The following is a 72,089-nucleotide window of genomic DNA, read 5'->3' on the forward strand; positions in this document are numbered from 1 at the left end:
AAGCTTGTACACTGCACACTTGGCAGAATGCAAGGAGGTGTGTGTCTATTGTATCCTATTTTGGACGGACTTCAAATAAAAAAAAAAATTGTGACAAGATAATATTTTCATTCTTTTACATATGTTTCATTAAGGGCTGTTCCAGAAAATACTATGTCACCCCCCAGGGAAGGCATTTTTTTTTATATTATGTGGTTGGTTGTATTTGAAAAACCAAAAATGCAAAGGAAGTGTTGTTCTAATTTATCATTATTTCTGTGGGTGGCGGGGTTTAAAAAAGTGCTGTTCCTGGTGGGGACATAGTATTTTCTGGAACAGCCCTAATAGGAATTTTAAACCATTGCAGTCTAATGCAGATAAATCTTTTAGTCTCCAAACATCAATTTGATTGTAGCTTCCTAATTTTGAATAGGAATCAACAATTGTGTACCTCAAAGATTTTTCTATAAAGTGTGAAGTGGTTTTCTGTTTTTTTACACCTGAAAACTTTATAATTGCATTTCTTATTGTTGTAATAATTACTCAATCTACAAATTGGAATTAGTTATTGGAAAAGAAAGCAGGCAATCTTGTAATAACTCTGTATTTCTTCAACCACAGAAGTGAATTCATGATTTGAGTTTTGCTGGATCAGCAGACTTCTCAACAAATGTTTCCAAAAAATCATAAATCATGTTTGGATTCTAGGATTCTGGAACACACACACTCCCCCTTTTTTCCCAACAACATTTCCCCTGTTTTAATTCCTCGACTTTTTATGAAGCATTCCACACTTACTTAATAGTGGATTGTTTGCTGAAAATTTTTTTACATTTGAAATATGCAGAACGTATATTACCTTTATGCTGGTGATGCTAGTAAACTTGATGTTCAGGAAAATATGAAGGCATGACTGGAATAAGGTAGGTGTTTCTCAACAAATGATGGAAAACTAAGCCAAATATAAATATTTTTGTGGTATTAAGTCGATCAATACAATTTTAAAGACTGAAATTTAAACAAAATATGCTGGTGGAAAATTTCAAGGTGTCCTCCTCAAAATAAATCGATGGAAATGATATTCAACTCTACAAGGTGGGGCAGAAGGTAGCAAGGGCCACATGTAGGAAAGTTTGAAAGTAGGTGATGAAGAATGATGGTCAACAAATTTTGTACATCTGCATTTTTATTCTCAAATTTATCAACTGGATACCTTTTATAAAACATGATCTAGTAAATTTCACAAAGCATTGAAAGATTGCACCCCTAAAAGCGTACTTGGACTTGACTGAAAAAAAAAATCTGATCAGTAAAATATTTTTTTTTTCAATTCTGGCAGTAGCAAAAGTTGCATACATCAATTAAATAAATAAAAAAAAATATATAAAAGATATTAATAAATACAAATAACACATTGCAATAAAGGCGCAAAACAGTCCATCGATTCAAGTTTTCGCGGCATTTACACTTCTCTGGTCTCCGGAAAATTGAATTTGTCCGCATATGTTCAAAGTGTTCTCAATCAACGTCTTCAAAGCGTTTGATAATGGACCTGCAACGATACAAAATAAAACTCGATTAAGAATATTAAAAAGTCCAGTGTGTTCCTGAAGACAGATTTACTTGATTTTAACCAATTTCAAATAAGAAATGTCCCTTTTAAGAGAATATTGCTATCCAAACACAGATACATCTTGATTTCAATACAAATAATCGGTGTCCACGGGGTAATTCGTAAAAACGTCACTATTTCTATCAGATTTACATCAGTTTGTACCTTTTATCAGTATAGTGTCATCTTTGGATAGCAATTTTAAGAAAATATACATTCAGACGAATTCATTGATACTTTAATTTTTGTTGAAAGATTCCAGCAACACGCTGGACTTCTGAGTTGAAATTGAAATGAACGACCTTTAGTCGCTGCTCGGGTCACGTGACTACTTTCACTTTCGATATAAATAAACACTGAAAAATTAAATTTAGATTTTAATGATTCACACTACTACCGCTGCTTTGAAGATTTTTTTGGCAGTCTTAATTTAAAGTTGATTAAAAAGAATATGCTTTTTAACGTATTTTTCTCGGTAAAGTGCCTTAATATCACTGCGTATCGTGTGTATGAATACTTATCACGGCAAATACATGTATCTTTAACAAAATGACTTAGTCATTTTCAAGATAAAACACAAATGTGTCTTCTTATCTCAAGAATGATAGAGTACATGTATATCGTTTTGGGATGTATTAGATTTCGGAAATTAAGCAGTGTTGTGCATATACATATTTCAGTTTGAACATGACCAAAATTACGTATATGAAACCGTGATATTCTAATTTCTGTACTTGCGTTCCAATGTGCCCGAATCAGAGTGAACATTTTTTTTTCGAAAAGACTACCTTTATCTCATTTCATTGTATTTCATAGAATTAAAAACAATATGCCAAATTCAGTTTATTGTGAAATATCAAAATATTCAATTAACACGCAGTGTGATTATTAGCTGTTTATTTATTGTGGAAAATATAGAAAGGACATTTGTGTACATGGTACGTTGTAAGAATTTTATAATAACTAAATTATTGTGACAAGATAAGTATGATGACCGGTTTACAGACACTAATAACTAATGCATATATATTGACCATTAATTAACTGCTTAGGTTGTTTGTGTTGCTCATACTGTAGGTTTCTATATGATATTTTTTTTCAGATCATTGCAAATAAATAAATTAACAACAATACAGCAAGGAACATTTCAAGACCTACCGTCGCTTGAATATCTGTATGTATATATTATTAAAGCTTTTAATCAGACGCAAATGAAAACAAAATTTAAATGTCAATCAGTTGCAGAATATGTTTACTGTAATAAAAAATAACGACTTTCTGGAGTTCCAACGTCAAATAGTATAACTATTGGTGACCCTGTTCGTTTGACAGAGTTTAATAATAGTTTTATTGAATTATTATAAGAAAAGACTAGATAGGCCCATACTCGCAAACGTAATCATCATCGCCCTTTGCACAATCAAAGCGTTCGGCAATTTGACGACCCATGTGTATACACTGCAGATTGTATTATGAAAACAAACATGTGTTAGAAGTACAAAAACGTTTTAAGGATATTTCTAGAATATATTGTGAAAAATATAATTGTGTTTGACAAAAGGTACAATCAATCCAGTAAAATACGATACATTTGACTTATTTCAATATCTACTAAAAAAAAGGCGGTAGATACAAATCCATTTGCAATCCACTATGTTTTAATAAGTAGACGAGTGTTTTATGTTTTTTTTTACATTTAAATCGATTTTTTTAAAATCTGCTGTAGAGTCAAATTCTGTTTTCAGATGATAACAAAATTAACCGATCAACATTAAACAAGTTGCAAGCGTTTATTCAATTGCATTAGAAAGATAATAAGTTATATAATTATATATAAAGAATAATAATTTTATTGAAAATAATTATTATAAGAAAAGACTAGATAGGCTCATAATCGCGAACGTAATCAAAGCGTTCGGTAAATTGACGACCCAAGTTGTGTACAAGTTATCATGTTGTACAAATTATAATTTGTATATTGACTTTGTACAAATTATAGTTTGTGTATTTTGACTTTGTACAAATTATAATTTGTACAAAACGTGCCTGTACACATTATAATTTGTACATAATAAGGCTTAATTTCACTTATAACTTGTACAATATTTTACATAGAATAAGTTTCAGATCAAATGATAAAAATAGTTTCAATTTTAATTATGAATCAATATGAAACACACGGATTACTCTATTTTCAATACTATACAATAATATACAATGCTCTTCACTTCAAAAGTTGTACTAGTTGACCCAGTTTCACTATCAGTCACAGAATCGTTAGGTTCTCTTTCTGATTTTACCGATTCAGCATCTGTGATTTCATCCGTACCATCAATCTCAATTTCACTGTTCTCCTCTAAAACCTCTTTGAACACTTTTTCCAAATTTTCCTCGGATTTAAGATTTGGCAAAAGTTCCTTGGGCAAAGAAGATGAAGATAAACCTATCTTTGGTCGAAACCAAACAGAGTATGATAAGGCGATTGATCAATTACTCTGTTATATGATCTATTTTTCTGAAATTGCACGAAGTGCAAACGTTCAGACCACTGTTGTGTGTCATTTTCATTCATCCATGCTATGAAAGACGCCTCCGGGTGCGGGAGTTTCTCGCTGCATTGAAGACCCATTGGTGGCCTTCGGCTGTTGTCTGCTCTTTGGTCGGGTTGTTGTCTCTTTGACACATTCCCCATTTCCATTCTCAATTTTTTATGAGCATTTCTTTAATGTCTGCATTTGCTCTTTCTATAGACCCTTGACGTTGGGGATGTCTTGGTCGCCAATGAACTATTACTAATTCTGACCATAACGATTTCAGTTCAGTGATTATATGTGCAGTGAACTCCGTCCAATTATCGCTTTTGAGGATATGGGGTGCACCAAAGAGAAGAAAAATATCAAGTAATTCACAAGCAACTTCAGCAGCTCTCTTAGATTTCAGATCTCTAAGCACGCTAAATTTGGTAAGATGATCTTGATAGTGCATTATCCATTTAAATTCATGGTCGGGGACAGATTGATGGTCTACAAGGTCAACCTGCCCTCTACAGTTGAAGTCAGCAGAAATTATAGGTTTAATAACAAGTTTTGATATGTCAGTACGTTTTCGTTTCAAGATACATTGTTCACAGTTGGTTGTAAATACATGAAATATGCGTATTGCTTCCCGGCTAATGTTAGCAAAATGTTTTTTTGAGTTCTTTGTTAGTTTTATGGAGACATCCATGACCGACCCCAACGTGTGCTGTTTTTATAATATCATACATATCCTCAATGGATAAGTAGTAAAGTATGGTGTCATCTGAAAGTAAGAATTAAACCATTTTGAGTATGGCACAAATCTAAACTGGTATTTTGTTATAAAAATAATTATGTTAAGAGCCCTAACAGCGATATGCTTGTTCAAATATTATAAATATAAGAAAATCTGTGAAATAGTTAAGCTCATATGGTCGTCTGTTTTGTGACCTAAAGTTCTTTAAATAATACTTGTACACCCTTATTTACTGTGATCATATAGAGTTACGATTTTAGGTTGATGTGCCATAGTGACTGCAATCTTCTGTATGCAATAATGCATAGTATGATCAATTTGATACATCGTCATGAACATGCACGAAATATTTTCCACTAGACGTTAAGCAACCAACAATCAATTAATCAATCAAAATTCCAGGATTTGGGATAGGTTTTTGTTAACATTCGATTTCAGACTCTCTTCTATATTTGTCATATAAAACAATACAATGATGAGCTTTTCAACATCATATTTCTCTAGCAAATGTCTGTCTTGGTCACTTTTCTTCAATGCCTCTTTTGCATTTTTAACTTCAGAAATTAACTCATTCAATTTGTCCCTAGTATATAGATGGTTGTGCTTACATGTGTTATTCTCAGTAAATTGCTGAACTTCTTGATAGAATTTATCCTGATGATAAAAAATACTAGCCATTTTTTTTAACACCTTAACTTTTACTTTTGTAAATGACCATGTGAAAGACCAGTGAACAGGAGTTCAATTTATAACCTCAAGGCAATATAAATGAATCAGTATGACTTTAAAAATAGCATTGAAAAGTTTTTATAGTGGGTATCAACACTTTTTTACCACAATATCCATATTATAAATTATTCTACGAGTTATAACTGAAATTAAGCCTTATTATGTACAAATTATAATTTGTACAATTTTTTTTTGCAAATTATAACTTGTACACAACATATATATATAGATCCATTTTGTTACATCAGGTGATCCGTTTATTTGGCAATCGCCAATGGCAGTCAGCAGTGTTTAAGACCATCCGTTGTTCGACCTGCTAGTCAAATGCGTTTTGTTAAAATATACTTTTTCACGTTTTTGGTCTTTTGGAAAATGTTGTTTGTGTTGTATTTAAACCCCTCTACCAAGAAATTTGTTTTGCATGCACACGTATAAAAATTGCGGTTTTATCCAACGCAATCATAGGTTTGAACGTTGTTTTCAATTTAGACTTGTGTATAAATACATGTATATAATAAGTACGTCTGAACCAGTGCCAACTCTACGACAGATTGTATCCATCGGATAACCAGTGATGGTGATACCAGGCTGAAAACACATTCTGTATATATAATTCGTCTAAATAACAGCCCAACAATGCTAGATTTGTATTCCGCAAATTTTTGTTCTTCCCTGGCCGGGATTCGAACTCATGCTACTGAGATATCGTGGCACCAAATCGCCTTGCACTATGCCCGGTGCGCTAAACCACTCGACCACCTAGGCTCGTCAAAAATCAAGCTTTCGGTGGCCGGGTGTTACCTTTTCTCGTCAGTTTTTATCTAGCATCGTAACACAGTACATGGTATAAAAGACATGGAGATGGAATATTACAGGTAAGTTGAATTATCTATCGTAGAGGATCTTACAAATTAATGTAAGATGCAGTCACATAAATAATTATATTACAAGTATGTCTGAACTAGTGACGACTCTACAACAGATTTTATCCATCGGATCACCAGCAGTGATGGTGATACAAGGCTGAAAATACATTCTGTATATATAATTCGTCTAAACAACAGCCCAATAATGTTAGATCTGTAAATTTGCGGAAGCAAATTTTTTGTTCTTCCCTCGCCGGGATTCGAACTCATACTACTGAGATATCGTGGCACCAAATCGCCTCGTCAGGTTTTATCTGTTTATCTTCATTCCATCTCCATGCCTTATATTTCATGTACTGTTTCACGACGCTGGATAAGAACTGACGAGGAAAGTTAACACCCGGCCACCGAAAGCTTTATAATTATAGAGCCTAGGTGGTCGCTTGGTCTAGCGCGTCGGGCATAGTGCAAGGCGATTTGGTGCCACGATATCTCAGTAGCTAGAGTTTGAATCTTGGCCAGGGAAGAACAAAAAATTTGCTTCCGCAAATTTACAGATCAAACATAGTTGGGCTGTTGTTTAGACGAATTATATATATATATATATATATATATATATATATATATATATATGTATATAGTGTCTAAAAATAGCAACAATCAACATTCAATCTATCTAGGAGTGGATCAGTTTGTAAATAAACTGATGCAGTTACTAAATTAAATTATATAAATGCCTAAGAATGAAAATTTAACACACTAATGAGTGTTATAAAAATAGTTGTTATATTTTATATATTCACGAAATATTTCGGTAAACAAATTACCTTCATCAGGCGCGTGCAGCCATCCAGGTAAAAAATCAGAGGTTGTAAAGAAATTTTTGCAGCTTTATGTACATTCATTCTTTCACAAGACATACTTTTGAAAATATCACCTTTCAAGTAATAGAGTTAAATTAAAATTGGGACACCCAAAATAGAAAACAGAGAGACATATTCTGGATGCAACAGCTACGTACTTTTGAACCTGATGGACTGAATGAGAGAGATAAAAAACAGTTTTATTCAAAACCAAAGGAATAAATCCTGAACTTCATACTATCTAACTAACTCAATTATTTGTTTTTATTTAAGAATCGCAATGTACAATAAGCTGCAAAAATATATTAAAGACATGTACATTAAGCTGCAAAAATTTCTTTACAGCCTCCGATTTTTTACCTGGATGGCTGCACGCGCCTGATGAACTAATTTGTTTAGCGAAATATAAACAATGTTTTTTACAGTGAACTTTCCTTTTTGCCCATTATACTTAGCATCTGACATTTATTTTGTTAATTGTTATTGTGTATATGTAGTATACTTTCATGTATAAAGATAAGCGTATATAAATACTTCGGTTATGATAACTTAGTGTTGTACACATTTTTCAGAAGTTTGAGATCAAACAATCTGACATTTATCAGGAAAGACACTTTCAAAAATCTTACCAACTTAGAATCTCTGTAAGTACAAATATTCGGAATGATTTCATTATTTAGAGAATTCCTTATACATGATATATTTGAAAAATCTTATTTCAGACTGCATGACCCCATATTTCATCTGGAGAGGGACACCTTGTATCCCCTTACATGTAATGAATATTCTTAATTCCCTTGACGTATAATGTGTGTTTCTCTTTAAAATGAACAATTGCCATCGTTTCTACAAATCACTTTCTGGCGAGATAAAATTTTATGGAATACCACATCTTAACATATTGTACTAACATAATTCTACTTCAATGAAATTCTAATAATCACATAAAGTTTATGTAATGGTTTACATTAATATTGGCTACGATAGTTCTATAAAAAGTTTCATATCAAATTAAAAATATCCTATCTATATCATCACTATTTCTATAAATAAAATATTTACAACCGGAATATAGATATCCTTAGTCGGTATAAGATTTGTAGAAGTATTTTACCAGAAATATATATAGGAGGGAATTATAATAACCCCGAATTTCAAATCGATCTTGTTATGTTATCCATAAGTTATAACACATTGTAACGAAAACCGAGCGGTCGTGCCTTAGTGTAATGCTATAAGAATATGTTTTAGTAATATCAGTCATAAATAGGGAATAAAGTTTACATCCAGTCACTCTTTCCTTGGTGGCATGGTACTCTGGAATTCTGTATACACCCTTGTATGGTAGCTGTAACGAAAACCGAGAGGTTGAGCCTTCGTTTAATGCTATAAGAATATGTTTTTTTTTTGTAATATCAGTCATAAATAGGGAATAAAGTTTACATCCAGTAACTCTTCCTTTGGTTGCGTGGTACTCTGGAATTCCGTATACACCCCGGTGCAGTTGGTTCTTCTGGTAAGGTAATACCTTGAATATAAAGGGTAGATATGGGCATTAGTTTTCGGCCCGTAAAAAAAATATGGTTTTGTATGGTAACTCTCCGTATCGATGTTCGAATGAATAACAGACTCGTTAAATACAATCAACTGATATAACTTTAATATGCATTAAATATCAACAATACATATATAATTCAAATAACTTAAAAGTGTTCAATTTAATAAATAAACATTTCATTAACCTTTTTGTTGCAAATTTAAGAAAATGGATAGCAGGAAAATATACTCAGAAAGTTTACTAATCATAGTTACGAAATCGGCAAATGGTAAAACTCGATACCAAATGATTCGTTATAAAGTTTAACTTACGAAGTTATTTTCTAAGTGTAACCCGTAAAGAAATTAACATTAAACATACGGACCTAGTGTCCGCGGACATTGTATTATATCGTCCCTTGTTACTACTTGGTCTGGTAACTGGTATCTATACTTCTATTACAATCGCTTGAATTAGCGAGATTTACGTGCTGAAAACTTATTTGAATTATCGGCCGTATTTATACTTCAGTAAACCAATTTACTGATTTGGTTTACCATTTAGGAAATACCTAAATTACCGAAACCGGAACTGGTTATTACCAACATTGGTAAAACGTTAAACAGTTAAGATGTGCTCCAATGCAAAAACAAAGGCAAGGATAATAAAAGTTTTAGAGTTAACAATGTTTAAACACACTTATACCAGAAATATATAATAACAAAGGTCATTTATCGGTACGATTGAAACGACGTCATCACACAATTTTAGGGGAAACAAGTTCCATTTCAGGGAACCGACATTTCGTCACAATATTAAAACTTGTCATTCAAAACATTTGTGTGGTTTGAAATGCACGTGATCAAGTAAAATAATACATTACTTTTATTTATTGTTATCATTTACTGTTACATTTGGTTGATAAAAACCACTCAGATTCACAATTACAAATATGATATGAATGGTTTCTTTATACATTTGTGCATTTCAAGATTTATACCATTTTACTGTGTAATGCACTCTGCCATCACTGTTTTGACGTTGGTGTATACATTTCTCCCGAAAATATGACGGCAGATGCAAACGTAAAGGACGGCAAATGTTCTATATTAGTAAATTATTCAATTTAAGATTACTTCAAGTACTTTCGAGAATTCTTTGATTCGCTTTTATAGAGATTACTTAAAGCAAATAATGCAGACTTTTTATGAGTCTGTTTGACTGGTAAAAAACAACCGTATGTGATTATATTTTTTAATTGTTGTCCGTGTGTATTGTAAAGGGTTTGATTATCATAGTTGATGTGGTAAAAAGATTAGGTAATGGACAGGAGTATATAAAAAGCATCATTCAAAATCGAAAAAATACATAAACAGTTAAAAGTTAAATAACAAAAATACCGAACTCCAAGGGAAACTCAAAACGGAAAGTTCATAATGGGAAAATCAAAAGTTCAAACACAACGAAAGGAATACAATTGTTTTATTCTTGACTTCGCATAGGCATTTACTTTATGTAGAAAATGGTACATTAAACCTGGTTTTATAGCTAGCTAAACCTCTCACTTGTATGACAGTATAAAACTCCATTATATTGACAACAATTTGTGAACAAAACAAACAGACACATAGACACAATGTCAAAAATAGTACGGCAGTCAACACAGCGTTATAATCTTAATCCTTATAAACATAAATAAAAATATCCACAAAGAAAAACAAAATGGCAAATAGACAAGGCACATAAAACAAAAATAAAAGACAAGAATACAAAATTAATCATTGTCCAATAACACAATGGCGGGATGTATAAGTACCGAGCCACGTAAAAAGGGTATTACCAAAAATGTACTAAATAGTAAAGGTTAATAATTTAGAAATACAAACAAAAGAACAATTAACGTTTTGATTATTTCGGTTTCAAATTCTGTTTCTAATTGGCGTCGTAAAAGACAACAACATATAACTAAGCTGGGATTTAAATATATGTCAAACCATTTCCTCTAATAACTTTAATGTATTCCAGAAAGAAAAAAATCTGCTCGTATATACAAATAAGATGCAAGTGCTAATGAGACAACTCTCCATCCAAGTCATTATGTGTAAAAAGTAAACAATTGTAGGTCAAAGTACGGCCTTCAACACAGAACCTTGGCTCACACCGAACAGCAAGCTATAAAGGGCCCCTGATTATGAATGATCTGCTGACCCTTCCGGAACACCCGAGACCATTCCCAGTTTTTGGTGGGGTTCGTGTTGCCAAGTCTTTGATTTTCTATGTTGTTTAGTGTACTGTTGTTTGTCTGTTTCTATTTTTCTTTTTTTTTACCATGTCACTTTGGGTTTATTTGCCTCTCTTTAAATAAAAAACATATATCTTTAGTGATCCTATGTGCTTATCATTAATCTTTTTTTCATATTTTGAATCTCAAGTATCACTTTCATTATGATTTGATAACGGCCTTGTTACAGTTGCAACAACCAAAGATCTCTCTCTGTGTTGAGAATATATAGACTCCTAGGGACTTAAAACATGTGTTTGGCAAAGGGTACAACTAAATCAAGTAAAAAACGATACATTTGACTTATTTCAATATCTACTAAAAAAAGGCAGTTGATACAAATCCATGTGCATTATACTATGTTTAAATAAGTAGACGGGTGTTACAATGCAAGATAGACAATGACTGATGAATTCGGACGTAATAATCATTCATTCGTAATGATAAAACAATCATTTGCGAAACATTTTGCTTTCATGAATACTATTAAGTTATCCCATACATTACGATACGAGACAATTAGTCAATGTAGCTTGTTTGAACATCGGTAAACTGCTGTTGTTCATATTTAGCTAGATAATTATTCACATATCAATGATAATAAACAATTTACTTAATGTAAAATATATGTAACATCACCATTATTTTGTTTCAGGTATTTGCAGACCAATCAAATAACTACAATAGAGCCTGGATCATTTCAAGACCTTCCTGCGCTTAACCTTTTGTATGTATACATTTTGACAATATTTCATCAAGAGGAAAATGAAAACTGAATCTAAAAAAAAGTAGTGTCAGACTTGGTTTACTATTTTCAATGATAATGATACATGGAGTTCTGCCGTCCTCAACCGTAACGACTGTTTTCCCAGTTGGTTAAGCTATGTAACATGTATTAATAAGCGAAAATGCCAAACCAAATTTCGAATTTCAAACCGTAGGAACAAAAATAAGACACATGCTACTAAATTTAAGATTTTCCATAGCATGCATAGATCGTCGACAAAACCACAAAACCATACCAAAAACAAAACATGACATGGCATATAAACACATCACAGACACGGGTTTTGTACGCCAGACGCGCGTTTTGTCTAAATAAAACACATTTGACACTCGAATTAAAAATGGTTAAAAGGGCCTAATAATGTACGAAGTTGAAATACACTGACGACAAGATTTTCCGAAAGGGATGCAAATAAAGCTAAGGTAATTTATTACTTATGTAGAAAATCATTTGTTTTTTTAAAAAAAATTAAAGGTTTTGTAAACAGTCAATTTAAAAGTATGACCATATCAACAATAGTGCATGTTAACACAGAATTGCTGAGTACTAAGCTTATGATACAATAGGAGGAAAACCTCCATCATAAGTGTCATCGACCAAGTGGTAGCAAAAAATACTAACAAGTCTAAGATGCATGATTTTTTTATTAGTTGTTATTGGCTTTGCACTAGCTGTCAGTAATTGCGAGTTCTCTCAGATCTGTACTTAGTGTCTTTTTTATGTTGGGATGTACAAGTATCCGGCCACGTCTATTTTGTGTTTCTGTTGGATGTATTTCTATTTGTATCCATCTGATGGGTTAATAGATATAAGAAGATGTGGTATGAGTGCCAATGAGACAACTCTCCATCCAAATCAAAATTTATAAAAGTAAACCATTATAGGTCACAGTACGGTCTTCAACACGGAGCCTTGGCTCACACCGAACAGTAAGCTATAAAGGGCCCCCAAATTACTAGTGTAAAACCAATCAAACGGGAAAACCAACGGTCTAATCTATATACAAAACGAGAAAACGAGAAACACTTATGAACCACATCAACAAACGACAACTACTGAACATCAGATTCCTGACTTAGGACAGGTGCAAACAAATGCAGCGGGGTTAAACGTTTTAATGGTACCAAACCTTCACCCTTTTTCTGAAACAATAGTGTAACATCACAACATAGAAAGACACACTATAAAATATCAACTGAAATAGCTTAACTCAATCAAAGGACATATTGACACCATTGAACATACACTGAACAAATAAATTTGACCTATGATACAATGTAAATACAAAATTATAAATAAACCAAGGGAAGAATAATAAAAGTAACATGTTATATCGGTATGAAATGTTAAACAATTAAAGAAAAACAATATGCTCGAACACAAATATCAGCCATTTGCAATTACTTTAAACACAGGTAAATGAAAATAGTTTTGTTGTTAGGTATACGTGTACAGTTCCAATAGAGAAAGGAAATATTTTTACAAAATTAATAATTTTGATGTTCATTGTACGAAGTGAAAATTTATAGTAATACCAAACACTTATCAAAGCTGGTATATAGACCAAATATAACCCTGAATGACATTAAATAACAAAAAAGCAATACAATTAGTATCAACAGGTCAAATAAACAAGAAAGTACGATTTGAGAGTACTCGCAGTTACTGACAGCTAGTTAAAAGCCAAAACAATTAATAATAAAAAATCATGAATCAGAGACTAAAATCAACTAAAACACATCCCAGGGATTTAGTATTTTAACGTCATGGACAGTCAAAGAAGACATGACTAGTGCAATGCCAAAAATAAATGTATTGACAGACAGTAGGATAGTTAGGAGTTTAACCCCTTTATAGATCAAAACGATCGTGGGTGTGTCTTTATACATCCCGTTTGAAAAGAATACAAATTTAGTTATGTTTTAATTTGCTGATGACAAAATCGATATTAGTGCCAATGTAAACTATATTCAAAGATCTAATTACAACATTGGTAAGATAACCTTTACTAATAAGTTTGTTTAAAGGTTCGATGAGTTTACACAGATCACATAGTGATTTCCGCGTTTTAAGTACAATATTACCGTAAAATTTAGGATGTGAAATACCGTTTTTAATCAATTTTCTACAAGTACAGCCAAATTTACTAATCAAATCTTTGTATCTATGAAAGAACTTAGCAAAAGTTTTCCGTAATTTATGGTAACGAAATCCCTGACTTAATAATTTACCAGTGATGCATTGATTACGTTCGTTAAAATCTATGACATCACTACACACACGGGCATAACGAACGAGTTGGGATATATAAACACCGTATGATGGAGCCAAAAGGAACATCGCCATCTAAAAAAGGAAAATTAACAATAGGGAATGAAAATTCGTCTCTTGTGTCGTAAATTTTCGTATGGAGTTTTCCTTTAGAGATTGAAATGTCCAAATCCAGAAAAGGACAACTACTGCTGTTTATGTTTTTAAGCCTTTTTCAACTGATTTTTATGGTTTATACTTATGTTGTACTGTTACACCACTGTCCCAGGTTAGAAGGAGGGTTAGGCGCCCGCTAACATGTTTAACCCCGCCACATTCTGTATGTGCTGTCCCAAGTCAGGAACCTGTAATTCAGTGGTTGTCGTTTGTTGCTGTGTAACATATTTGTTTTTTCGTTCATTATTTTGTACATGAATTAGGCCGTTAGTTTTTTCGTTTGAATTGTTTTACATTTGTCAATCCGAGGCCTTTTATAGCTGACTATGCGGTATGGGCTTTGCTCATTGTTGAATGCCTTACGATGACCTATAGTTATTAATATCTGTGTCATTTGGTCTCTTGTGAAGAGTTGTCTCATTGGCAAACATACTACTTCTCCTTTTTATATATTAAGTCTGAGCAAAATGAACCATACAAAAATATTTTGATTATCTACCTCATGCAGAGCTCTTAATCATTGTCCGGTTTTGGAATATACTTTTGGTTATATCATCTTGGCAACATTTAAATTGGGTGTTAATTATTTTCACATATTTTGTTCTGGAAAATGAATGTAAATAAATTAATTGCAATAAGGCTTATCTGGCGAAGTCAAATCATTATTTAATGCTATTGCTCTGTTAATTGTTTATTACGAGTTTTGGTATTAATAGCGATAATTTGATTGCATTCTATTAGTTTTAAATAAGTAAAAGAGTGTTATAACACTAGTTAGACACATCATAGGGAATTCCGGAGTAATAATTATTTATTGATAAGGAAAAAAAAGCATTTGCAATGTATTACCAAATTATGTGTTGTCGTAGCCAATTTTACGTTTGTTGCTTTTCAACATCTGTTTAAACATCTGTAAACTGTTGTTGCCTATATTACAAATTGTAAACTGACTGGCGTTATTGTCATATCAATATCAATAAACTATATAAATTTTATCAAAATCTTCATCTATCAAAAACAAATGAATAATTATGTTAGAGTTAATTATGAATGCATTGGATAGAAATCGACATTGTGCAATTGAATATAAATACCTTTGTGAACTAATTTCGGGTTGAAAAAATATCTATGCATAGTCTGTAACTGTTTTGTATTGATGTAATATAAGAAACAAAACATATCACAATTCATCTTGTATTTCATATTTGGATGTTCCAAAAACGATCAAAGTTATACATGAACATTTATACGTGCACTTGCTTAATGTCAATTTCTATCCGACACCGCTCATGTATGAAAGAATACCGTTATTTTTTCCAGATTATTGTACAATAATCAAATAACTATAATACAACAAGGAATGTTTCAAGACCTACCAGCGCTTTACCGTCTGTATGTATACATTGTTTTTATATTTTATCATGAAAAAAGTTAAATATATACGTAAACTTAATCATCTGCAGACTAGGTTTACTATCAATGTTGACGTTATATGGAGTTTTTAAGAAGACGAATGTTACAATGATAAAGAATATGGGAAACGAAAGTTATAATCATGCATTGATAGGGATTTGTACACGATTTGTATTCATGACATGGTAAATAATTACATCACATTCACCGGGATTAAAAATGTGTACGCCAGATGCGTGTTCCGTCTAAAAACACATTTGTGATATTCAAAACAAATAAAGGCAACAGTAATATACCGCTGTTCAAAAGTCATAAATGGATTAAGAGAAAACAAATCCGGGTTTCAAACTTAAACCGAGGGAAACACATCAACTATAAGTGGAAAACAGAGGAACAACAGAAACACTGAAGTGCAAAAAAACCAAACGCCAACATACATAGAAACGAAATATTTGATAACAACTGCCATATTCCTGACTTGGTACAGGAAATTTTAAAACAAAAATGGTGGGTATAACCTGGTTTTATGGCTGTTAAAAAGGCCAAAATAAAGAACGAAGTTGAGGAATTATGAAGACCAAAACTTTCGAAAGGGATGCCAGATATAGCATAGGCAATCTATTCCTTTGGTAGAAAATCCGTAGTTTGTCGCAAAACTAACAGTTTTGTAAACAGTTAACTTATAGTTATGACCATAGCAATAATAGTGCATGTCAGCACAGAAGTGCTGACCACTATGCTTAATATACCCCCAAGAAGGAATCCTCCATCAGTAGTGTCATCGACCAAGTGTTAATAAATTAACGCATCATTTATATCAGGTTAAAAAAACTTAAGTCTGAGCAAAGTGAACCTTACAAAAATACATGTCATCTACCTCATGCAGAGCTTCTATTCCATGTCCGGTTTGGGGATATACTTTAGGTTATATAAGCTTGGCAACGTTAAAATTAGGTTTTAATTATTTTTACATATTTTGTTCTAGAAAATGACTGTAAATACATTAATTGTCGTTATGCTTATCTAGCGGAATGAAATCATGGTTAAATGCTATTGCTCTTTTAATTGTTAAATAAGGTTTGGTATTTTGAGCGCTCATTTACCCCTATTTTTGACATTTTTGCCTATTATGTCCGTTTATTAAGTTCATATCTTGTTGTCAATATAATGGAATTTTATGCGACTGTCATACAATTGAGAGATTTAGATAGCTGTAAAACGAGGTTTAATTTACCATTTTCTACATAAGAAAATGCCTGTACCAAGTCAGGTTCATGACAGTTGTTTGATGTGTTTGAGCTTTTGATTTTGCCATTTGATAAGGGAATTTCCGTTTTGAATTTTCTTCAGAGTTCAGTATTTTTGTTATTTTACTTTTTGATTGCATTCCATTAGTTTTTAATAAGTAGACGAGTGTTGAAATGCAAGGTAGACAATGAATAGGAGATACCTAGGTTATAATTATTAATTGAGAAGGATAGAAAATGCATTTGCCATACGATACTAAATACCGTGGTGTCGTTGCAAATTTTACGTTTGTTGCCTTTTCAATAATAATATATTGACCTTTATCACTTTTTTGTATTTTCGAGCTTTACCGATGAGTCTTTTGTTTACAGAAAACGCGTCTAGCACACATAATTGAAATCTATGATGACTTTATAGTAAACAACAAAACGAAAGATGCACGTCAAATTAGAATAGAAAAACAATCTGTCAATGTAGTTTGTTTGATCATCTGTTAACTACTGTTGCTCATATTTAACATGTTTAACTAGATAATTATTCACATTTCCATAGTGTAAAATATATGAAACATCAACATTGATTTGTTTCAGGAATTTATACACCAATCAAATAACTACAATAGAGCTAGGATCATTTCAAGACCTTCCTGTGCTTAACCTTTTGTATGTATACATTTTGACAATATTTCATCAAGAGGAAAATGAAAACTGAATCTAAAAAAAGGTAGTGTCAGACTTGGTTTACTATTTTCAATGATAACGATACATGGAGTTCTGCCGTCCTCAACCGTAACGACTGTTTCCCCAGTTGGTTAAGCTATGTAACATGTATTAAAAAGCGAAAATGCCAAACCAAATTTCCAATTTCAAACCGTAGGAACAAAAATAAGACACATGCTACTAAATTTAAGATTTTCCATAGCATGCATAGATCGTCGACAAAACCACAAAACCATACCAAAAACAAAACATGACATGGCATATAAACACATCACAGACACGGGTTTTGTACGCCAGACGCGCGTTTTGTCTAAATAAAACACATTTGACACTCGAATTAAAAATGTTTAAAAGGGCCTAATAATGTACGAAGTTGAAGTACACTGACGACCAGATTTTCCGAAAGGGATGCAAATAAAGCTAAGGTAATATATTACTTATGTAGAAAATTATTAATTTTTCCAAAAAAATTAAAGGTTTTGTAAACAGTCAATTTATAATTATGACCATATCAACAATAGTGCATGTCAACACAGAATTGCTGGGTACTAAGCTGATGATACAATAGGAGGGAAACCTCCATCATAAGTGTCATCGACCAAGTGGTAGAAAAAAAACTTAACTATTCTTAGATGCATGATTTTTTTTTATTAGTTGCTATTGGCTTTTAACTAGCTGTCAGTAATTGCGAGTACTCTTAGATCTTAAAATGTCCTGTACCAAGTCAGATATATGGCAGTTCTTATCAAAGAGTTTGTTTATATGTTTGTTGGCGTTTGTTTTTGTTGCATTTCGGTGTTCCTGTGGTTCCTTTGTTTTCCTCTTATAATTGACGTGTTTCCCTCGATTTTGGTTTGTAACCCCGATTTGTTTTCTTTAAATTGACTTATGACTTTTGAACACCTGAAAACTACTGTTGCCTTTATTTATGATAACAAGTGCATACCAATCGACTATTATACTTTTTGCCGTTTTTATATGTTATTGAACATATATTTTACAAATAACAATATATCAGTGTGACTTTTTTTAATATTAGTTTCTACTAATGCCTAACAGTAATGCTGTTTATTGACTGGTGTAATGGTCACACCAATATTCTTATATGATCTTTATCAATTTTGACAAATCTTTATCTATCAATAATAATTAAGACAGAACTGCATTCTATTTGAAGCTTGGCCTACGTAAAACGCGGATTTTACTGTCGCAAATGAGTTTATCTAGCGACACGTAGCGGAACTGGTACTAAACATATATTTGCGACAGTAAAACAAAGTTTTATGTAGGCCAAGCTTCAAATATAATACTGTTATTTCCATTATAATGTCATTCCGTTTCAGTCATTAATTCGGTGTATAATTTCATAAAACAAAAATTCCGCAAAATAATGTTATCGTCTTTGGCAACTGAACAAGGTTACGTCACATGTATGCTTCTGGCGTCCAATGTAAATAAAGGCAACAGTAGTATACCGCTGTTGAAAAGGCATAAACTCAGGGCTTCTTGAATGTCTCGAAATGTAATAAAATTAGATCAAAGGATATCTTTTGAAGTAAAATGGTTTTTTTTTCCTAAGGTTAATATTGAAGAAACAACATGTCAATACAGTACAGAAATCAAAATATCATTTTCTCTTACCTACAGACAGGTAGATAAAGAATTATACGCTTGCTGTTATCCAATCAGAACCATTTATACAAAATGATTGCATTAGAATGAACCATTTCTTTGGTGTAGAATACAATTTACATTACCATGTTTTGTTTCAGAGATTTGAGCAGTAATCAAATAATTACAATACAGGAAGGAACATTTCAAAACCTACCAGCTCTAAACACCCTGTATGTATACTAGTTGCAATATTTGATGTAGAAGCAAATTACCACGTCAGATTTTTTTGTGTGTGTTGTGTTGCTGCTGCCATAAACATCACATCTAACATTAATTATATTACCCGAAGGATTATATCTCTTAAGTGATTTTTTAGTCCTTAAGTCCATTCTAGTTCAGATAAATGTTTCACATCACAGAACAAAGACATTTCGATTTTTGTTCATACCATTATGATGAACCAGTTTAACAAAGAAATCATTGGAAATCATTAACAGAGATAAAAGTACATTAAACAATTTAGAATTAATAGTTCAAATTCATAGATGATTAAATCTGAATGATTGCCAGGGTAAAGATAACAAATGCATAGCAATCGACTATTATTGGCGTCAGTATTGCAAACTTTAGATTAAATCATATAGAGTCCGAGTCAGGAAAAAATTGTAAAATTACTTGCTGTAGGTGCGGTGTGAATCAGATGTGGATATTAGAAAATCCAATGATCTGTTACATATACCGTAAACAATAAGAACAACACTTAATAAAATGCATGCGTACGAATCGTTTTTCTGTGTTTACCTTCATCAAAACGCTCAAAACCGAATATTTGAAAGCCAATTATGTATAAGAACCGATATAATCTGAATCTCACTCCCCTTGCAATAATATTTTAATATTTAAATACTCTTCCCATTACAAATATATTCCAGATCCAAAACTAAAAGACAAGTTAAATGAATTGGTCCTGCTTTGTTTCATAAAAAAGAATGGCCGAAGTGAAGATGCTTGGTTACTTGATTGACAACATATCTGTTACGTTCAAAGAAAGTCTTTTTCAACAAAAAGTTTTTGCTATGACATTGTAATTTTGCTTTCGACCTATGAGTTTGCCCATCCCTGTGTTAACGTCTGACTCGCAAAGTCGAAACAACGTCGCACAACTCCATTTATGGAATTAAGTAAATAGAAGTGACGACAGAATCTTATTAAACACTATATAAAAAACTACAGATTGAAGAAAACGAGCACCCAAAAAAACAGGATGATTTTTTTTATCTAAAACATGCTTGGCATTTTCAGCTGCACTAATAACATCCGCGTTGCCTTTATAAAAAAAAAAAAAAAAACGTGTAGTAGGAAAGTTGTACTCAGCAAATTTGTAAGTTCTCAAAAACATTCATACTTTTTTGTGGAAACGATTGTAGATAACTTTTATTTGTTATAAATTAAGAATTTTGTAATAATTGCTTACGGTAAAAAGAAGTAAAAAATTGTTATTCAATTTCACTAACTGAAGAAGATCGAATATATCCACAAGATCTTTCAATTTTTTATCATCGAAATCTGATCAAAAATGCCTCTAAAGAAGAAATATTTACAACTCGCTTTCATCCAGTTTATCAATCTTGACAGATTATTAATGATCAGTAAGTATACTGAAAAATATTCTTTTATATAATTTAAAAAAAGTAGTTTACTTACAATTTGTATCCAAATTGCATGCTCCGACGAATCAAATAAGATTTAATTTCAATGTTTTCCTCAACAGAAGATTAGCCAACAACCCACTGGATTGCTGTGACTGTGATTTGGAGAATCTCAAGCTGTATTTACTCAACAATACACACTTGAGAGCATCTGCGACATGTAATGGCACAGCAACCTTAGTATATGATATTAACTTCACCGACTGTGCAGGTAATATTATCCAATTAAAGATAAACAATGAAGAAGCAATGTAAAATTCATAACAAAATGATTTTATTTTCAATATCTGCACCTTATTGAACATTATTCTATTTTATTAAGAAGGTACAAGACAAATATGCACATGTGTAATCATGAAAATTTATAGACAATTTGGAGTAAGAATTCTAAATCATATCTCGAAAAGGAAATTTGAGAGCATTGAGGTATAGGGCTGTTATTTCTTTATAAATGGTGTTTCAAACGTTTGATTGAGTTTTGGATGAATTTCAACCGTGGATTTATAAAATATATATATAAGCATACAGTAATAATTGTTTATGTAATGGCTAGTAAATACTTTAATTCTAAAGAAACGTAAAAGGTTTTCATCGTTTTAAAAATTGTTTATCGTGTTTTAAATTTAATTTTGGGTTAACAGACATATGGACACTTTCAAAAATTTTCCGATTGATCAATCACATAAACACGAAACAGGTTAGGTTGTTATCGTGAATTGCGTCAATTTAATAAATAACATACTAGTAATTGCAAATGTAATTTATGTATAATTCTTGTAGATTTTGCTATTTTATTTGTCCACTTACTTTACAGAAGTTATTTAAAAATTATTATAGAAAAAAATTATATACTCACCCTTGTTAATCTGCAAAAGTGTATCTATTTAGTATTTTATATTTGTTTTTATCAATAAAAAATCAATGAGATTTGACAGCAATTCAAAGTTTAATTAACAAGGTCTTTGATGAGATGATTGATTGCAATTTCACTGTGATATATAAATATGGTCATCCCTTGACTTCTCCTGTCCTGTATTAAAATTCTAACGTAATTTGGAAATGCATTATTACACAGCCACATCCGATCTGAGTTGGGACATCATATCTGACGGACAATGTAGGGTGATTACCACGCGCTCTGCATGGTAGTGAACCTTGCAGCAACCATATGAGAAGTAAGCCTGTTATATTTTACCCTTTCCTACACACATACATTTTCCAGTTGCAGTTCAAATGTCCCACACTCCATCCCGTTCGACCTTCTTTGCAGAACCATGCCAATCATGTTGATTGCTCATTTGTTCTGTATTATTTGCCACTGAATGGAATCAATCAACAATCTATTAATAGTAGATCGTTTTTGTAACAGTCTGCATTCACTTTAGGGGGACAATAAGCAAGTTTTGTGTAACCATTTCTATGATCTATTGTACGCGTTAACATAATTTTGCGTTTAATTTCATGTTCTTGCCATGCTAAGATATTTTATTGTTGTACTTCACCTAAACTTTCAAGATGGTGCACAAGCTTACATCTCACTTCAAGGGCATTATCATAGGTCTAAGCGGAATTATTTTTGTCAACCTAATAATACTGTGATGAGATAAACCTTTAATGTTGTAACCCAAAAATAAGATAATGTACTAAACTATCTCGTAGGATTACTTTTAATTTGTATTATGAAATTTCTAGACTCAACGGAATCTACAATGCCACAATCCACAAAGATAACAATTGGAGGAGAAACAGAAAGCACAACAGACAAAAAAACAACAGAAATCATAACAAGAGAGTTAACAACAGAAGGTACACCAGCGTTACAAACAGCAGAAAACACCACATATATGTTAACAACTGAAATCATAACAGGAGAGTTAACAACAGAAGGTACAACAGCGGTACAAACAGCAGAAAGCACAACGTTTGTATCGACAAAAGAGATCATGACAGTGGCATCAACAAAAGAGAGCATAACAGACACAAACAAAAAAGAGATCACGACAGTGGTACCAACGAGAGAAAGCACGACAGTCGCATCAACGAAAGAGAGCACAACCGTTGAATCAAAGAAAGAGAGCACAACAGTGGCATCAACGAAAGAGATCAATATAGTGGTATCAACGAAAAAGAGCACACCAGTAGCATCAACAAAAGAGAGCACAACTGACACAATAGCTACTCGTAAGTATATCAATTTTATCTTAACCATATAGAATAGGTTTAGTTGTGGCAACAATTTGCATGAGGAATTATTTTGATGATACCCTCAGGGACTTACAGTTCTCCAGCAGTCGTACGCCCGATATTAGTAAATCTATAGATTCTGTCAGTCCGAAATATGAAAAAAATATAAAATGATAAACATATGATATTTATAAACGGATCACTGAAAACAGGTCTCCCCAAAAAAGTCAAAATCGAGGAATGAATCGCAAATCTGAAAGTTAAAAGCCAAATGATGAAGAAGCAAACCCCCCATCAAACATTGTAATTGTTCAACGTCAGTGCATTGCAACGTAATTAATGAAGAGACGGAGTATACTGAAGGAGATACAACACCCAAAGAGAGCCTGACTAAATCATGGCAAAACGAAAAACGACGAAAATACAAAAAGCATTCTACAAAACACTGCATAAATTACTAAAGACTTACAAACACGAAACCCACGAAAACCAAGAGTGGTCTGTTTTTAAAGGTATTACATTTCATTAACCCGGTATCTTATATAGCTTACTATACGGTATGTTTTTTTTTTTATTTCTTTTTTTAAACACGTGTTTACCTGAAGTTGTTTACACTCTTGTCCTTGTGATGGTATGTGGGTAATTGTCTCTTCCGCATTCATACCACATCTCATTTTGTTCATATTTATGGTATATAATTCTATATTTCTGTCTTTATCGGTTTGTTTGCATTATGCAGACATTGATGAATTGGTAAAATCCTATACAAGATTTTATTACGCTCGCACTAAATAGATGGGTTTTTTTTGGTTTGTTTTTGTTTTTTTTTTATTTTGTTTTTTTTACATAATTAAGTGAAATCCTTCAAATCTATCCCTTCTTCAAAAAAGACTAAGGTTCTTAGTATACTGGCCTTTGCATAGCAGGACATAATTTCTTCCTGTACCACTCTTGATCATTCTGTGTAACATTTCCTTTGAAATACTGCCGTCGATATTAGAGTGTATTGCGGTATGATTTCTTTATTAGAAAGTCAAGTGATTTAAACATGAATACAGCAACTTTGAAAATGCATTTGTACACTGTTATTTAGTTTTGTTTGACGTATGAACTGGTGTGCATTATTCCCAAATAAATTTTTTTAACTGATTTGTAACATTCTATGCATCTTAGGTATTTACCTGATTGAGAATTCATTGGTGCTAAAAATAAGTTTATCTGTTCGAGTGCCTCTACCATTCGGAAACTCCCCAATGGTTGTCTACGTTATATTTATGTTTCCCCCTTTTTTTATTAAAAGGTGTGTTTATCCAAGATCTTTGATAGCCATCTTCAAAATAGTCGCATTTTTTCGTAAGCCTTGGTTGATTTAGAGTTTGATATAATCTACATATTCTAACTTGTCTATTGATATTGACCATATGTTTACCTTTTGATATTTGTTTGGTTTCTGTGGGTCTTTGGGTTTCTGCCTCATTGAACTATATATCGTATCTTTTTAATTCACATTTTTTTATATATTATTATAAGAAAACACGCAACTGTTTAAAATAGTCGAACTGTATTATAAAATAGTATCCCATTTGTCGAGTTATTAATTTATCGCCTTAGTATTTGTATTATCGATGTTTCTAAAAACGATATGACGTTTCTCTTTTCACTATCGCGCGAAAAGAGATTCGCTTACATGTGCAACTTCAATAATTGATGACACCATTGCACCCGCAATCTATTATATGTTAGTTTCGTGTTTTTTAGTTTAGCTTGGCTTTATAACATTTGGTCTTGAGCACATCCATAAGGAAGGTTATGTGTTGTGCCTACTGACAAAAAAAATCATACGGTTATCATGTAGACGAATAAATTTGATTTGTATCCCCCTGACCATTTTGTGAGATTTGACCATCGGTAAGCTAATATTGCCTCTTATCTATAACTTCACGACAACTTAGATATTATAAGCGTTTTAAAAAAGTAAGAAGTGCATTTGATGTATAAGTTTAAGAAATGGTGACTAAAATGAAACACCAAAAGCAGAGTAGCGATCATTCTGAAAACAAAACTTCATAGACAAGGCTAAGAATAAAGTGGTGTGTGAAAACGGTTATGACGAAAAAAAAAAAACAGACGTCAAAACCAGTGATCGTTTACATCTTCATCTGTTCATCGATACTGATACAAATGGACAATTTCAAACTAGAATTTAGGACAAACGTGATTATGTCAACTTTCTAATTGTTAAATTTCCATTTGTCAGCAGTTCCAAACCGTCTGTTCCCTCGTGTGGCGTTGGCATATCTCAACTGATACGCTATGCTCGTGTATGTTCATGCTTTACGGACTTCAATAGCAGGGGTATTCTTCGAACACAAATACTGCTTCAACTGTGTGATGAGGGAGGAAGAATGACCGAAATCGACACTACATCAGTGTTACGGTCATCACACGAAATGATGTCACTTACTTACGACACGATTAATGTTTGTATTAACTCACTAGATACCTATATGTGCAGTCTTAGACATTTTGATACCAATGTCGCAAAAATAAATGACAGACAATTGTCTAATACTATTGGCAAAAGAAGCTTAACACATTCAAATCGTTCTGATTTGCAAGATAAATTCAAATTGAAATAATAAATATAATGCTACCTTTGGAGAGGTGAATACGCAGTTTTTCTTAGTTTGAAAAACTGATATTCATTGACCAGCGGTCGAAGTTGATATTGGGTTATCAAATTTTATTTGAACCACATATTTAATGAAACAAAAGTAATTTATTTGAATCCATATTCCGAGGATAAGATATTAAGTGAAAATCATACACAAACATTATCCTTGAATCACACCATGTACATTATTGATATTTCAAAAGCATTTTTTATTAATGATCATACTCTGTTTTACAGTTTACAATACTAATGATCCAATAATAGTCGGAAGTGTTGGAGCTTTTATTGCAATTATGTCTCTCGTTGGAGCAGTTTTTGCTACCTGTCTGATCTTAAACAGGTACCTATAAACAACTTAATTATCATCAATGAACATAAACTGTTCTATCAAACCAAAATTATTAAATACACACGTGTAAACTGTAAAGATTTACTAAATAGAGGGTAAGTGTTTCTAGTGGTGTTAAAACGGTGAAAGATTTTTTGACGAAATTACAATTTGGTTGACCATTATGGGATACATATTTCACTTGTCGTAACTAGAATCCTGTCCTATTATTCCGCGAGTTCAACATACCGATTGCAAATTATATCACAGTATTTTCACTTACTTACGCAACACGACGTGCGAAACATGTAGAACAAAAACTACATATCCTTCAAGATCATCTGATTTTAATATGGGTTTTTATAAGGTTTGTGTTGTTCAAGCCTTAGTTTTCTGTTCACTTTAATTTTTGTTTGTAATTAAATCGTTTTTAATTTTAACTTTGCTGTTGTCTATTTTAAGGGACTTATAAAAGAGAGGCGAAAGATACTTACGGGACTTTCAAAGTCAGAAGTGAAAAATAAAATGACAACGCCATGGCTAAAAAAGAAAAAAAAAACAACAGGCATTACACAAAGCACAACATAGAACACTAAAGACTGGGCAACACGACCCCCACCAAAAACTTGGGGTGGTCTAAGGTGCTCCGGAAGAAGGATCCTGCTCCACATAAAGAACCTGTCTTGTTGCTCATGTTAGTACGTCAAGTTCAGGAAAAGGGGGGCAGGATTGTAGTTACGACAATTGAAACATATCCACTATCATCTGTGAAACGGATATTCCATAACAGTCAACCAACTCGTGATGGAGTCCGTAAAAGTTACGAAAGGATGACCTTAACTTCACCACTAGAAACTCTTGGTTTAATAGCTTCTGCGTGACAGCAACCTTTATCAAGGAAATCATGATAGGAAATTCAAGCCCTGGAATATCGTATCAATTGGGAGATTTATACTCCGTATGCAGGCGCTGATGGAATGTTGCTACTTAAAAATTTACAGTTCACAAATGGGAAGCTGAAATCATCTCTTTTGTCGTGAAGTTTTGTTTCAACCAGCCCTCATTGTCAATTTTTTTTTATGTTAGTCAAGATATCAAGCAGACATAACTTTATATGTTGTATCCTTTATCTCACGTTCGATGGGAAAGATGCGTTCAACATATTCACCAAATTTTAAGTTATTTAGTGAGAGAACATCATATTTATAGCAGTAGTAAAGTTAAACGATACTGCAAACTTCTTTTCTTTCTTCCTAAGAAGTGCCTATATATAGTCAGCCTCATATGAATAAAGGAACAATTCGGCAAGAAGAAAAGCACAGCTGGTGCCCATGAGAATGCGATTGTTTGTTGAAAAATATGTCCTCTAAACGTAACAAATATGTTGTCATTCAAAAAATCAAGCATCTTGATAATGTTTGTTTCCGAGAATTCTTTCGTTGGGTGAGTTTTTTTACAAAGTACGATTCATCCCTCCCTAAGACAAGAAACTTGTATCTTTTGGTCATTTTTTTATGGAACAAAGCAGGACTAACCCTTCCAATTTGTATTTTAGTGTTGAATGGTGAATACTTGTGTAAAATGTAGAAAAGTCAAATGTTTCAATACATTTGCAAGATGAAAGAGACTAATATTGTATGTACTCTTAAAGAATTTTTTAGTATCCACATCTTATTCACACCACCTCTAGAATAGGTAGTTTCACAATAACTTTGAAACCCGGCTGTAATTGCTGATAAAATTGATGTTAATAATGTAGAAAGAGGTTTCGTTGAGCACTTTGAACACCCAGCAATATAACGTTGTTTGAAAGGACACGTTTTTAGTTTGGGCATCCAATACAGTGATGGAAGATCCAGTTCTTCATCTTTGGTTGAAATTCTGAAGGAACACAGAACAGACCTATAACATTCAGGCTTTCCTCCTTGATAAGTGTCGTGGGGGTATCTGTTGACTTTCCATGTGAATTGTCAAAACCTAATTCATTTATCAAACAGGTTATGTGATTCACACACAAAAACGATGTTGTTTTGGGCTTTATCTGCGGGGACAACAACACATTTATCATGGAGTAAGGACATGTGTTTTGCAACATTGGGATCTTCCAAGACTGATGTAGCATGGGTAGACCCATTCCGTTTTGTTTTAACTCTGATTTGTATCAACGACCTCAGTCTTAATCCATTCGGAAAGAGTATCTACGTCTTCTTTCTTGCGTTTAACCCATTGCCTGGCAATTGAATCTATCCGTATTGTGAAGTTGTGTTTCCAATCGATTGATTTATGCTTACGACATTTCGGGCATTTGGATAACTCATTTCGCAGAGAAGCCTTATTGACAATGTTTACGTCATCAGTAATAACATGGCCGGCTGGATTGTACATGAATGGGGAACTAGCAATCAGGAGGTTTATATTTGAATGAATATGATGAATATATGATGACGAATATTATACTAGAAAAACAAGACTGACGGAGACAGTACTGGTACTGTTGGTTGTTTATATTTTGAATCAACATTGACTTTTTTATTTCAAAGATCATTTACCTGTAAATGCCTTCTTGGTTAATACTTTTCACTATAACAAAATGGATTCTGTGTCAAGTTACTGTGTCATCTGACCATATATATTTCCGTCAATTTGGTTGTTCAGTGAAATAATAGTATCTTAAATGTTGATACATGTAAACACAGTTTATGTGTATCCATAGATTTTTTTGTCACAAGCAAACGTATCCCCTTGTCGATACCAAGGTCTTTTTGATGGAACTTACCTTTATTGATTTTATCAAATACTTGTTTTTGTATCTATAAACAAATTAGAATAGGAACAAAATTGAGAATGGAAACGGGGAATGTGTCAAAGAGACAACAACCCGACTAAAGAGCAGACAATAGACCAAGGCCAGCAATGGGTCTTCAACCCAGCGAGAAAATCCCGCACTCAGAGGCGGGCTTCAGCTAGCCCCTAAACAAAAACGTGTACTAGTTCTGTGAAAATAGACGTCACACTAAATTTCGAAACATATAAATGAACCAAAATATAAAAAACATACAAGACTAACAAAGGCCAGAGGCTCCTGACTTGGGAAAGGTTCAAAATGCAAAAAAACGATAAGGGGGGGGGGGGAGGGGGTGGGGGGGCGGGGGGTATTATTAAATTTTTGTATCAGATGGTGTTTTAATGGGTCTTTACTGATTTTATTTTAAATTTTGTTTCGTTTCAAGTTTTCATAAATCAAATGCCCTTTTCCCTAAGAATTAAACACACTCACACATAACAAAAAAAACAAAAATAAAAGCAAACGCGGGTTCCTTGATGTTCAACCCGTTATACAGTAGTTATTATAGTGTTTGTCTATTCAATTGCAGATTGAATTTAAAGAAAGAAACAAGGAAAGAATTATCTGACAGTTTTGATAGGAGGCGATTTCCAGCTATGCCACTACGACATGGGGGGCATATTAGTTGGTATTAAAATAGCGTCCTTGATTATGCCATACTGACACAGCATCCATGTCTACATGTTACCAACACCTAGTAGATATGTTATGGCATTGGCAAATTGTCTGTATTTTTTTAAGTATTTGCTGATAAACCATGCTAAACGTTGATCACATTGATGGATAATTTATCACTTGTAAATAAGTAAAAAAAAACATATATTACGAGTTTGACATTGACACACTGGTTATGGATATCAGTATTGTGTTATTTTATATCCTTGAATTGTCAATAGCCATTGTTTTCCCTGCATTTAACCGCATTGTGGCACTAATCATGTCATAATTACACAGCTGATATAACAAATTATTTAACATTATCTTAGATTCCTAGATATGTAACTATATTTTAAAATGTAGAATAAATAAGGGCTTGGATGTTATTAATATTAGAAATATTTCCCACCATAAGTCTGTATAGAAAACAATATCTTATTACTTCAAAGGTACAACCTTACCCGCCTTGTCCTAGTCTAACCAATTGCATCCAAGATTTTTAATCAGAACAGGGTGTAAATGATCGTTACCCTGAAGGATAAAAATAAATCCTCCCGATTGATTTTGTTTATTGTCCCTATATAAATATGGTCTTGCTCGCCATAGTACTGGAATGAACCACCAAAAGTGTTGTTAGTTCGTAAAATTATATTCCGCAGTCGAGGTTGCTGGTGGATGCAGATGTCCTTACAAAAGAACCTAGTGTTTAACATATTTAAAGCAATAATTCTTGTACACTTACGTCGTTCAAGAACGAGGAGAATTTAGGAAAACCACAATACTGCCTATTTTTTGCCTTTGGAATTTCTCAACAATATCTAAACTTCGTAATTTTTTTTCTACACTCTACGACGGGTGCCACATGAGGAGCAGGATCTGTTGACTCTGCCGGAGCACCCGAGGTCATCCCAAATAAATACACCGAAGCCGATATAATGAATAGCTGGATTTGTCGTTGGTAGATAATTTTGAACACACATTTGTATTAAATGTGTAATCTTTTTGGTCTAATATTTGAATTTATAAGCAACAGAATAATTCATCTTAAAGCCTTATGAACATACAGGTACTACCCTGTCTAACTTCATGGTCAGATATATGTTTGATGTCCTCTCTACCAAATACACACGTTTTCAGTTATCCCATGGTCGTATGGTGTTTTGTTTTATATTTTTGGTTGACTGAAACGACACATCAGTTTCTCAACTCACGAGCTGTATGTTTCCGTAGTCTTAAATCATATAATAAAAAAAAATCCGCTTTATCTGTAAAGGTACTGGTTGTATATTATAAACTCATTATAGATAACAGGATTGAAGTTTTGTATTTGCGAAGGACGCGCGTTTCGTCTACAAAAGACTCATCAGTGACACTCGAATAAAAAATGTTAAAAAGTATCCCATTCCTTATCGTGTCAATTTCATCGAGTTTGGATTCGCATGACCGATGATTTCATAGTAATTGACGGTTACCCTATCAACTGCTCCATTAAGGGTTCATTTTATTTCCTTAGGTTTTGTTTTGTTTTTTTATCTTAGTTCGTATATTTACTGGAAATGGATTTGTATGATATTGCCGATGTATTCATGCAATAAACTGTTCTTCTAAAAATGAACAGACTCCAAGATTTCATTAGACCAAAAAGGACAGGTTAAAACGTCTTTCTTTTGCTTCCTCTATAACTGTGTTTCGAAGAAGAGAGTGGTAATCTTTATTTACATAATGCACTTTAAATATTAATTTATTCTAAATTTTATTCAGAATTTTTTTTAAATATAATAGTAAGTGAAAAGAACAGAAATCGTATGTAATGCTCAATCGCACATTATATTAAGCCTTCAAACAACTTTATTATGACGAAACCATTAATATTATCAACCACAAGGTAATATCCAGACCAACTGTTTCATTTGGTATATTGCATAATTAAAATATGGAAATATTAAGTCTTTAACAAAACATGCAGTTTTTTTTTATGTTTATCATAAATATGTGAAGTCTTTCCAAGTCAATGATCAACGTCATGTAATCACTTTTTTACTTAGTACAATCTTGCCCTGCAAGTGATCACGTGGACGAATATGATTCGGACTAATGACGAAAGTATTCAAAAATATGAATTAACTTTGACAATTGCAAAGGGTCAAGTTCTCAAAGGCAACTATAATTCCATATGTAAAGCTAATAATAACAGAGAATACATGATTATCAACATTATAATCCGCTATTGTTATACTCTGAATTATTCCGTGTGACATTTTAATTAAAATTGTAAGGGAAATTAAAACATTTATTATTTTTTGTCATACACGTAGAACATATATTTACATCTATCTATCAATGAAAGTTACATAAAATATAATCACAGAAGTTGAAAGAAAGTGTATTTTTAATATCAATTATACGTTTCGTTTTTATACTGTATGTAAACAGTAAAACGTTTGATCTGTATTGTCTTGGTTTAAACATAAACATGATGAAGACATATTTCAAAGTATTTGTTGTATTAAAATAATAGTAATTAAATAAAAACTTAAAATCTGTGACAATTGTGTGTATGCTTTTGCTTAGGCTTTGCTTATGTTTTGTTTTTAGTTAATTTTTTTTATTGTATACAACATTATACAACAATTATATTAGCAAAAATGTTTGTTCTCTATTTAAGTTTGTATGACTATTTCTCTATACATGTATCAATTATTTTCAAATATATCTGACCTTTTGGTCATTTAGCTGCTAATGTATTATGGTTTTAAAAATATCTTCAACAAAGGCAACAGTAGTATAACGCTGTTCAAAAGTCATAAATCGATATAACTTAAACAAATTTGGGTCACAAACTAAAACCGAGGGAAACACATCAACTATAAGAGGAAAACAACAGAACAACAGAAACACTGAACTGCTACAAAAACAAACGCCAACATACATAGAAACAGGCTTTTTGATAACAACTGCCATATTCCTGACTTGGTACAGGACATTTTAAGAAAAAAATGGCGGTTTGAACCTGGTTTTATGGATAGCCAAACCCTCCGCTTATATCGCAATGTTAAAATACCACCAGCCTTTTAATTTTGTCCGCAAGTAGCTCATTATGTCTACAAAAGATTAATCAGTGCCGCTCAAAAAAAATTGGTTAAAGAACAAATCAAGTACGAGGATTAGGGACCAGAAGTTTCGAAAGGTTTTGCCTAATACAGTTTAGGTAATCTATTCCAGGGGTAGAACATCTTTAGTATTTCGAACAAAACAAACATCCTTAACTCTAAAACTTTTGTTTTCAGCGTTTCAGAAAAGAACTTCAAACGCACCAATTCATCAAATCTTTTAAATTGTTTATTATTGGCTCGATACTGCGGCTAGAAGACTGTTAGTCACAGACGGCAATATCAGCTCAGTAGTCAAAACTTTGGTATCAACATGATTTAGGATATACTTTTCCCTAAAGTTTTCGGATATGAATTTAAAAATTATCAAGAAACTTAAGAAACGTCAGGCACAGATGACTGCTTAATTTGGCGATTGCTTTCAAATCTCTTTTTTATTCTTTCTGTTGATTGATAGCGAATGCACCAAATTAATAAACTTTTTTCTTGTAAACAACGTTATACTGTATGTACTGTCTTAAACGCACATTCTCTTCAAATGCTATTTTTCTCATGCCCGTCCCCCCCCCCCCCCCCCCCCCCAAAAAAAAACCCCAACGTATTCATTAAATATATGAAGAGGAAGGCGTTCGGAAAACAGTATAAATAATACACACTCATAATAAAAGTGCAATTAATGCCACAAGATAACGCCGTTGTTTTGTTGAGCCAAAGAGAGGGTAATGTATTTATAAAAAGATAACGATTTATTCAAAAAGGTCTCGAGACCTCAATTAAGTGATACCAACATTCTGTCGGAAAAAAAAGTCTAAAACTAAACCGTCTTTCATAGTCTTGGATTACATCTTTGATGCCTTATCTACAGTTTATCCGAAAAACGAAATTTACAAGCTGCTTCTGCACCAGCGGCCCTAAAACTATGTAGACAAAACGGTTTGAAAGTAAAAGATCCCCGGACTTCGAAGTTAGTACAAATCACAATCTGCTATAAAACCAGGTTGAATCCACCATTTGATACATAAGAACATGCCTGTGCCAAGTCAGGAATATGACAGTTGTTATCCTTTCGTTTGATGTGTTTGATGTGTTTGAGCTTTTTGCCATTTGATTAGGGACTTTCCTTTTTGAATTTTCCTCGGAGTTCAGTATTTTTGTGATTTTACTTTTTGTCATTACTCTGTTTCAAATAACTATTTTTTACAGGATATAATTTATTCCCGGTATTAGAATAAGTTCTCTATCACTATATTTTTATAAATGTTAAATTTACTTTTAGCCTCATTGAATTTTGTATGTGTTGAGATTAATCAATTCGGAAATACGTACAAATCCAGGAAAGCACAAATATTATGCTTGTTAAAATGAGCATCCTCAAAATAAAATGTATCGAACATCTGCGGAATATGAAAATAAGAAGATTTGATATAATTTTCAATGAGACAACCCGCCCTCTAACACCTTCAGACCAAATGACGTAGATATAGAGCAGCTATTTATAGAATATTGACATTTTTGTTTTTAATACTGACTTTATCAGCAGGAATATCAAGCGAGCCCGCTCAAAAAATAAAATGCCATTATTCTTTTTATCGGCAATTTGTTTTCGCAATTTTTTTTGTTTTTTTGTTGAGAATATGAATATAAAACTAATTTTACGCGTTCAATTCATTGATAAATTGTCACGGATGCACATGAACTAGTGAGTGAAGTTACTTCACTGATATGTGACGTCATTGCCTAATACTTTCGAGGATCACTCCAGTTCATAATCTTAACAAACAATAGGCAGTAAGATCAAAGGAAAAATGTAGAAATTGCCGATAAATGGACAATAATATGGACCATAATATAGAGGAGTGCCCGTAGTGAGCCACCGACCTTTGGTAAGAAACTGACAATCCTAGTCAATCAGGATTGGAGTCAAGTGCACCTGCCACGTTCAGTATTCAAACTGACAACTTCAGTGTTGATAGGCTAGTGATACAGTAAATCATCTACTTAGACCACTCGGCCGCCACCTGCATTGGAGAATACATCTCCCAGTTGATACGATATTCCAGACTTCCAGGCGTTTCCTATCATTATTTCATTGATAGAGAATTGATGCTTACAAGACAGCTATTGTACCAAGAGTTCCAAGTAGTGAAGTTGAAATCAAGCCTTTGAAAATTTTACGGACGCCATCACAATTTGGTTAACCGTTAGGAAATATATGTTTCACAGATGACGACTGATGTGTTCCAATTGTTGTAACCACAATCCCGTTCTCTTTTCCTCGTATGTGACCTACCGAATTAGACTTATCACAGGATTTGTACTTACTTGAGCAACATGGCAGGCTCCACATGTTGAACAGAATCTGCTTGCCCTTTCGGGATGCTTGAGATCAATCCCGTTTTTTGTTTTGTCAATCATAATGAAATATTTTAGCCACTTATACCACTAGTAGCATGATTTCAGTCTGAAACGGTCGTTTTGGTCTGATCAAGTCTTACTCGACTGAATTTACCGCTAGTAAAAAAACGTTACGACCTTTTCAAACTTTCAGACGCTGTTCCGATATACCGTGTTCAGTCCGTTTAGTCGGGTCAAGATAAACCAGACAGATTGTTCTATCGATCGATTAAGACTTGATCAGACCACGTTCAGATAAAATCAGACCTAAGGTAAAAATTCTGTTTAGTGTTTTTGAAAGATCGTGTTCAGTCGTGTTAAGATTTTAAATATTTTAGATAAACCGTGCGACACTTTTTCTGTGTTTATCAGGGGTGGCTCCCTCTTTATGAATAAAATTGACAAAGCTTGGAGGATATTAGTATTGGTCTTTTAACGTAATAATGTATATCTATTCTATTAAATAACGTATGCAAACTTATACTTCATTTTTTCCGATAGAATTTTTAACATTCAATTGGTTATATTAGGAAATATTAATTGTTGTAACCGGAAAATTTGTAAGTCATAAAAACTTTGCAGTCGTGCTTTTTGACATAAAGTAGTCCTGTATTTATTCATTCCGCCTGTAAAGATATAATGATAAGTAATATATCTTACAAATGTTCTTAAACAATTTTTTGTCTGTAATGTAAAATAATTGTTCTTATCCATATAGAATTTGTCAAGAAAAATATATTTTAAGTATCTGATTTACTTTATATTTTTAAATTTTAGACAGATGACAGATAGATACTTTGTGAAAGGTATTTACATTTCAATAAACGGATTATCTGAGCAGTCCTCCGAAACGGATTGTCATAAACTATCTAAATAATTACCCATGTAACGCTTCGGATGTTTATCCATGGACGTAAAGTAAATATAGTTCCATGTCTTATCTTATATAAGGATAAACTCTGGATAAACCGGGTAAAATTATTACATTTACAAATAAAAATAAATGCAACAAAAATACAAGCATATTTTAAGAATTGAGTTGACAAATTATATTTACCATTAGGGTACCTATAAAGACCGATTTCGATACTTCTCTGACATGTTTTATCATCAAGTTTTTTTTTAGGAAGAACTAATACAAGAAGAAATCATATTATAGAAAAATTTAAAACAACATAAGTTAAGAAACGATTAATAAAAAGAAAATGTACAAAACTATAAATCTAGTGTATGGTTTATATTTCTGGTTCGTAGCAGATTTGTTTTTATAGCAGCAGTTTTACTTCGCATTTTAAAAACAGTGAAAGGCTTAATTGTTTTTTTTTCGGAATTGACCAAAAAGCTATGAAAGAGCGTAGCGAAATGACTGTACTTATAGATTAGACCTTCGGTTTTCCTGTTTGAATTGTTTTACACTTAGTCTAGTCATTTTGAGGACCTTTATAGCTTGCTGTTCGGTGTGAGCCAAAGCTCCGTGTTGAAGGTCGTACTTTTGACTTATAATTGTTTTATACTTTGTGACTTTGATGGAGAGTTGTCTCATTGGCACTCATGCCACATCTTCTTATTTATATTAACCGATAGCAGTTTATAACATTTCCATTTCGATAGAAACAATATGCAAATTCAGTAAATCAAATGTATTTATACCAAATTGTTACATTCAAAAGTCTTTAACTAAATAAATGAACGATAGAAATGTATTGAATGTATTGCATCGATCGTAAAATTAATATCCAGTGTCAAGTTTTACACAGTGATGACCACTTAAATATTCAACTGATTCAACAGAAAATTATACTTAGAATAGGATCAAATGCAGTCCATTACGTTACAATTGTAACCAATATTTACATTCAGTCGAGGAAAAGACAGGGGACATTGATATGCATTGATACATTTTGTCATAGTCTGATACGGCGAGCGTGTGTCGACAAAAACAGAAGGTCATGTTTACCAGAGGACAATTGTTGTGAATCCGAGCCAAATTGACCTATGTTCCAACTTTACTCATAAATAATGCGTGCTTGTTGTAAATTATTACAAAACAGACTACATTTGTAAAAAAGCGTGTTTAGTAATCCTTAAAGTAGGAATATTTTATGATATTTTGTGAACCATGTAAATCTTAAATTAGTGTTTCAAAGTCATATCAGATAAAAAAAATAATTGTAATTTCTGCAAAAAAAAACGTCGTTTAGAATAACCAAAAAATTGAAATCGGATTTGGATTAGTTTTGTGTTCAATGGAATTTATTAAGACTTTTAAAATATTTATTACTGTATACAGATGGGTGCGGTCCTAACCTGTACAAAAGTTAACTTTGAGCAGACTTGTTGACTGCTTTTCAAGTTAACTTGGGAAATTTTAAGCAGACAAGCAAGTTAACTTTGTCGTTGGTAGACCAGACCTACGGTCTGCTTTTTAGGACTGCTGCAGACCTATTGACAGGTCTGCCCCAGACCAGACCTGTGGACAAGTCTGCTTTTGACCAGTCCTGGGGACAGTTCTGCCCCAGACCAGACCTGTGGACAGGTCTGCTCCTGACCAGACCTGTGGACAAGTCTGCTATTGACCAGACCTGGGAACAGGTCTGCTTATGACAGATTACCGTGTTTATGACTTTTGATATCAGACCTGAGCTTTTAATATGTAAACAATAATCGCATCGTTCTTTTTTCCCTGTATAGCAAATTTCTTTACTCGTTAGACTGTATCGATATTATACCAGAGACATATATACACATATGTGTATATATGTCTCTGATTATACACATTAAAAAAAAATCTTTTTTGCATTTCATGTATTCTTATATACATTAAACAATGGCTATAAAATTACACACTTGTGATCACATACAGCAATCGTCAAAGAAAGGAAAGTTTTTATTTAATCAGAAGGCGGATAGAAAGGTTATCCAACGCATCGGAACAATATTTTATGTCATGGGATATCAACATCATTGTCGATGTTGCTTCGTTCCCCATTTTTTACAGTCTCTTCCTAAATTAAACTTTATGCATTACATGGATATTTCAACGTAATTCACCTTGTTTGCCTTGGATTTACGATTCTGTTTTCGACAAAATATTCAAATGAAAATTGTACAGTGTCCGGATACATAAGGTGTTGAATAATTATGAACAATCTCGTCAATTTCGTCAGATCTGTCTTTACGGATTAAAAATGATGATATGGGACTTCCAAAACAATATACTCGTTGTGCTCATGAATGAAATAGTTGTCACTTGAGGTTTAGCTACAAACAAAATCAATCAACCGACATAATGTACCAACAGTATACTATTCCCAGATGAGAACTTCTTATACTTTTCATTATAAAGTAAAAATGAAATCAGACATGTCAGTGTTGGATGATGCAGTCAAATAGTTTTGTTATACACACCATCCTGAACTACTAACTTTAGTGATGGTCTAATATTATTATTACAGAGATGAAATGCTGACAATCTAAATTGATGCGGAAAAGATATTGCATCCATTGTTTTCCAATATTGCTGTCATTTGTATTATAATACAAAAGTGACATCCTGACATCCTGACATAAAAAAAACTTCTGATTTAATATAATGCATCCATATAGATTTACAAAATAAAGTGCAAATATGGTCAGTTTTGGTTAATGCGGTCAAATAATTTTGCTATATAAGTCAGCCTGAGGTATCAAAACTACTGAAATTTAGTTACGTATCAATATATCATGTATATTGAACAAAAGGAGGACATGCTGGCACTCTAAATTTATGCGGACAAAATTTTGTAGTTGTTGTGTTCCAATATTGCTGTCATTTGTATTATACATTAAATCCTGACATAAGAATAGTTGCTGATTTACTATGCAGCTATAAAGATTCACAAAATAAAGTGCAAATATGGTCAGTTTTGGTTGATACGGTCAAAAATTTTGTTAGAGGAGTCAGCCTGGGGTATCAAAACTACTGAAATTTTGTTACGTATCAATATATTGAACAAAAGGAGGACATGCTGGCACTCTAAATTTATGCGGTCAAAAATTTGTAGTTGTTGTGTTCCAATATTGCTGTCATTTGTATTACACATTAAATCCTGACATAAAAATAGTTGCTGATTTATTATGTGGCTATATAGATTTACAAAATAAAGTGCAAATATGGTCAGTTTTGGTTAATGCGGTCAAATATTTTTGTTATAGGAGTCAGCTTGAGGTATCAAAATACTGAAATTTTGTTGTGAGACAATATTTTGATTAAAAAGAGAACATGCTGGCAATCTAGATTGATACTGACAAAATTTTGTTTTCACATTATATTCCAATATTGCTGTCATTTGTATTATACAATACATCCTGACATAAAATATTACTGAATTATTATGCGGCTATATAGATTTACATGATAAAGTGCAAATTTGGTAAGTTTTGGTTGATACGGTTAAATAATTTTGCTATACGAGTCAGCCTGGGGTATCAAAAATACTGAAATTTTGTTACGTATCAATATATTGAACAAAAGGAGGACATGCTGGTACTCTTAATTTATGCTGGTAAAATTTTGTAGTGATTGTGTTCCAATATTGCTGTCATTTGTATTATATATTCTATCCCGACATAAAAATATTTCTGATTTACTTTACGGCTATATAGATTTACATTATAAAGTGCAAATATGGTTAATACGATTTAAAGAATTTGATATGTATTGGAATATATATTCAGCTCGTTAGCATTGTAACCATTATCGTTTTTTTTAATATATATAGAAAGGCAGATCATGGATAAATTTGTATATAAACAAGCAAAGTTTTATGCGTACTTTATTTACAAATAGATCACTTCAACACGGAGCTACATGTATTTAATCATGTTTATATCACGGAAGTATTAAACTGACTTTATTTTTTTATGTTTATACCAAGAAACAAAGACATTAAAAGATATTTAAAAAAATCGATGTAGAGCGGTCCTGGTTACAAGTTAACTTAGTGTTGAGCAGACCAGGCCAAAAGTTAACTTGAGATCAGGTCTGGTTCGATCGGAGTTGTCAAAATCAAAGTTAACTTGTGTTAACTTATGACAGAACTGGTTTCGAAGTTAACTTATATCAATAGCGGACCTGTTTCCTAGTTAACTTTTTCGGCAGACATAAAAACAGTCCTAGGACCAAGTCCGCTTTTCAAGTTAACTAGATTGTGGTCCTAGGACTGGTAAGAGCAGTCCTAAATCCTGTCACAGGTTAACTTTGACCAGTCAAAATGACTGGTTATCAAGTTAACTTGCTGTACAGGTTAGGACTGCACCCATCTGTAGCCACTATTTTGAGATCGAATTTAATGAGGTTAATATTTAAGTACTGTGTACCAAAACAGGAAAAAAATATAAGTTGCAAAGCAACCAGACTTCGTTTGGATGTGACATGTCTTTAAAATTAATACAGTTGAAATATTGTGGGAGGAGGGATGAAGTTAAAGACTGAAAAGTGAAACTTTTTTCTGTTAACTATGTACCATAAATTTAGGTTCATCTCTCAACGATTAATTTTCCTCTGAGTATATTCATGGCTTAGGGGAAAGAAAATCAATGTATCTATACTCAAATTACCCTTTCAGTTATGAATTCTTATAAACTGATTTAAAAGTAATCAAACGGAACTCAAACTATAGATGTGGGTTAGACTTCAATATGACAGCAACCAAAGGACAAAAACAACATAGGAATATCAAGAGGGCATTTTAGTCTTCATCAATAAACAGGTGTCTACGCGATATGTCTAGTTCTAAATCTTCATGAGTTTATATAAAAATTGTGAATACAATAAACAAAAAAAATTAAGATCTGCCATCAAAACGCAATTCTCTAAATAATGTAACAAAATAGGAAAAAGCCTGAATATAAAAAATACAGTAATAATTCAAAAGGTACCAATATTTTACAACTCAAAGGCATACTTTCCCCTTTCTTTAACATACAGGTCAGGAGCTAACTTAACTAGAAGCCATGGATTGAATATCGTCAGCATATTTCCCAAACGGTCGTGTAAATTGATGGCACCATGCGTCGTTTTATTGATATTTGATTTAACTATACATCTCTCTCTCTCTCTCTCTTTCTCTATCTCTCTCTCTCTCCGTTTAAGCTTGCAATTTCTGCTGTCGGAGTCCATGTATGAGTAAAATACAGAATTAAAAACTAAAATTGCCGCTGGTATTTCTTGATCTTGAGATAAGCTTCTATCCAAGTTTCATAAATTTGCGTACTTCACGCCAATCTCATGGATCGAATCACCTTTTAAAATAACCAATCAGTTGTATTTTAAAACGGTTGATTAGTTCTTGTCATAAATACATGGAATATTTGTCACAGGACAGTATGCAATCAATGATCAAATACAAATCTACAATATTTATAAACCAACTGGAATTTAATATATTTGAAAGAGTCTAAATAATTTAAATATTCATTATTACACATATTCGAAGGATCAAAATAATCAGTTCTACAAATTGCTGTTAAATGAAAGACTTAATGCAATTTTATAAATATTACTTGCCTCTGTAAGATTTCTTATTGACGGACCACACTATTTTTTTTTATCGTAAGAGACACGGCTGCAAAGATCATGTTCCATTCACCTAAGGTTATCGACTATCTTCTTTCCTCATTTATACTTAAAAATTGAAACCTACTAAAAATTGCCCAAACTTTTATTCTCAAATAGACAGCGTGAAAGATCAATACACTTTTGTAAGTGTACAAACGGTGTTTTGACAAACCGGTAATTTCTTCGCCCGGGGATATAAATTTGACATTAAACGTCCTTCGGTAACTTTATAATACACAGCCTTGTCATTGCCGTATATTGTAGATAGAACGTGTGACATATATACTATCATAATACACCCGCAATACCAATACAGGTGAATTTTACCTTTTTGGAGGACTCCAAAGAGGAAAAAATTGAACACAACTTAAAATAAAAGGAAAAAAAAAATTAAATTAAATGATGATAATAAGATAAAACAATTTCTTTGGCAAACTGATATTACATGCATTTCTTTATTTCATATATCTTTTTAGTTTTCATTTTTTGGAGAAATTTCCCTTTCCATTTTTTTTTTCTTTTTGACTTCGTCAATCGAAAAACGCATCAACCCGAATAGAATCACATAGCATTGAATGATTTCTTCAACTCAAAACTAGTTAGACGCCTCTCAAACTTGCGAGTATTTTTTTGTGGTTGGATTATTTTTGTGTGTGAAAAGAGCATTAACGGACACTTCATGAAGGTCTGAATGGGGTTTACAGAATAGAGAATAATGAGCATAACATATGCAGAATAAAAGGCTAGAAATAAAGAATGGAAAAAATAGGGAAAAAATACAGAATAGAGACTAATGAGGTGCACAAATGTAAAGAATAGAGAATGACAGGAACAAATTTATAAAGAATAGAGAAAAATGGCCTAAAAATATTAAATTACAGAAATGAAGGACCCCAAACCACTAAAATTTGGAGACCGAGGCCTGACAGCCATAAACAACAGACGACGAACAGCAAACAGTGGATAAATACAACATTTGATATGTATAAAAGACGACGACGGACACAAAATGATTGAAATGAATAATTTCAACTACCACATGATACCGTATGAATTCATTTACATACTTGAACTCGTCTTAGGAATATATTTCTTGACAAAAACGAATTCAGTATGTTTACTGTACAAACAGACAACAGACACCAAGTGATGGATACAATTGTGGCTTATATTGTTTAATTCATTTTTGAGAGCAAAAGATTGATTGATTGATGGTTGCTTAACGTCCGGTTGCAAACATTGCATGCATATTCAGGACGAGAAGTCGTTTCAGAAATAGATTATGAAGTATTATGTATTACAAATGTTAAAGTTTTCTCATCATTGACCTTTCAAGACAATTTTGTATATAATATGATTTTTTGTTGTATTTCTATGATTATAAAGTCATGTAGTGTGTTAATTCTATACTCTAAGTCAGCATACATGTATATGTACAGTTTGTCTTTTTTTCTTTTTTTTTTGTGTTTGCCTTGGCGTTGTCAGCTTGTCTTTGAATAATAAGATTGCATATCACTTTGGTAATTTAATTCCGCCTTTTTTACTACAATCATGAGATTCAAATTTGATAAGATTAAGATTATATTTTTGAATAATACGTATGCACATCCGTATAATTTTATGAGGGTCTAGATCAGGTTTAGGGAATTCTTCTTTTCTAAACTAAGAAAACCAATATATTTGTTGTATAATTCACCTACTTCTATTATATAAAATTGAAAACGGTTTTTAAAGAACAAGTATCGACTTGCATATCTATTAAATGTCATGTCGTTGGTACACACAGGGTGGAATTGGGGTGGGGGTCGGGTTGTGGGTTGTGGGTCCGGAGTTTGGACCCACTTTTTGTTTTGAACGATCAATGCATTTGAATGGTGACATATGGTTGGACACAACCCCCCCCCCCCCCCTCCCCCCTCTCCCCCTTTTTACCCCTGTACACAGATTTAGTACGCATTGTTTTCCGGGCAGTACAGACCACCACTGTGACCCTTTTTTTTTTTTTGTAAATATTTACGCTATATTTTATTAATAAAGATAGGTACAGATACAATTGTGTGCATGGTTATAGATTTCCGAAATTTGTTTTCTGAATCCATATAGCATGTGTCATGACATAATTATGTTGAATCGGGGAAATTGCAGAAAGCTTATTTTTTGGTAATGATCGATTATTTTTATCGATATATAACAATAGCGCAAAAAGTATCAAATATGTTTTTAATAAAAAAAAATAAATGATTGTAGCTGTAATAATTATATTTTTATTTGTTTTTAATTGTGTCGCTCTTTGATGGCCATTTATGAAACCTGCATTTTCGTCCTTCATTCCCACGTACTTCTAGATTTCTACAGAACTCAAACTATATATATGAATAAAAGGAGTTGTCGGATTCACGTCAATAATATAGCAAACAAACCATAATAAAATAAAACAAAAAGACATCCAGAGGGCAAAGCGGAATTTATCGCCTGGCAGTACAAACTATAATTATAAGTATAAAGTACAGTAACTGTTTTACTATAACTATACCACATCAAAAATTCTCTCGTTCATTTCATGCCATAGTAGAGCGCCAATGGCTTACTTTCATTTGACCGTTAAAGAGGCAGGATAAGTTGATGCAGATTTTGAAACTTATGATAAACCATATAGCAAAATAAAATATTCCTTAACGATGAATTCAAACAGAAATCACAGCTTATTAGTGTAGGTGTACCGGAAACGAAGGGAAACACCTGTCATGGAAGTTATATGAAATACAATATTATGTATTAGATACACCTTGAGAACGTTAGCCCGGATGAATGCATCTAAGTTACACCAAGATAATATTGTCAATGCAGAATTATAGAATTCAATAATTTAGGACAGGGAATTTCTATACAAACGGATTCCCTGTTTAGGAGGAGGTTTTTCAGCAATTTGACCATATGCTAAACGTCGTCATTATAAGGATTTTCGGATAATGTTTTTTGGCAAATATTTTTTTTTAAATCTAAAACTTTTGCATATTGAATACGTTTAAGGTAAACACCTAGAGTTACAAATATACCAGCATACCTTTTTGATAGAAAAAAACATGCTATCAAAGAGACTTCAGAATTGACTAGCTCCATGTCTAAGAAATATACATCCTCTTTGTAGTTCGCATACATTTAACCTCCATTCAACAATGGGAAGGAACATTTGCCTCAACTGTGAAATGAAATGAACGACTGTAAACATATTTATGTCTGTCTTGTCAATTTTATTACATTTTAATCTTAGCATAGAATATGATCAGAATATGGTCTATATACAACAAGTATACTGCTGTCATAAAAGTACTAGACTATGTATGCATGGAAATATATGCTACTTTCTACAGAATTTTGGTTTTTTTTTCAGTTTGTTTTAGGTTTTTTTTTGTCATTATCGTATATTTTTTTTTCAACTACTCAATTTGCAGTTTTGCGATATATTCGTGTAATTTTATCAATATCATCAGTAGTGCTATGAAAGAGGCTATTATGAAATGTGTTAGAACCTTAAACTACACATACATGTATTGAGCTATGATACCATGACAGGTGTATATATGGTGTGATTGTGAAATAGCCATATAATTGCCACGTTTAAAATTTTAAGGATTACTGATTTTATCACCTGTTGATTATTGGCACGTGCCATAGAACTCAATATTTGTAGACAGAAAATATTAAATAACGCATTACTATTAGAGGAAGAAAAAGACGTAGAAGAATTATTTATTATAGTGCAACCTGAATAAAAAAATATTAACATATTTTATATTAAATAAGTTTGTTACTAAAATGAAGGAAAGAATTAACGCATTTACAAACAGATGTTATAAGATATATACTCGATACTGAACTTAAAATTAGGTTATAGCTTTTTAAAGAAAAGTTCTCTGAAGATCTGGAAGGGGGTCCTTCATTTCTGTATATTTTATTTTTTTATTTCATTTTTCTCTATTCTTTATATTTATTGCCCATCATTCTTTATTCTTTATATGTATTGCCCATCATTCTCTATTCTTTATATTTATTGGCCATCATTCTCTATTCTTTATATTTATTGCAAATCATTCTCTATTCTTTATATTTATTGCCCATCATTCTCTATTCTGTAACCCCCCCCCCCCCCCCCGATCAACATCCTCCTCTTTCCGATGTTATTTATAGTTTTAACACTGTCCCGTCACGGTCTAAGTGCAGTTTCAGAAGATTAATGCACTCGTCGACATGGTTCCCTGATGCGGCCTTAGTGTTCAGACGCGCCACTCTATGAAATAAAAGCTAAAAAAAAAGACACTTGTCTCAGTATAAAATTTAAAAAAGACGAATGATTTATTTCCTGAAATAAAACGTTTAAATATATTAATGTTCTAATCTGTTAAAAAGAAGGTCCAACAGAAATAAAAAAAAATCAACCAATGACTTTATGTTTAATTATTCAAAAGATACGATTTTCATTCTAGCATTTTTATTATACATTTTTATGTCATTGAAATGTATCATCCACACGAAGGGGCGTAACTCCTAGTATCATTCTGACACACTGAACGGATCTTAACCCGATCTGAAAATGTTGCACGTTACTTTTGTTTGGTCTGAATTCGTCCAAAACCGTCTTAACAGATCTTAATTAAACGCTAGAGCCTTCCGTCTTTTTTTATCTTGACATGAATGAACGGACTGAACACGACATATCGCATCAGCGTCTGAAAGTCGGAAAAAGTCTTATTGTTTTTCCCTAGCGGTAAATTCAGTCGATTCAGACTTGATCAGACCATAATGACCGTTTCAGACTGAAACCTTGCTACTAGTGTACTGAATTGTCACATGAAAAGTTCAATTTTTTCTACAATTTGTGCCAATTCAGTCGCCTTGGGGATTTGTTTCGTGTGTAGGTAGCACGTTACATCCCTCCAGATACATATATATTTTTGTGCCGTTTGAATTACAGCATCAAAGTGCAGTGTATAACGTTCAACATGTTTAACATCTCCAACTACTACTACTACACGAGATGCGCATGTCTACAATTAATTTCTATTCAGTTATAGTTGAGGACAAAGTCTTTGAAAATAAAGAAAGAAATAATAAAAACTATACAGAGCTGTAAAGTATTTGAAACTGCATCCAAAGATTAAATTTACTTACAAACATATATCACATTCATTGTAGTAAAAAGCAGCAACAACTTACTAGACATTTTAAAATTTATTTTTTCACTACAATTCGTTATAATTTAATATATCATATTTAATATGTAATAGAAATATTCAATGGTAACTTTATGTCGACATTAAGTTGTGGAAGGTGAATTATAGAGTCAGTTGCCATTCCTGTGAATAATTCAAAGACGGCAGAATGTTATCATTCTTTCAAAAAAAGAAATAAAAGAAAAATCGTATTTTTTTTTTAGACCTACAAATCTTTGAAAAATGTCTTATTTTCCACAGAGTTATAGACTTTTCTTCTCATTTTTGGTTGAAGTAATAGTCGTGTTTGTGTCTTTTGCCTATTTATCATATTTTGTTTCTTTTTCTTTATTACATTTACTTATTGTCAACTGGTTAAAACTAACACATGTTTTATTTCCATATTCCTAGGTTGTCTACAAATATATAACGATGCTAAAATAATAGTAAAAGTTACCGATAAAACAAAAACGTTCATTTAAGATCAAAATATGAATAGATCTATATAACTAGATTAAAACATAATGTTGACTGCTGTACCCTAAGTTTTGGCATGTTTACCTATCGTGTCTGTTTGTTTTGCTCACACATTGTTGTCAATATAATAGAATTCTATTCGACTGTTATACAAGTGCGAGGTTGAGCTAAAACCAGGTTTAATCAACCCTTTTATACATAAGGAAATACCTGTACCAAGTTAGGAATATGACAGTTGTTTTCATTCATTAGAGGTGTTTGAGCTTTTGATTTTGCCATTTTATAAAGGACTTTCCTTTTTGAATTTCCCTTGGCGTTCGGTTTTTTTTTTTTGTATTTTACTTTATACTATCCACAATAGGGAGTATATTTGTAGACAAAGAAAATAAATAGACGATAACTGTGTCCTCAGACCAACTGCTCGACGTTAAGACATTAGTAAAACATAACAAACATGTAACACATACAGCATATATAAGAATACATAGTAAAACATAGAAAGAGGTAAATATGATAACTAAATTAAAAGAAATAAAAACAGAAAACATGTAATAGTAAAAACTGTTAGTAGTCAGCTCTCTCACAAGTAAAAAACAAAATAACTGTAAAAATATACAAGGGCATACACCAGTATGATTTCAATTGATTTTGATGGGTATCTCTGAGCTTGGAACGATAAGATATTATCTTTCAGAGATGTCCATGTTGAATTATGTTAAGATCATAAGAGGGGCTGTGAATATAAGGCGAGTGGGAATTATTATAGGTCAGAGGGTGTTTTAGGTATGCTTTTAAATCAAGGCCCTGCTCTGCATGTTCATAATTAATTTTAACTTTGATTGTAATTACATTTAAACCATGTCTTCCCTGATCCTGTAAAATATTGTTAATATACATTGCAACCTCTACATTAACAAATTCAGATGGTCGTTATTAATTTTATCATTTATTGTAATATATTCTAAGCATCTTAATTTTTTTAATTCTTAGTAATGGTATTCCTAACACGTTAGGTGAAATAATATAAAACAGATATATTCATAACTGGAACAATAATAAAAACGTTAATGAAAATGTATAAAATATTATACTAGTATATATACTGGACAGTAATTGAACATCGAAATTGATGATAAAAAAAAGTTGAGACGTATGATGCGACTAGCATACGGTTTGAAACAAGAAATGTTTTTGAAGAAGCTATTTACTAACAAGAGTTTTAGAGCTGTCAAGTCTCCCAATGCAAAAACATTTACCATGGTAATCTGATTGATATACAGAGACCTACAAAAGAGATTTTTTCAGAAGAACTGAAGATGTTATAGAGCTGTTTGAACATGTTGAAGGTGTGTTACTTTATTGTATATGCACTGAGATATGTTAATGAAACATTAAACAATCATTCTTTTATGTCTGAAATGTTAATTTGCATGAAATATAAATCAAAAGAGATGTAGAAGAAAAAGAAGTGGATTCAACGAGCGATGTTCTTTGACCGTATTAACCTGTTTCGTTTGCAATAACTGTCTATTGAAAGTTTTTATAACAATCAAAGAATTTCATCAGGCTTATTTGTTTTCGTTTACTCGAATTATACGATTGAGAATAAAAATTGGGAATGTGTCAAAGAGACAACTACCCCACCAAAGAGCAGAAAACAGCCCAAGGCCACCAATTGGCCTTCAACAGAGCGCGAAAATCCCGCTCCCGGAGGCGGGCTTTAGCTGGGCACTTAACAAAAATATGCAATAAAAAATATGTTGTCTGCTTTATGGTCGGGTTGTTGTCTCTTTGACACATTCCCCATTTCCATTCTCAATTTTACTATTTCAGTGAAAATGGACGTCATTCAACTCCAAAACATATAAATGAACTACAATTTAAAAACAATACAAGACTAACAAAGGTCAAAGCTTACTGACTTGGGACAGGCTCAAAAATGGGGTATACTACTGATTCATTTATTTACTCCACTGTTTGGTTATAATTATTGTCATATTTGATTGTAATTGTGATCCTATGTTATGAATTAGAAAACACGAACGTGAAATGTTACATTCCTATGGTTAACAAATGTCGCGCCAAAGAAAATAAAGAACACAAAAATTTAAATAATGCGATGAAAAATGAGGCATAATAGCTATTGGAAATAATTAACATAGGTTCATGTTCAATGAGACTGAATGATAATGTGTATGGTCCAATTAACGAAGCTCTTTAAGCATACAACTTATCATTAATTGTATGGCTGTATTCGTGGTCGAGTGATATCATGCCCTGACTTTGGTAATTGTTGAAGGACGATTGCAATTTCGAACCATAGATGTGACATTTATTTGTGAGAGGTATACAGTTCGTGAGTTAAAAGTTATAAATACAAACGTCAGTTGAATTTCGTTGACAGTGGATTCTTAAAAAACTGAGTTCAGAAAAATGGTTAATAAACATAAAGGGCGACAAATATTTTATAAGGAATCAATTTACTTACATATTTGTAAGAGTCGTTAAGCCTTTGAAGACATTTGCGTCAAGCATGGCTATCTGTGCATCTACCTAAAAATAATATTTTGAAAATGTATTGCTTACCCACATTCGTTAACTTAATGAACACAACAGATTTGCTTAGAAATTATTCAAACAATAAAAGGTGACAAACAGTTATTATTTATAAAACTAGCTGACCTACTGCATAATATACGGACAGATTTTTATGATGCAATAAGAGTCATTTTTCAAACACTTATGTTCCCAGACAGTTTAACAGTAATCTTATTGATGCGTTGGAACAAAGTATAACCTATTTAAGTGACCTTATGCATAACAACTTGGATAATTTTATCATATGTATTGCCTTGAGAGGAGTTAGCATAGTAGTAGTTGACAAGCATACACAAAGGTTGTTTGCAAACTAATTTAATCAAAACACATTAATTCAGTTATATCAATGATTATCATAAAAACTCATTTAATCTTTATTTCATATGTGAGGTTTGTGGGAAAAGATTTTTGGTCGTCTTTAACAAGCTGATCTCTGGGGAAGTTATATTTGTCTACAAATGTTCTATCTCCCTTATTCAACGGTATCTAAAAACAACTCGGGAACCCTTTATAGAGCTTACAATGATTGTTTTGTATTACATTTTTTTAACTTACCGATTAAATCTCCACAATTTGTTTTTAATAGTACATATTACATAGGTATATGTGGCTTGCAAACAATATCTGTCAAACTTTTCAAATCATTCGCTAAAGTGTTGCCTTTGAAACCCACATTATCATCAATCATCTATATATGTGATAGGTAAACGGTGCATTAGTGTTTTTTTTTTTAAAGAACAACCTTCTGATAGTTCTTCAAATTCTAATTAGTGTATCGCAGATGTATAGTTGTATACCAACTTTGCACCTGAGGAAGGTTTTATCGCAACGGGATAAGAAGTAAAATTACAAAAATACTGGAAAATTAAAAACAGAAAGTCCCTAATCAAATGGCAAAATCAAAACTCAAACACATCAAACGAATGAATAAGAACCATGTCTTCCATGCTTCTGTTAATTATTGTTTCATATAAGGATACACTGAAACCTTCCCACTGTCTACATTTCGACGGAATTTACATGTAGTTTTTTGTTATAAATCAGTTTCAAGAGTCAAGTCACACTTATGTTCTGTTTCTTACAACTAGTACACTAAAAACGAAAGTTAAAAATTACTACAAAATCGAGAAAACTTGTTTTTTTCAAAATCAAAAAGAAATGACTTTTGAATATACCTGCACAAATTGTCATTGCGCATGACATATGACGAACAAAGGATGTGAGATACATGCGACGGAAATCCAGGAACACATTGTTTTGTTTTCAGAATAAATTTACTTATAAAGCTTCAAGTGCCGTCAAGGTTTGGAATGAATTTGTCTCCAAGGTTGTAATTTGATTGCCGTCAAGCCACCTGAAAATAACGTTTTTGATTTCAAATGTTCTGCTTCATCATATTTGCCATCTTCAAAATTTAACTAATGTGTCACTTAGGGATAACGGGAAATGTATCATTGAAAAAATTTCAGTTGTCTTAAGCTTTCTTACGAATATTGATGTCAATACTAGTGTATACAGACTTCAATCGGTTTCTACTGACGTAGAATACTATAACCATCTGTTTATAATGTCCATTATCAGATGTAATGCTGTTTGTGTTGCTAGAAGGTAGGCATTTAGTTACTTAAGCGCGCCTAATCAAGTACATAACATTCTTATTCATACATAATATATTAATGCTATGCCCAATTTCTGGTAATCTTAAGCTTTCTTATCAATTCAGTTAGAAGATTCTTAGCTTTTTAAATACTTGACAAAGGCTATGTATGAAATTAGCATGAGGATATAATTTCTATAATGCGACACAAACCAGTCACAAGAAGTGTTATTTCTATATAATTATAACAAAAGCTTGCTTGCTTCTGTTAACTAATGTGTCACGTACGATTACAGTGAAATGTATCATTAACCAAATTCAGTTGGTTTTAAGCTTTTACTAATCCAGTTACAATATTCTCAACACTATACATAAAGGTAGGTAGCTATCCACCAATGATCAAAGGATGAGAATATTTACAGGACAACAACATCTTCCGATAAGCAAACATCTTATTGTAAGCTAGTATTTGAATATATATGCACACAAAAATGCCTAAAACAAAACCTATGACAGATATGGTATACTTTGAACGCATGACAAAATATGCATAACTATGAAAATTGCAAAAGTACTTTTTCAAAATTAGAATAAAGTAATTTAGAATATACACCTTTCTTAAATGTTATTTAACAGAAAAATAACGGTGATGTGAGAAATAGTGCGACAGCAAACCAGCAATATAGTTCCGCAGAAATATATGTTTATATACGTTTAAACCTGCTGCATTTGTTTGCACCTGTCCTAAGTCAGGAATCTGATGTTCAGTAGTTGTCGTTTGTTGATGTGGTTCATAAGTGGTTCTCGTTTCTCGTTTTTTATATAGATTAGACCGTTGGTTTTCCCGTTTGAATGGTTTTACACTAGTAATTTTTTGGGGCCCTTTATAGCTTACTGTTCGGTGTGAGCCAAGGCTCCGTGTTGAAGACCGTACTGTGACCTATAGTGGTTTACTTTTAAACATTTTGACTTGGATGGAGAGTTGTCCCATTGGCACTCATACCACATCTTCTTATATCTTATAACATTAAATAACTTACAATTGGCGAAGACACGTCAAGCTGTGGAATGTATTCCCATCTATCGTTGTAATGTTGTTGCTTCCAAGATGCTTGAAAATGTCATGTAATGTTATATATTGTATTTCTTAAAATGAAACAAATAAAAGATATATGAGTTGTTTGAAAACTCGTTAACAAATTGCCTAGAACTGATAGTTGTTAATAATGCATAGAAGAGCTGTTTTTCATGTATGCTAAATATGATTGATAGGAAGGTTAATCATTTTAATGTCCATTCTAAAATTTCAAAAAGGTCTGTTCTCGGACAGTTTTGCCGCAATGTTATTGATGTTTTCAAACATAGGAATACCAATAACCTTAATCTTTCTGACAATATTTACAATATCGATGTCAATACTAGTTTATAAGACTTGAATCGATTTCTACTGACGTAGAATAAGATAATTAACTGTTTATTATGTCCATAACCATATGTAATGATGGTAGGCATTTAGTTACTTAAGCGCGTTTACACTCTTAAAAAATCACTTAGTAATTTTTCTTTACTCATTTTGAGTAATTATATTACTTACAGATTTACTTACTGCTACTTATAATTACTTGCTTTTACTTAGTTTTATTAAACATTCTGAAGGAATTACCTGGAATTATTTAATTTATTTTTTCACTTGATTTAAGTTATCCAAATAGTTTTAAGTAAAAACTGATTACTTGAATTTAGTAAAACTATTCCAAAAATTACTTAGTAATTTATTTTTACTTAAATGCAGTAAATGATTTACTAACATTACTTCTGATTACTTGAAAATAATTTCTTCTCATTGCTAGGTAGGGTCTGATAAATTACTTAAAATGATTACTAAACAGTTTCATGGATTAAATTGCACTTCTCGTGAGTGCAAATTGAAACCACACTTTTTTAACGGTAGAATCATCAAATTTGGCAATAATGTACCTCTGGGGATAGGTAAAACAATACAAAAATATTTTTTTTGTAGCTCGCCTGGTTCGGCAATACGAGTGAAAACAGTGACAAAATCCTGTAGGATATAATTTTCTCACATAGGATTTTTTTAAATCCTACATGATTTAAAGAAATTCTATTAGATAAAGTCATAATCCCGTATGACATTTTTAATATTCTATGGGATATTTAAATTCCTTAGGATTTGTTTTATCCTATAGGAGAATTTATCTCCTATGAGATAATTTTAATATTCTACGGGATTTTAAATCTTGTAGGATTTTCAAAAATAATGTTAAACCGGATGGGATTTTTTGTTATTCTAAAGGATTATCATGAAAGACTTTTTCCCAGAATCAATTGTCCCTTAGGATTTTTTTTTTCTCCTATGGGATTTTTTCTCTCCCATAGGATATTTTTTCTCCTACTGGATGTGTTTTCTCTCCCTTAGGATAAACTTTCTCCTGTAGAATTTTTTTGTTCTCTCTTAGGATAAATTTTGTCCTATAGGATTTTATTTTCTTCCTTAGGATAAACTTTGGATAGATTTGTCCTCTAAGACGGTTTTGTCAGTTTTGTTGGTATTTTACAAAATATATGTATGGCTTCGCTTGTCCCAGTGTTTCTATATTTGATTGAAAATAGTATCTTAAAATAATGCATCATGCACTGCAAATGTTTACAATAATGATATGCTTGTCAATGCAAAAAAATTGTGTGGTCCAGAATATGGAGCATCAAACATCAATAGGAAAGATATTAAGACAATAAACACTCATTAGTTTGAATTGTTGGATTGCAGTCTCATATATATCATTACGATTTCGAAATATTTTACTTTTATCAAAACTTTATTTTTTCATTCTAATTGACTATAAACAAAACAAATGACATTTCAATATAATATAAAGTTATCGTTAAAGCAACATATCCAATGGATATTTTCGCTAATTTCCGTTTCATACATGCGGTTCTCACATAAAATAAGCCAAAACTATCATGCTGGAAATATGATTTATTGATAAATGTTCAATTTGGTTTTAATTATATTCTTTGCCTATACTACGTGAAATGCAAATACAAAATAATTAGTGTTGTCTGTCCAGTTCGATTGATTAATAAATATTGTTTTGTTTGTTTGTTTTTAATTCAAAACTATGCCTGTAAACTTCAATGAATAAAATCGTATTGAAAAGTCCTGAATGTAATATATTTAAAATCAAGTAATGTAGGTTTGAGTGGCTTGCTCAAAACTTGTATAGACGAGATATATTGGCAAGATTGACCATCGTTCTTAAATTGAAATACAATGTATTACATGAAAATAAGCACTTTTATTTTAGTCATCCGTCATTTCCTTTACACGTCATAATTAAACAATCACCCCTTAAACATATATTCTTACATTTTTTTGTTCTATAATTGACTGACATAATCACATAGGCGTAAATCTACTCTGAAGCCGGCCATCGATACTTAAGTGAAGTTTTCAATGATATCAATAGGTTAAATTCTTTTTGCTGGCTTGAACAGGGAGAGTTCTATGAAATTAAATTGTTTATTACACTTTAGTTTTTTGGTAAAATATTCTGTTCTTCTGACTGCCTTGGAGATCTCGTTATAGTGTGTTTGCCTCGAGTGCAGGAGGTCGCGGGTTCGAGCCCAGGCCGGGTCAAACCAATGAAGTCAAAATTTGTATTTGCTGTTCCTTCGATAAGCAAGTTGCATTAAGGAGTAAAAACAAACACTGGTACGCCCGGGTGAGTGACACGTCTTACTGCGGACTGTTACCTTGTGAACTAGCACGTTAAAAATCTATCTCAGCGCGTCGATCTAAAACAAAGCAGGGTTAATATTCATGTTATATTTACATGTTCTCGTCCGAAACATGTATGCATTTTATTTGCCGCTGGACGTTAAGCAACCATCCATCATCATCATCTACTCTACCGATAGTATATAGGGAAGTATTTTTCTTGTATTGATTTTTATTACATGTACATGTCCACTGATCGAGATTAAAAATTGGATGGTGAAACCTTTCAACCACACAAAACATTTCTGTGTCTGTTGGGATATCTTCAACGATAGAGATATGAGTATAGAAATATTGTCATCTCTTGACCTCTCCCGCAAGTAAACCTTGCTGAAAAGTGACGTCCGTTCGGCTGTGCAGATGAATAAAACGCAGCCACGTCCGGTCGAAATGGAGATGACATAATCCGATGTATCGTGTACCGGGAGTTGCTACATATTAAAAACCATTGAATAACTCTCTGAGGGGAAAGTCAAATTATTGAAACCTTAAAAATCAACAAAGGTCAGCTAGATCTTCAAATAAATCTTATGGCTGAAATTGTCCGTCGTCTTCAATGACGATGTTTTACACTTTGACATGTTTAGCGCCTTTTGCTAAGACAATTGTAGATGGAAAAAAACTTTAAATAGAATAAACAGTCAGTCAGACAATGTATACACTTAAATAAAACGGCCAAAATGAGTAGTTGTACCTTATAGAAATGTTTGCCCTAAAAACACTTGTAATTCATATTTGTATTTATGAAAACTATACCAGATAGAGAAAAACTTGAAACAGCAAATTTTGTCACCTATACAAGATCTAGAAGGCAAATAAATCAACGCAACTGCCATTGTATAAAAAAAATTAATTAACAGGCTATAACGGCCACTATAAGTAAATGATTTATGTGCTTTGTTGGCAAATATATCCTATAGCAGCCAAAATTTCCCTTTTTGGTTTAATATTTGAATTTATAAGCAACAGAATAATTCATCTTAAAGCCTTATGAACATACAGGTAATACCCTGTCTAACTTCGTGTTCAGATATATGTTTGATGTCCTCTCTACCAAATACACACGTTTTCAGTTATCCCATGGTCGTATGGTGTTTTGTTTTATATTGTTGGTTGACTGAAACAACACATCAGTTTCTCAACTCACGAGCTGTATGTTTCCGTAGTCTTAAATAATATAATAAAAAAAAATCCGCTTTATCTGTAAAGGTACTGGTTGTATATTATAAACTCATTATAGATAACAGGATTGAAATTTTGTATTTGCGACAGACGCGCGTTTCGTCTACAAAAGACTCATCAGTGACACTCGAATAAAAAAAGTTAAAAAGTATCCCATTCCTTATTGTGTCAATTTCATCGAGTTTGGATTTGCATGACCGATGATTTCATAGTAATTGACGGTTCCCTGTCAACTGCTCCATTAAGGGTTCATTTTATTTCCTTAGGTTTTGTTTGTTTTATCTTAGTTCGTATATTTACTGGAAATGGATTTGTATGATATTGCCGATGTATTCATGCAATAAACTGTTCCTCTAAAAATGAACAGACTCCAAGATTTCATTAGACCAAAAAGGACAGGTTAAAACGTCTTTCTTTTGCTTCCTCTATAACTGTGTTTCAAATACGAGAGTGGTAATCTTCATTTACATAATGCACTTTAAATTTTAATTTATTCTAAATTTTATTCAGAATTTTTTTAAATATAATAGTAAGTGAAAAGAACAGAAATCGTATGTTATGCTCAATCGCACATTATATTAAGCCTTCAAACAACTTTATTATGACGAAACCATTAATATTATCAACCACAAGTTAATATCCGGACCAACTGTTTCATTTGGTATATTGCATAACTAAAATATGGAAATATTAAGTCTTTAACAAAACATGCAGTTTTTTTTATGTTTATCATAAATATGTAAAGTCTTTCCAAGTCAATGATCAACGTCACGTAATCATTTTTTTACTTACAATCTTGCCCTGCAAGTGATCACGTGGACGAATATGATTCGGACTAATGACGAAAGTATTTCAAAAATATGAATTAACTTTGACAATTGCAAAGGGTCAAGTTCTCAAAGGCAACTATAATTCCAAATGTAAAGCTAATAATAACAGAGAATACATGATTATCAACATTATAATCCGCTATTGCTATACTCTGAATTATTCCGTGTGACATTTTAATGAAAATTGTAAGGGAAATTTAAACATTTATTATTTTTTGTCATACACGTAGAACATATATTTACATCTATCTATCAATGAAAGTTACATAAAATATAATCACAGAAGTTGAAAGAAAGTGTATTTTTAATATCAATTATACGTTTCGTTTTTATACTGTATGTAAACAGTAAAACGTTTGATCTGTATTGTCTTGGTTTAAAAATAAACATGATAAAGACATATTTCAAAGTATTTGTTGTATCAAAATAATAGTAATTAGATAAAAACTTAAAATCTGTGACAATTGTGTGTATGCTTTTGCTTAGGCTTTGCTTATGTTTTGTTTTTAGTTTTTAATTGTATACAAAATAATACAACAATTATTTTCGTAAAAATGTTTGTTCTCTATTTAAGTTTGTATGACTATTTCTCTATACATGTATCAATTATTTTCAAATATATCTGACCTTTTGGTCATTTAGCTGCTAATGTATTATGGTATTAAAAATATCTTCAACAAAGGCAACAGTAGTATACCGCTGTTCAAAAGTCATAAATCGATATAACTTAAACAAATTCGGGTCACAAACCAAAACCGAGGGAAACACATCAACTATAAGAGGAAAACAACAGAACAACAGAAACACCGAACTGCTACAAAAACAAACGCCAACATACATAGAAACAGACTTTTTGATAACAACTGCCATATTCCTGACTTGGTACAGGACATTTTAAGAAAAAATGGCGGTTTGAACCTGGTTTTATGGCTAGCCAAACCTACCGCTTATATCGCAATGTTAAAATACCACCAGCCTTTTAATTTTGTCCGCAAGTAGCACATTATGTCTACAAAAGGTTAATCAGTGCCGCTCGAAAAAAATTGGTTAAAGATCAAATCAAGTACGAGGATTAGGGACCAGAAGTTTCGAAAGGTTTTGCCAAATACAGTTTAGGTAATCTATTCCAGGGGTTGAACATCTTTAGTATTTCGAACAAAACAAACATCCTTAACTCTAAAACTTTTGTTTTCAGCGTTTCAGAAAAGAACTTCAAACGCATCAATTCATCAAAACTTTTAAATTGTTTATCATTGGCACGATACTGCGGCTAGAAGACTGTTAGTCACAGACGGCAATATCAGCTCAGTAGTCAAAACTTTGGTATCAACATGATTCAGGATATACTTTTCCCTAAAGTTTTCGGTTATGAATTTAAAAATTATCAAGAAACTTAAGAAACGTCAGGCACAGATGACTGCTTAATTTGGCGATTGCTTTCAAGTCTCTTTTTTATTCTTTCTGTTGATTGATAGCGGATGCACCAAATTAATAAAGTGTTTTCTTGTAAACAACGTCATACTGTATGTACTGTCTTAAACGGACATTCTCTTCAAATGCTATTTTTCTCATGTCTCCCCCCCAAAAAAAACCCCCAACGTATTCATTAAATATATGAAGAGGAAAAACAAGTTCCTGACTTAGGACAGATGCAAGTTTGAAAAAAAATGGTAGGTAAAATCTTCTTATCAGCTTATATTAAAAGATCAAAAACTTGATTTGATAGGCTAACCCTGCCGTTTGTTACGAAATTGCGATATTTCCATTTGCTATTTGTACATTTAGAAATAATTGATAATGAGGGTCGGTTGAGAACACAACCTTTTATTTTGAGGATGCTCATTTTAACAAGCATAATATTTGTGCTTTCTTGGATTTGTACGTATTTCCGAATTGATTAATCTCAACACATACAAAATTCAATGAGGCTAAAAGTAAAATTAACATTTATAAAAATATAGTGATAGAGAACTTATTCTAAAACCGGGAATAAATTATGTCCTGTAAAAAATAGTTATTTGAAACAGAGTAATGACAAAAAGAAAAATCACAAAAATACTGAACTCCGAGGAAAATTAAAAAAGGAAAGTCCCTAATCAAATGGCAAAATCAAAAGCTCAAACACATCAAACACATCAAACGAATGGATAACAACTGTCATATTCCTGACTTGGCACAGGCATTTTCTTATGTATCAAATGGTGGATTCAACCTGGTTTTATAGCAGCTTGTGATTTGTACTAACTTCGAAATCCGGGGATCTTTTACTTTCAAACCGTTTTGTCTACATAGTTTTAGGGCCGCTGGTGCAGAAACAGCTTGTAAATTTCGTTTTTCGGATAAACTGTAGATAAGGCATCAAAAGATGTAATCCAAGACTATGAAAGACGGTTTAGTTTTAGACTTTTTTTTCCGACAGAATGTTGGTATCACTTAATTGAGGTCTCGAGACCTTTTTGAATAAATCGTTATCTTTTTACAATAGATTACATAAACTGTATTTGGCAAAACCTTTCGAAACTTCTGGTCCCTAATCCTCGTACTTGATTTGATCTTTAACCAATTTTTTTCGAGCGGCACTGATTAAACTTTTGTAGACATAATGTGCTACTTGCGGACAAAATTAAAAGGCTGGTGGTATTTTAACATTGCGATATAAGCGGTAGGTTTGGCTAGCCATAAAACCAGGTTCAAACCGCCATTTTTTCTTAAAATGTCCTGTACCAAGTCAGGAATATGGCAGTTGTTATCAAAAAGTCTGTTTCTATGTATGTTGGCGTTTGTATTTGTAGCAGTTTGGTATTTCTGTTGTTCTGTTGTTTTCCTCTTATAGTTGATGTGTTTCCCTCGGTTTTGGTTTGTGACCCGAATTTGTTTAAGTTATATCGATTTATGACTTTTGAACAGCGGTATACTACTGTTGCCTTTGTTGAAGATATTTTTAATACCATAATACATTAGCAGCTAAATGACCAAAAGGTCAGATATATTTGAAAATAATTGATACATGTATAGAGAAATAGTCATACAAACTTAAATAGAGAACAAACATTTTTGCGAAAATAATTGTTGTATTATTTTGTATACAATAAAAAACTAAAAACAAAACATAAGCAAAGCCTAAGCAAAAGCATACCCACAATTGTCACAGATTTTAAGTTTTTATCTAATTACTATAATTTTAATACAACAAATACTTTGAAATATGTCTTTATCATGTTTATTTTTAAACCAACACAATACAGATCAAACGTTTTACTGTTTACATACAGTATAAAAACGAAACGTATAATTGATATCAAAAATACACTTTCTTTCAACTTCTGTGATTATATTTTATGTAACTTTCATTGATAGATATATGTAAATATATGTTCTACGTGTATGACAAAAAATAATAAATGTTTTAATTTCCTTTACAATTTTCATTAAAATGTCACACGGAATAATTCAGAGTATAGCAATAGCGGATTATAATGTTGATAATCATGTATTCTCTGTTATTATTAGCTTTACATTTGGAATTATAGTTGCCTTTGAGAACTTGACCCTTTGCAATTGTCAAAGTTAATTCATATTTTTGAAATACTTTCGTCATTAGTCCGAATCATATTTGTCCACGTGATCACTTGCAGGGCAAGATTGTAAGTAAAAAAGTGATTACATGACGTTGATCATTGACTTGGAAAGACTTCACATATTTATGATAAACATAAAAAAAACTGCATGTTTTGTTAAAGACTTTATATTTCCATATTATAGTTATGCAATATACCAAATGAAACAGTTGGTCCGGATATTAACTTGTGGTTGATAATATTAATGGTTTCGTCATAATAAAGTTGTTTGAAGGCTTAATATAATGTGCGATTGAGCATAACATACGATTTCTGTTCTTTTCACTTACTATTATATTTAAAAAAATTCTGAATAAAATTTAGAATAAATTACAATTTAAAGTGCATTATGTAAATAAAGATTACCACTCTCTTATTTGAAACACAGTTATAGAGGAAGCAAAAGAAAGACGTTTTAACCTGTCCTTCTTGGAGTCTGTTCATTTTTAGAGGAACAGTTTATTGCATGAATACATCGGCAATATCATACAAATCCATTTCCAGTAAATATACGAACTAAGATAAAACAAACAAAACCTAAGGAAATAAAATGAACCCTTAATGGAGCAGTTGACAGGGAACCGTCAATTACTATGAAATCATCGGTCATGCGAATCCAAACTCGATGAAATTGACACGATAAGGAATGGGATACTTTTTAACTTTTTTTATTCGAGTGTCACTGATGAGTCTTTTGTAGACGAAACGCGCGTCTGTCGCAAATACAAAATTTCAATCCTGTTATCTTTGAGTTTATAATATACAACCAGTACCTTTACAGATAAAGCGGAATTTTTTTTTATTATATGATTTAAGACTACGGAAACATACAGCTCGTGAGTTGAGAAACTGATGTGTCGTTTCAGTCAACCAACAATATAAAACAAAACACCATACGACCATGGGATAACTGAAAACGTGTGTATTTGGTAGAGAAGACATCAAACATATATCTGAACACGAAGTTCGACAGGGTATTACCTGTAGGTTCATAAGGCTTTAAGATGAATTATTCTGTTGCTTATAAATTAAATTATCAGACCAAAAAAGATTACATATTTGATACAAATGTGTGTTCAAAATTATCTACAAACGACAAATCCAGCTATTCATTATATCGGCTTCGGTGTATTTATTTGGGATCATCTCGGGTGCTCCGGCAGAGTCAACAGATCCTGCTCCTCATGTGGCACCCGTCGTAGAGTGTACAAAAAATTTACGAAGTTTAGATATTGTTGAGCAATTCCAAAGGCAAAAAATAGGCAGTATTGTGGTTTACCTAAATTCTCCTCGTTCTTGAACGACGTAAGTGTACAAGAATTATTGCTTTAAATATGTTAAACACCAGGTTCTTTTGTAAGGACATCTGCATCCACCAGCAACTTCGACTGCGGAATATAATTTTTCGAACTAACAACAGTTTTGGTGGTTCATTCCAGTACTATGGCGAGCAGGACCATATTTATATAGGGACAATAAACAAAATCAATCGGGAGGGTTTATTTTCATCCTTCAGGGTAACGATCATTTACACCCTGTTCTGATTAAAAATCTTGGATTCAATTGGTTAGACTAGGACAAGGCGGGTAAGGTTGTACCTTTGAAGTAATAAGATATTGTTTTCTACACAGACTTATAGTGGGAAATATTTCTAATATCAATAACATCCAAGCCCTTATTTATTCTACATTTTAAAATATAGTTACATATCTAGGAATCTAAGATATTGTTAAATAATTTGTTATATCAGCTGTTTAATTATGACATGATTAGTGCCACAATGCGGTTAAATGCAGGGAAAACAATGGCTATTGACATTTCAAGGATATAAAATAACACAATACTGATATCCATAACCAGTGTGTCAATGTCAAACTCGTAATATATGTTTTTTTTTTACTTATTTACAAGTGATAAATTATCCATCAATGTGATCAACGTTTAGCATGGTTTATCAGCAAATACTTTAAAAAATACAGACAATTTGCCAATGCCATAACATATCTACTAGGTGTTGGTAACATGTAGACATGGATGCTGTGTCAGTATGGCATAATCAAGGACGCTATTTTAATACCAACTGATATGCCCCCATGTCGTAATGGCATAGCTGGAAATCGCCTCCTATCAAAACTGTCAGATAAGTCTTTCCTTGTTTCTTTCTTCAAATTCAATCTGCAATTGAATAGACAAACACTATAAGGTGTAATACCACCAAATCATAGTACGTCACATCCGGTTGCATACGAAAATAGGTCGAAAAAAAATATTCCCTTGAATTTGACAGTTGTAGGTAATTGATCCTACATTTCATTGCAGTAAAACATTTCTGGGTCATAAACATATATCTTGGGTATTTCAAAGCACCATTATTTTTTTATTTGGGGTTTCTATAGAATATTTTGGAAACTTGAGGTTACATGGTTACTAAAGCTTGTATACAGGTTAAAAAAGGGGGAAAATTTGATTGGTTAACTTCCAGTGATGGTTATTTTCTTATATGCAATGAAATGTTATGTGAAATTTTTTCTATAGTACTGGACAGGATCAAACTTTACTCATGCCAAGTATTTCTTTATTTGAAACAAAGATAAATTCTGCACAATTTTTTGAAAAGTGCAAATTTAACAAAGACTAATAGGGGAAAATCAATGGTGGTATTACACCTAATATAGGAAGCTGTACATGCACCTTTGACCTTGTGAGTACTCTCATGTGTTAAAATTTCTTGCTATTTAAGTGAAATATTACTAATAATGAAATATTCTGAGTGGATTGAGTCTCCAAAACACATTTTATGAGAAAATTTCCTTGAAATAGGACTTTACCATGAATATTAGTTGACAGAATAAGCCATACTTAGAGTTTTGGGGAGCTTTTTCTCCTTTTTTCTTATATTCTGCTATACTAGAAAAAATTTTCCTAAGAAATACTTTAATAAATATATAGTTTTAAGTAAATGAAATTATTTTTAAAGCAGTAACAACAAATTATTCACCAAAAGAGAAGCTTTTTATGTCCCTCTCTGGAACGCGGCGTAAATTTAAGTTTTACGTAAGGACTTATTGAAACCTCCTTGGAGACAGTAAACTTTTATACGGATAGTTCATTCAGCTTGAATACTTCAATTAATCATTTATTATAACATTTCTATCATAAATGAGTGAAAGTTACCCCAAAATTTTTATTTATTGGCCTATAAAGTAGAAATTTTGAGGAAATGAGAGGTATAAATGGACCAGAAGAGACCTTATAAGGAAGACAAAGAGGTCCATTGGTAGTATTTATCATCCTAAAGTCATCTTTTGTATCATATTCAACTGTTTGTAGGCAGATGAGATAAATATTTGATCATTTATTGGTCCACACTATATTCTATCATGATGCGGCTTGGTTTGGATTTTTCGAAGAAATTTAGCTCGAATCGCTGCAGATGTCGTCTTACATTATACTAGATTTTTCTCAAACTATTGAACTGATTATGACAAAACTTGACAGGAATGCTTGAAATAACCAGTATAACAAAGGAAAAAAGTCACATTCAGTTTATTTAACAAAAAAGTCTTCTTTAGGTGTAATACCACCAAATCATAGTACGTCACATCCGGTTGCATACGAAAATAGGTCGAAAAAAAATATTCCCTTGAATTTGACAGTTGTAGGTAATTGATCCTACATTTCATTGCAGTAAAACATTTCTGGGTCATAAACATATATCTTGGGTATTTCAAAGCACCATTATTTTTTTATTTGGGGTTTCTATAGAATATTTTGGAAACTTGAGGTTACATGGTTACTAAAGCTTGTATACAGGTTAAAAAAGGGGGAAAATTTGATTGGTTAACTTCCAGTGATGGTTATTTTCTTATATGCAATGAAATGTTATGTGAAATTTTTTCTATAGTACTGGACAGGATCAAACTTTACTCATGCCAAGTATTTCTTTATTTGAAACAAAGATAAATTCTGCACAATTTTTTGAAAAGTGCAAATTTAACAAAGACTAATAGGGGAAAATCAATGGTGGTATTACACCTAATATAGGAAGCTGTACATGCACCTTTGACCTTGTGAGTACTCTCATGTGTTAAAATTTCTTGCTATTTAAGTGAAATATTACTAATAATGAAATATTCTGAGTGGATTGAGTCTCCAAAACACATTTTATGAGAAAATTTCCTTGAAATAGGACTTTACCATGAATATTAGTTGACAGAATAAGCCATACTTAGAGTTTTGGGGAGCTTTTTCTCCTTTTTTCTTATATTCTGCTATACTAGAAAAAATTTTCCTAAGAAATACTTTAATAAATATATAGTTTTAAGTAAATGAAATTATTTTTAAAGCAGTAACAACAAATTATTCACCAAAAGAGAAGCTTTTTATGTCCCTCTCTGGAACGCGGCGTAAATTTAAGTTTTACGTAAGGACTTATTGAAACCTCCTTGGAGACAGTAAACTTTTATACGGATAGTTCATTCAGCTTGAATACTTCAATTAATCATTTATTATAACATTTCTATCATAAATGAGTGAAAGTTACCCCAAAATTTTTATTTATTGGCCTATAAAGTAGAAATTTTGAGGAAATGAGAGGTATAAATGGACCAGAAGAGACCTTATAAGGAAGACAAAGAGGTCCATTGGTAGTATTTATCATCCTAAAGTCATCTTTTGTATCATATTCAACTGTTTGTAGGCAGATGAGATAAATATTTGATCATTTATTGGTCCACACTATATTCTATCATGATGCGGCTTGGTTTGGATTTTTCGAAGAAATTTAGCTCGAATCGCTGCAGATGTCGTCTTACATTATACTAGATTTTTCTCAAACTATTGAACTGATTATGACAAAACTTGACAGGAATGCTTGAAATAACCAGTATAACAAAGGAAAAAAGTCACATTCAGTTTATTTAACAAAAAAGTCTTCTTTAGGTGTAATACCACCAAATCATAGTACGTCACATCCGGTTGCATACGAAAATAGGTCGAAAAAAAATATTCCCTTGAATTTGACAGTTGTAGGTAATTGATCCTACATTTCATTGCAGTAAAACATTTCTGGGTCATAAACATATATCTTGGGTATTTCAAAGCACCATTATTTTTTTATTTGGGGTTTCTATAGAATATTTTGGAAACTTGAGGTTACATGGTTACTAAAGCTTGTATACAGGTTAAAAAAGGGGGAAAATTTGATTGGTTAACTTCCAGTGATGGTTATTTTCTTATATGCAATGAAATGTTATGTGAAATTTTTTCTATAGTACTGGACAGGATCAAACTTTACTCATGCCAAGTATTTCTTTATTTGAAACAAAGATAAATTCTGCACAATTTTTTGAAAAGTGCAAATTTAACAAAGACTAATAGGGGAAAATCAATGGTGGTATTACACCTATAATAACTACTGTATAACTGGTTGAACATCAAGGAACCCGCGTTTGCTTTTATTTTTTTTTGTTATGTGTGAGTGTGTTTAATTCTTAGGGAAAAGGGCATTTGATTTATGAAAACTTGAAACGAAACAAAATTTAAAATAAAATCAGTAAAGACCCATCAAAACACCATCTGATACAAAAATTTAATAATACCCCCCCCCCCCCCTTTTTTTTTGCATTTTGAACCTGTCTCAAGTCAGGAGCCTCTGGCCTTTGTTAGTCTTGTATGTTTTTTATATTTTGGTTCATTTATATGTTTCGAAATTTAGTGTGACGTCTATTTTCACAGAACTAGTACACATTTTGTTCAGGGGCCAGCTGAAGCCCGCCTCTGAGTGCGGGATTTTTGCGCTGGGTTGAAGACCCATTGGTGGCCTTGGTCTATTGTCTGCTCTTGAGTCGGGTTGTTGTCTCTTTGACACATTCCCCGTTTCCATTCTCAATTTTGTTCCTATTCTAATTTGTTTATAGATACAAAAACAAGTATTTGATAAATTCAATAAAGGTAAGTTCCATCAAATAGACCTTGGTATCGACAAGGGAATACGTTTGCTTGTGACAAAAAAAATCTATGGATACACATAAACTGTGTTTACATGTATCAACATGTAAGATACTATTATTTCACTGAACAACCAAATTGACGGAAATATATATGGTCAGATGACACAGTAACTTGACACAGAATACATTTTGTTATAGTGAAAAGTATTAACCAGAAAGCCATTTATAGTTAAATGATCTTTGAAATAAAAAAGTCAATGTTGATTCAAAATATAAACAACCAACAGTACTAGTACTGTCTCCGTCAGTCTTGTTTTTCTAGTATAATATTCGTCATCATATATTCATCATATTCATTCAAATATAAACCTCCTGATTGCTAGTTCCCCATTCATGTACAATCCAGCCGGCCATGTTATAACTGATGACGTAAACATTGTCAATAACGCTTCTCTGCGAAATGAGTTATCAAAAGGCCCGAAATGTCGTGAGCATAAATCAATCAATTTGAAACACAACTTCACAATACGGATAGATTCAATTGCCAGGCAATAGGTTAAACGCAAGAAAGAAGACGTAGATACTCTTTCCGAATGGATCAAGACTGTGAGGTCGTTGATACAAATCAGAGTTAAAAAAAAAACTGAATGGGTCTATGATTACCCATGCTACATCAGTCTTGAAAGATCCCAATGTTACAAAACACATGTCCTTACTCCATGATAAATGTGTTGTTGTCCCCGCAGATAAAGCCCAAAACAACATCGTTTTTGTGTGTAAATCACATAACCTGTTTGATAAATGAATTAGGTTTTGACAATTCACATGGAAAGTCAACAGATACCCCCACGATACTTATCAAGGAGGAAATCCTGAATATTGTAGGTCTGTTCTATGTTCCTTCAGAATTTCAACCAAAGATGAAGAACTGGATCTTCAATCACTGTATTGGATGCCCAATCTAAAAACGTGTCCTTTCAAACAACGTTATATTGCTGGGTGTTCAAAGTGCTCAACGAAACCTCTTTCTACATTATTAACATCAATTTTATCAGCAATTAAAGCCGGGCTTCAAAGTTATTGTGAAACTACCTATTCTAGAGGTGGTGTGAATAAGATGTGGATACTAAAAAATTCTTTAAGAGTACATACAATATTAGTCTCTTTCATCTTGCAAATGTATTGAAACATTTGACTTTTCTACATTTTACACAAGTATTCCCCATTCAAAACTAAAAGACAAATTGAAAGGGTTAGTCCTGCTTTGTTCCATAAAAAAATGACCAAAAGATACAAGTTTCTTGTCTTAGGGAGGGATGAATCGTACTTTGTAAAAAAACTCACTCAACGAAAGAATTCTCGGAAACAAACATTATCAAGATGCTTGATTTTTTGAATGACACCATATTTGTTACGTTTGGAGGACATATTTTTCAACAAACAATCGCATTCTCATGGGCACCACCTGTGCTCTTCTTCTTGCCGAATTGTTCCTTTATTCATATGAGGCTGACTATATATAGGAACTTCTTGGGAAGAAAGAAAAGAAGTTTGCAGTATCGTTTAACTTTACTACCGCTATAAATATGATGTTCTCTCACTAAATAACTCAAAATTTGGTGAATATGTTGAACGCATCTTTCCCATCGAACGTGAGATAAAGGATACAACATATAAAGTTATGTCTGCTTGATATCTTGACTTACATCTAAAAATTGACGATGAGGGCTGGTTGAAACAAAACTTCACGACAAAAGAGATGATTTCAGCTTCCCATTTGTGAACTGTAAATTTTTAAGTAGCAACATTCCATCAGCGCCTGCATACGGAGTATATATCTCCCAATTGATACGATATTCCAGGGCTTGAATTTTCTATCATGATTTCCTTGATAGAGGGTTGCTGTCACGCAGAAGCTATTAAACTAAGAGTTTCTAGTGGTGACGTTAAGGTCATCCTTTCGTAACTTTTACGGACTCCATCACGAGTTGGTTGACTGTTATGGAATATCCGTTTCACAGATGATAGTGGATATGTTTCAATTGTCGTAACAACAATCCTGCCCCCCTTTTTCCTGAACTTGACGTACTAACATGAGCAACACGACAAGTTCTTTATGTGGAGCAGGATCCTTCTTCCGGAGCACCTTAGACCACCCCAAGTTTTTGGTGGGGGTCGTGTTGCCCAGTCTTTAGTTTTCTATGTTGTGCTTTGTGTACTGCCTGTTGTTTTTTTTTCTATTTTAGCCATGGCGTTGTCATTTTATTTTTCACTTCTGACTTTGAAAGTCCCGTATGTATCTTTCGCCTCTTTTTTATAAGTCCCTTAAAATAGACAACAGCAAAGTTAAAATTAAAAACGATTTAATAACAAACAAAAATTGAAGTGAACAGAAAACTAAGGCTTGAACAACACAAACCTTATAAAAACCCATATTAAAATCAGATGATCTTGAAGGATATGCAGTTTTTGTTCTACATGTTTCGCACGTCGTGTTGCGTAAGTAAGTGAAAATACTGTGATATAATTTGCAATCGGTAATGTTGAACTCGCGGAAAAATAGGACAGGATTCTAGTTACGACAAGTGAAATATGTATCCCATAATGGTCAACCAAATTGTAATTTCGTCAAAAACTCTTTCACTGTTTTAACACCACTAGAAACACATACCCTCTATTTAGTAAATTAGTAAAATAATGTTGGTTTGATAGAATAGATTATGTTCATTGATGATAATTAAGTTGTTTATAGGTACCTGTTTAAGATCAGACAGGTAGCAAAAACTGCTCCAACGAGAGACATAATTGCAATAAAAGCTCCAACACTTCCGACTATTATTGGATCATTAGTATTGTAAACTGTAAAACAGAGTATGATCATTAATAAAAAATGCTTCTGAAATATCAATAATGTACATGGTGTGATTCAAGGATAATGTTTGTGTATGATTTTCACTTAATATCTTATCCTCGGAATATGGATTAAAATAACTTACTTTTGTTTCATTAAATATGTGGTTCAAATAAAATTTGATAACCCAATATCAACTTCGACCGCTGGTCAATGAAAATCAGTTTTTCAAACAATTGTCTGTCATTTATTTTTGCGACATTGGTATCAAAATGTCTAAGACTGCACATATAGGTATCTAGTGAGTTAATACAAACATTAATCGTGTCGTAAGTAAGTGACATCATTTCGTGTGATGACCATAACACTTATGTAGTGTCGATTTCGTCATTCTTCCTCCCTCATCACACAGTTGAAGCAGTATTTGTGTTCGAAGAATACCCCTGCTATTGAAGTCCGTAAAGCATGAACATACACGAGCTTAGCGTATCAGTTGAGATATGCCAACGCCACACGAGGGAACAGACGGTTTGGAACTGCTGACAAATGATAATTATCAGTATATTATCATATCAGCAACAGAATAATTCATCTTAAAGCCTTATGAACATACAGGTACTACCCTGTCTAACTTCATGTTCAGAAATATGTTTGATGTCCTCTCTACCAAATACACACGTTTTCAGTTATCCCATGGTCGTATGGTGTTTTGTTTTATATTTTTGGTTGACTGAAACGACACATCAGTTTCTCAACTCACGAGCTGTATGTTTCCGTAGTCTTAAATCATATAATAAAAAAAAATCCGCTTTATCTGTAAAGGTACTGGTTATATATTATAAACTCATTATAGATAACAGGATTGAAGTTTTGTATTTGCGACGGACGCGCGTGTCGTCTACAAAAGACTCATCAGTGACACTCGAATAAAAAAAGTTAAAAAGTATCCCATTCCTTATCGTGTCAATTTCATCGAGTTTGGATTCGCATGACCGATGATTTCATAGTAATTGACGGTTACCCTATCAACTGCTCCATTAAGGGTTCATTTTATTTCCTTAGGTTTTGTTTTGTTTTTTATCTTAGTTCGTATATTTACTGGAAATGGATTTGTATGATATTGCCGATGTATTCATGCAATAAACTGTTCCTCTAAAAATGAACAGACTCCAAGATTTCATTAGACCAAAAAGGACAGGTTAAAACGTCTTTCTTTTGCTTCCTCTTTAACTGTGTTTCGAAGAAGAGAGTGGTAATCTTTATTTACATAATGCACTTTAAATTTTAATTTATTCTAAATTTTATTCAGAATTTTTTTAAATATAATAGTAAGTGAAAAGAACAGAAATCGTATGTAATGCTCAATCGCACATTATATTAAGCCTTCAAACAACTTTATTATGACGAAACCATTAATATTATCAACCACAAGGTAATATCCAGACCAACTGTTTCATTTGGTATATTGCATAGTTAAAATATGGAAATATTAAGTCTTTAACAAAACATGCCGTTTTTTTTATGTTTATCATAAATATGTGAAGTCTTTCCAAGTCAATGATCATGTAATCACTTTTTTACTTACAATCTTGCCCTGCAAGTGATCACGTGGACGAATATGATTCGGACTAATGATGAAAGTATTCAAAAATATGAATTAACTTTGACAATTGCAAAGGGTCAAGTTCTCAAAGGCAACTATAATTCCATATGTAAAGCTAATAATAACAGAGAATACATGATTATCAACATTATAATCCGCTATACTCTGAATTATTCCGTGTGACATTTTAATTAAAATTGTAAGGGAAATTAAAACATTTATTATTTTTTGTCATACACGTAGAACATATATTTACATCTATCTATCAATGAAAGTTACATAAAATATAATCACAGAAGTTGAAAGAAAGTGTATTTTTAATATCAATTATACGTTTCGTTTTTATACTGTATGTAAACAGTAAAACGTTTGATCTGTATTGTCTTGGTTTAAAAATAAACATGATAAAGACATATTTCAAAGTATTTGTTGTATTAAAATAATAGTAATTAAATAAAAACTTAAAATCTGTGATAATTGTTGGTATGCTTTTGCTTAGGCTTTGCTTATGTTTTGTTTTTAGC

General features: G+C 32.3%; 1 protein-coding gene across 1 annotated transcript; it reads left to right on the forward strand.

The window, feature by feature from the left end:
* The first annotated feature begins 2,699 nt into the window (after positions 1–2,699).
* On the forward strand, positions 2,700–30,349 carry LOC127739047 (serine-rich adhesin for platelets-like). Its single transcript, XM_052250606.1, has 8 exons — positions 2,700–2,765; positions 7,895–7,966; positions 11,796–11,867; positions 19,507–19,578; positions 21,120–21,268; positions 22,750–23,238; positions 26,153–26,255; positions 29,618–30,349. Exons 6-8 carry the CDS (start codon positions 22,767–22,769, stop codon positions 29,721–29,723), a joined length of 681 nt encoding a protein of 226 aa, XP_052106566.1. The 5' UTR covers positions 2,700–2,765; positions 7,895–7,966; positions 11,796–11,867; positions 19,507–19,578; positions 21,120–21,268; positions 22,750–22,766; the 3' UTR covers positions 29,724–30,349.
* The last annotated feature ends 41,740 nt before the right edge of the window (positions 30,350–72,089 follow it).

The sequence above is a fragment of the Mytilus californianus genome, unplaced genomic scaffold (assembly GCF_021869535.1).
Source record: "Mytilus californianus isolate M0D057914Y unplaced genomic scaffold, xbMytCali1.0.p SCAF_4, whole genome shotgun sequence".
Lineage (NCBI taxonomy): Eukaryota > Metazoa > Mollusca > Bivalvia > Mytilida > Mytilidae > Mytilus > Mytilus californianus.

Bases quoted from the DNA above. Each gene is read 5' to 3' on its own strand.
- LOC127739047 (XM_052250606.1), top strand. From the start codon at position 22,767: ATGCCACAATCCACAAAGATAACAATTGGAGGAGAAACAGAAAGCACA. The intron at 23,239-26,152 runs GTAAGTATATCA...TCTGTTTTACAG, and splicing joins AACTGACACAATAGCTACTC to TTTACAATACTAATGATCCA. The intron at 26,256-29,617 runs GTACCTATAAAC...ATTCAATTGCAG, and splicing joins ACCTGTCTGATCTTAAACAG to ATTGAATTTAAAGAAAGAAA.